Source organism: Zea mays, chromosome 2 (genome assembly GCF_902167145.1).
Source record: "Zea mays cultivar B73 chromosome 2, Zm-B73-REFERENCE-NAM-5.0, whole genome shotgun sequence".
In the NCBI taxonomy this organism is placed as follows: Eukaryota; Viridiplantae; Streptophyta; class Magnoliopsida; order Poales; family Poaceae; genus Zea; species Zea mays.
In genome coordinates this window covers 30,116,530-30,185,323 of record NC_050097.1, presented here as the reverse complement: position 1 = coordinate 30,185,323, position 68,794 = coordinate 30,116,530, and the positions used below count along the sequence as shown (strand labels likewise).

Genomic DNA, 68,794 nt, shown 5'->3' with positions numbered 1-68,794 from the left:
GATGGGCTCGTGGCCAAAACAGAAGGTGGTTTTGTGGGATATGGTGAGCAGCATATGTGGACACATAAGTCTGGCTTGACTCGGCTCCCCTATTATGACGACCTGCTCCTTCCTAGGGATGGCAATGGATGTGATTTATACGCGTACCCGCGGATAAAAAACCCGTTGGGCACGGTTTTGGGTACGAGTCTGTACCCATGGATACGGATACGGATAGCACTTGATATCCATGGATATTTTTTAAATGGGTATGAAAAATTAATATCCATACCCAATTATCCGAATATCCGTTAAACCCACAGGCCCACGAGGCCACAGCCACGAGGCCACAGCCCAAACTCTACCACTCGGACACTCTACTGCGAAACCCTCTAGGCTGCCAGCGAAAGGAAACCCTCGCTCACCCGGCCACTCTCCAGAGTCCAACGACTCCAGCCGCCGCCCAACTCCATGCTCCATCTCTCCTCTGTCCTCTCCCATTCCTAGACTCCCGCAGTCCCGCCCCGCCGCAGTCCAGAGATCCAAGCTGACTCCCTGCGGCACTCCGGAGATCCAAACAGCCAAGCTGCTACGCAGTACGCACATCGCGCGGCTACGGCCTACGGAGGACATCGCGGCTAGCTGGCTACGCACATCGCCTATTCGCGTCTGCAGCCTGCCGCCGGCGCCCTGTGCCCACCGGGTGTCCCTGCGAGCTGCGACTGCGACGAGCCGACGACGACGCGACCACTCCTGACTCTCCCTCAGTCCCTGCGCGCCCAGTCGCCCACCACCTCCCCTGAGTCCCTGCTCCTGCGCTGCTGTCTCTGTAAGGTATAGATTATTTTAGAGACTTGTTGATTGTTTTTCTCACCTAAATGCAAGTACAGATTATTTTATATACAACAATTTGTTGATTGTTACTTATATTAATTCAATGCCTTACAGCTGCCATGGAAACACCTAGTGGTGGCACTCAACAAGCCTCTGCAACTGGTCCTCCTACCATGGTGGTGGAGTCCTCATCAGAGCAAGAGGACATACCTGCTTCATCAGGATCAAAGAGGAAGCTCAGATCTGATGTGTGGAAGGATTTTGATCAGGTTGAAGTTGATGGAGTAGGGAAGGCTAAATGTAAACATTGCAAGAAGAAACTTTTGGGCATCACAAAAATGGTACATCACATTTGCACCAACATCTAAAGTCTTGTATTTATAATCAAAAGAAGAAAAGAGTAAAAGTACAGAGTAATCTGAGGTTTGCAACAACAGAGAAAGGGCAAGTGGCTGTAGAAAATTATGTATTCGATCAAGATGTAGCTAGAAGAGCACTTTATTCCATGATTATACTGCATGAATATCCATTGGCTATTGTTGATCATCATGGCTTTCGTAAGTTTGTTAGTGCATTATAGCCTTTGTTTAAGATGGGAACCAGGAATACTATTAGAAGGGATATCATGAGTTTTTATGAGGGGGAGAAAAGGAAAGCAAGGATATTTATGTAGAAGACAGATTGTCGTGTTGCCATTACAACTGATCTTTGGACTGCTGATAATCAAAAAAGGGGCTATATGGCAGTTACTGGACATTTCATTGATGATTCTTGGACACTTAATAGCTGCATATTGAGGTCATTTGTTGTTTACTAGTTGTTTTTCATTGGATTGCTGCATATTGAGGCTATATCTTGTGTAACCTAGTGGTTTTTCATTTGTTGTGCAGGTTTATCTATGTGCCATGTCCTCATACAGCAGAAGTTATATGTGATACATTGTACAAATGCTTGCAAAGTTGGGATATTGATCGTAGGGTGTCCACGGTGACCCTTGACAACTGCAGCACCAATGATAGTATGGTTGGTCTAATGGAGACAAGACTTGGTGCAAGTCATATGTTACTAAGAGGAAAGGTGTTGCATATGAGGTGTTGTGCTCACATTCTCAACCTAATCGTGAAAGATGGTACACAAATTATTGCAGAATCTATCACAGCCATTTGAGAGAGTGTTGCTTATTGGATTGCTACTCCAAAGAGGTATGAAAAGTTTGAGAAAACAGCTATGGATGAAAATGTTAAATTGGATAAGGCGATGAATCTAGATTGCAAAACTCGATGGAACTCAACTTTTATCATGCTTAGTGTTGCTATCAGCTATAGGAAGGTTTTTGAACGTTTGGGTGATCTTGATAGAACTTATATGTGCCCAATGCATGATGATTGGACTTTTGCAGCTATTGTTTGTGAGAAACTGGGAATATTTTATGACTTAACCATGCTATTTTCTGGGACCAAATATGTTACCGCTAATCTTTTCTTTCCTAAAGTGTGTGAAGTTAAATTTAAAATGAATAGTTGAGGTCATGATGAGAATGAAATTATTAGGAAAATGTCTGCTGCTATGATAACAAAGTTTGATAAGTATTGGACTGACATCCATGGGCTTATGGCTGTTGCCGTGATTTTGGATCCACGCCTTAAAATGACAATGTTGCATGCTTGCTATATTGCATTGTTTGGTGAAGAAGTAGCTGAACAACATGTCACAGATGCTCATGAATTGCTAACTGAATTAATGAAGCATTACCAAGTGAAAGAACCAGATTTTGTAACTTCATCTTCTAGTGCTGGATCCACTACTGTTAGTGCAACTGCTGTATTATCAATTTTCAAGTCACTTGCTGCAAATAAGAAGACCACTACTTTTGTTAGAAGTAAGAATGAGCTGGATCGATATTTGGAGGAAGAAACTCTTCCTAATTATGACAATGACAACTTTGACATCCTTGGTTGGTGGAAGTTGGAGGGAACTCGTTATCCCACTTTGAGGCTGGTTGCTAGAGACATTTTAGCTATTCCAATCACTACAGTCGCATCTGAATCAGCTTTTAGCACAAGTGGCAGGCTTTTAAGTGACCATCGCAGTCGGCTCACTCCGAAAATGGTGGAAGCTTTGATGTGCAGTCAAAGTTGGCTTCGTCACACTCTTAAAGGTGAACTTTTCTTCATTTTTCAATATGTTATATTTGAAGTATATAGATACTAATGTGCATGCAACTTTATTTTAGATGTTGGTGATGTAAGATTCAATAGTTTTTGGTCTTGCCTTGAAGATAATGAAGAAGACATGAAAGAAGAATCTTGTGTGTTGGCTGCTGATTCTGAATAACCAGCTGGTCTTTGCTATTAATTCTTGTGGCTTGTGTGTTTGTAATTTTATCAATTTGAACAATTTAGATTTGATTTTGCTAGACAATTTTATATTGCTCGCTGTATGCCTTAATACATGTATCGGTTTTCATTAGCTGGACAAATTCTGTATGGTTGTATGTTTTTTATCATATTTAAAAATTTGCTAGACAAACGGATATATCCGCGGATATCCGTTACCCGCGGGTAATGGATGCGGATAGTGTTTGTTATCCATAGCGGGTAACGGGTACGGATTTGGATGTCGGATATAAGTCGCGGATATGGATGTCCAGATACACTATCAGCGGATAGTTTACCCGTTGCCATCTCTACTCCTTCCACACAACATTGACGTGATGCACACTGAAAAAATGTTGCCGAGGCACTGTGGGCAACAATTATGGACATTCCTGATAAGTCAAAGGATAATGTGAAGGCAAGAGTGGATCTGACAGCGTTATGTGATAGACCAAAACTAGAGATGAAGCCGCCAAGTGGCGGAAAGACGTGGAGAAGACCTAAGGCTGATTTCGTCCTAAGCAGGGCCCAGAGGAAGGAAGTACTTCAGTGGATCAAGATGTTGATGTTCCCTGATGGGTATGCATCTAACCTGAGTAGGGGGTGAACTTATCTACTATGCGAGTATTAGGGATGAAGAGTCATGACTTCCACATATGGATTGAATGGATTCTTTCTGCGATGGTTCGAGGCTATGTCCCTGAGCATGTCTGGCTAGCGCTTTCAGAGTTGAGCTATTTCTTCCGTCAGCTTTGTGCAAAAGAGTTATCTCGGACCGTTGTTGCAGACTTGGAAAGATTGGCCCCCGTGTTACTGTGTAAGCTTGAGAAGATATTTCCACCCGGCTTCTTCAATCCAATGCAGCATTTGATTCTTCATCTCCCCTATGAGGCACGAATGGGGGGCCCCGTGCAGGGACGTTGGTGCTATCCAATCGAGAGATGTCTAAAGACTATTCGAAAGAAATGTAGAAATAAATGCAAAATCGAGGCTTCCATTGCAGAGGCATACATTCTAGAGGAGGTCTCAAACTTCACAACAACTTATTATGGTGAGAAACTGTCGAGCATGCATAATCCACCCCCTCGTTACAATGATGGCGACAATGAATTGAACCTTAGCATATTTCGAGGCCAACTCGGAAGCGCAAGTGGCTCGACCACCAAGACCCTAACACATGAAGAGTGGCGGCATATCATGCTATACGTATTGACCAACCTAGAAGAGGTGACGCCATACATGGAACAATTTCTTCATGAATTCTGGCGTCGATCAAGGGATCCCACTCCACAGGAATATGACGCTCTTCTTAGAAAGGGTGCGAGAAATGGGTTGCCCGATTTCATTTCCTGGTTCAAACGTAAGGTATGTGCTTAGTTTGTAAAAGAGATACGTCTTTGAACTCAATTTAGCATCTTTTAACTTGCGAATACTTGCAGGGCCAAAGAGATCCGTCTATGAGTGCCGAGTTGAGACAAGTAGCCAACGACTTTGCTTATAGGGTCAAGAAATATTCTGGGTATGACGTCAATGGATACCGTTTTCGCACAACACACTACGACAAAAGTCGGCCCAATCGGAAAACAACGTGTTTTGGAGTCTTTACGCCGGGCCTTGACAATGTCGATTATTTTGGACGAATTGAAGAAATATATGAGCTCAATTTTTATGGTTCCAAACCTCTTACTCCAGTGATATTCAAATGTCATTGGTTTGACCCTCAAGTGACGAGACGAACACATTCTAATCTTGGGATAGTCGAAATTCGACAAGATTCCACCTTAGCAGGAGACGATGTCTATATCGTGGCCCAACAGGCCACACAAGTGTATTATCTCCCATATGCGTGTCAAACGAAAGAACATCTTAAGGGTTGGGATGTTGTGTATAAGGTATCGCCGCATGGGAGGTTACCTGTTCCTAACGATGAAGATTACAACTTAGACCCGAACACATATGATGGAGAGTTCTTCCAAGAAGATGGGCTAGAAGGGCGATTTGAGATAGACTTAACTGAAGCTATCGGAATGGACGTAGATATTGAAATGGTTGTAGAAGAGGAGGATGATGAGGTGCAAAATGATAATGACTTAGTAATCCTTGAAGGCAATGATGAGGTTGCGTCTTCCGATGGTGTTGAGATTAAAATGCTTGATAGTGATGATGATAGTTATGATCCGGCTAACCCCGACACATATGAAGATTATTTTTAATCGATGTAATGCTATATGACTTTTTATTTCGCACCTGTTTTTAAATACATCTTTTTTATATGTGCTTATTTGTTTACTCTTAATTGCAGGTTGTTGGACAAATATGGTGGGCGGTTTCCTGAGGAGGAGGAGGGGGAGGAGGAGTAGGACGGCGGACGATGCAGAGCAGGCAGCGCAGCAGGACGAGGCAGAGCAGGCAGCGCAGCAGCAGGCGGCGCCTCAGGACGACGACGACCAGCAGCAGGACCTCAGGTTCAGGCGGCTCTAGTTCGAGGAGCATCTACCTGCGAGGCCCCGCGAGTCTCCCGCCGCGTCCCATACTTCGGGACAGACGACCGCTGATTCGGCCGGAAGGGGAGAGGTATGTAACTTTATGTTCTTCATTCTTGTTCATATTATGTGTTCAAAATCATAATATAAACTAATACTTTTTATTTATCACTTGGACAGGTCTTGGACGGTTTTGGATTATGCCGGGGGTCATCGTCGCCCCCCCAACAACATCCTCGGCCTGTTGTGCAGGGAACACTTCCCTGGACTTGTGGAGTACGCCGGAGTGACGGGCCCAGCCTTCACCTTCGACCACTACGCCGTCGCCCCCGATGCAGTAGACCGGGACGACAGGGAATTCAATAACAAGGCGGAGCGGGTGAAGCAAGAGATGTGGGTAAGTCTTAGTATAATGTAAAATATGTCGCATTCGTTGCAAATTCTTGAAATAATGTATGGATACATCATTTTTGTATGCAGGATTTCTTCAGATGCGATGCTGGATACGAGGCTAGGGCGGATGTGGTGGCCACCACGAGCTGTAAGAAGCTCGTTGTGGACATGCACTATGAGGCCCGCATCCAGGCCATCATCACCTACCACGGCTCCATCCTTGGGGAGAAGGTGACCAAACCTCAAGCCCGAACCATGTCGTTGACCAGGGAGCAGTACCTGCAGTAAAGTCATGCATGTTTGGTACCAGTACTCAATGCATGAATTTTATTTTATCTTCTGATATGCACTTTATGTGTTTACTTTGCAGGTGATTCCACATTGGTGCGTCGCACATCCTCTATGCTGGGAGCAGATGGTGGATAGGTGGTGTTCGGCTGAGTGGGACGAGGCGCACACAGCTAGCCGGGAACGACGTTTGATGATGCAAGGCCCCTCCCACCACCAAGGCAGCCGGAGCCTGGGCCAATATGCCGAAGCAAGGGTACGCCACCTTTTTTATTTAGATATATAGCACTAAGTTAGATATTATTTCTAACTATCTCGTTGGTTTTCGTTGCAGTCGGCGTCATATGGTGGCAGGCCTTGCTCCACCTTCTCGGCCTATGCTATGGCCCATAAGGGTAAGGCGACGTCCGACGTCACCTACAACCCGGATGACGGGCCCGAGGCCTACACCAACCCCGCCGTCTACAGCCGCCTCCATAACTACACCGCCATGGCGCAGGAGGTCCATGGCCCAGACTATGATCCGAGCACCGAGCCGATCGACCCCGATGTGCTCATGAGGGTCGGAGGAGGCAAGAGACATGGGCGGTACTGGATTTCCGACGGGACAATCGACTCGTCCTCCACTCCCACTCTGTCTCAGGTGAGAGCAAGGAGCACGGGCTCGAGTCCAGCCATTCGACCTTGGCACGACAGCTCACAGCATCGCATACAACAACTCGAGGTTAGTGCTTCTGTAACTCGTCCTTCCTTGAGTTATATACCTATTCTTTGAGTTACTATAACATTGGCTTGTAATATTACAGACCCAACTAGAAGAAGAGAGGAGGGAACATCACGAGATGGAGGCGAGGATGATGGCGGAGCGGGAGGCAGAGCGCCGGGCAGATCATCAGAGGATGGCGGAGATGTTCCAGTACATGCAGAGCCTTGGCGCCGCACAGGGCATCGCTCCACCACCTCCATTGTTCCCTCCAGTTGACCCTGCTCTCTTCCACACTCCTGTGAGTATCAAAATTGTAGTTAGATTTTTGTAATGCATCTGGTATAACACATGCAATCTCTTCTCTGTGCAGGGCCAATCTGGAGCGGCATCCAACAACCCTCCGGAAGGGTTCAGCCCAACGCAGCCCCGGTCAAACCGCCCACCTCCATGAGTGTTGTGTTTTCATTGTTTTAGACTTCAGAAGTTATGTATAATACTTATGTCTGTGTTTGATACTTATGTGAGACCTTGCGACGTTTGAGACTTATGTTTGTGTTTGATACTTGTGTTGAACACTTAAGTTTGTGATGGATATTTATGTTTGTGGTGACGGTTTTATGTTTGTGTTGGCTATTTATGTCTGTGATGATATCTGTGATGTATATATGTGATATATATGTGATATCTTCTGTTTGTGTGGATGGAATACAAAAAACAAATAAAAAGGTATATACTAGTCACTTTGCCGAGTGTAACACTCGGCAAAGAGGCGCTTTGCTGAGTGTCAGGGTCATAACACTCGGCAAAGAGCACAGACCTGAGCACCGGCTTAGGTTCTTTGCCGAGTGTTATGTCGCTGGCACTCGGCAAAGAGGTCGGCTTTGCCGAGTGTCGCACAGAACACTCGGCAAAGAGCCTGACATGGGGACCCTCTCTGGCGGGCTCTTTGCCGAGTGTCCCAATTGGCACTCGGCAAAGACGGCGGCTTTGCCGAGTGCTGCCTAGAAGACACTCGGCAAAGATGTCTTCTTTGCCGAGTGTCACCGGGGACACTCGGCAAAGCCGCCGTCTCCGTCACCCGGCGCCGTAACGGCCGCTTTTCTTTGCCGAGTGCTCGCTGGCACTCGGCAAAGTTGCCGAGTGCCCGAGAAAAAGCACTCGGCAAAGAAGGCTTTGCCGATGCACTGTTTGCCGAGCCTTCTTTGCCGAGTGTAACACTCAGCAAAGCCTTTGCTGAGTGTTTTTAAGGCTTCGCCGAGTGCTTCAGGCACTCGGCGAAGCGATTGATTCCGGTAGTGAGATTACAATTTGCTTCCCGTTTCTCAATTATGCAAAATGGGCTACAACTGTCTTTTTACTGATATAGGTGTCACTGTCTTTAGAAGAAGTGATGATTCAATAGCATTTAAGGGTGTGTTAGAGGGTCAGCTATACTTGGTAGATTTTGACAGAGCTGAACTCGACACATGCTTAATTGCTAAGACTAACATGGGTTGGCTCTGGCACCGCCGACTAGCCCATATTGGGATGAAGAATCTTTGTAAGCTTCTAAAGGGAGAGCATATTCTAGGATTAACAAATGTTCATTTTGAGAAAGACAGGGTTTGTAACGCATGCCAAGCAGGAAAGCAAGTTGGTGCTCATCATCCACACAAAAACATCATGACGACTGACAGGCCACTGGAACTCCTACACATGGATCTATTCGGCCCGATAGCTTACATTAGCATCGGCGGGAGTAAGTACTGTCTAGTTATTGTGGATGATTATTCTCGCTTCACTTGAGTGTTCTTCTTGCAGGAAAAATCTCATACCCAAGAGACCTTAAAGGGATTCTTGAGACGGGCTCAAAATGAGTTCGGCTTAAGGATCAAGAAAATTAGAAGCGACAACGGGACGGAGTTCAAGAACTCTCAAGTTGAAGGCTTCCTTGAGGAGGAGGACATCAAGCATGAGTTCTCTTCTCCCTACACGCCACAACAAAATGGTGTAGTGGAGAGGAAGAATAGAACTCTATTGGACATGGCAAGAACCATGCTTGATGAGTACAAGACTTCCTATCGGTTTTGGGCCGAGGTGGTCAACACCGCTTGCTACGCCATCAACCGATTATATCTACACCGAATCCTCAAGAAGACATCATACGAACTCCTTACCGGTAAAAAGCCCAATATTTCATATTTTAGAGTCTTTGGTAGCAAATGTTTTATTCTTGTTAAAAGAGGTAGAAAATCTAAATTTGCTCCTAAGACTGTAGAAGGCTTTTTACTAGGATATGATTGAAACACAAGGGCATATAGAGTCTTTAACAAGTCCTCGGGACTAGTTGAAGTTTCTTGTGACGTTGTGTTTGATGAGACTAACGGCTCTCAAGTAGAGCAAGTTGATCTTGATGAGATAGGTGATGAAGAGGCTCCATGCATCACGCTAAGGAACATGTCCATTGGGGATGTGTGTCCTAAGGAAACCAAAGAGCCTCCAAATGCACAAGATCAACCATCCTCCTCCACGCAAGCATCTCCACCAACTCAAAATGAGGATGAGGCTAAAGTTGATGAAGGAGAAGATCAAAGAGATGAGCCACCTCAAGATGACGGCAATAATCAAGGGGGAGATGCAAATGATCAAGACAAGGAGGATGAAGAACAAAGGCCACCACACCCAAGAGTCCACCCTGCAATCCAACGAGATCACCTCGTCGACACTATCCTCGGTGACATTCATAAGGGGGTAACCACTAGATCTCGTGTTGCACATTTTTGTGAACATTACTCTTTTGTAGTTTTGTTTCCTCTATTGAGCCACACATGGTAGAGGAAGCACTCGAAGATTCGGATTGGGTGGTGGCAATGCAAGAGGAGCTCAACAACTTCACTAGGAACGAGGTATGGCATTTGGTTCCACGTCCTAATCAAAATGTTGTAGGAACCAAGTGGGTTTTCCGCAACAAGCAAGACGAGCATGGTGTGGTGACAAGGAACAAAGTCCGACTTGTGGCCAAAGGATACTCCCAAGTCGAAGGTTTGGATTTCGGTGAAACCTATGCACCCGTAGCTAGGCTTGAGTCAATTCGTATATTATTGGCCTATGCTACTTACCATGGCTTCAAGCTTTATCAAATGGACGTGAAGAGTGCCTTCCTCAATGGACCAATCAAGGAAGATGTCTATGTTGAGCAACCTCCCAGCTTTGAAGATAGTGAGTACCCTAACCATGTTTATAAACTCTCTAAGGCGCTTTATGGGCTCAAGCAAGCCCCAAGAGCATGGTATGAATGCCTTAGAGATTTCCTTATAGATAATGGCTTCAAAGTCGGAAAGGTTGATCCTACTTTATTTACTAAAACTCTTGACAATGATTTGTTCGTATGCCAAATTTATGTTGATGATATTATATTTGGGTCTACTAACGAATCTACTTGTGAGGAATTTAGTAGGATCATGACACAAAAATTCGAGATGTCTATGATGGGGGAGTTGAAGTACTTCTTAGGATTTCAAGTGAAGCAACTCCAAGAAGGCACCTTCATTAGCCAAACGAAGTATACTCAAGATATCCTAAGCAAGTTTGGGATGAAGGATGCCAAACCCATCAAGACACCCATGGGAACCAATGAGCATCTCGACCTCGACACGGAAGGTAAGTCCGTGGATCAAAAGGTATATCGGTCGATGATAGGTTCACTATTCTATTTATGTGCATCTCGACCGGACATTATGCTTTCCGTATGCATGTGTGCAAGATTCCAAGCCGACCCTAAGGAAGCTCACCTTACGGTCGTAAAACGAATCTTGAGATATTTGGCTTATACTCCTAAGTTTGGGCTTTGGTACCCTCGGGGATCCACATTTGATTTAAATGGTTATTCAGATGCTGATTGGGCGGGGTGTAAAATTAATAGGAAGAGCACATCGGGGACTTGCCAGTTCTTGGGAAGATCCTTGGTGTCTTGGGCTTCAAAGAAGCAAAATTCCGTAGCTCTTTCTACCGCCGAAGCCGAGTATATTGACGCAGGCCATTGTTGCGCGCAACTACTTTGGATGAGGCAAACCCTTAGGGACTATGGTTACAAATTAATCAAAGTTCCTCTTCTATGTGATAATGAGAGTGCAATACGCATGGCGGATAATCCTGTTGAGCATAGCCGCACTAAACACATAGCCATTCGGTATCATTTTCTAAGGGATCACCAACAAAAGGGAGATATCGAGATTGCATATATTAATACTAAGGATTAATTAGCCGATATCTTTACCAAGCCACTTGATGAACAAACTTTTAACAAACTTAGACATGAGTTAAATATTCTTGATTCTAGGAACTTCTTTTGTTGATTTGCACACATAGCTCATTCATATACCTTTGATCATGTCTCTTTCATGTACTATGACTAATGTGTTTTCAAGTGAATTTCAAAACAAGTCATAGGTATATTGAAAGGGAATTGGAGTCTTCGGCAAAGACAAAGGCTTCCACTACGTAACTCATCCTTCGCCGTCGCTCCGAGCATCTCTCCGTCTCTTGGTATAATCTTAACTCATATGTCTTTTACCAAAGGGGGAGAAAGTAATTCAAGGGCTCTAATGATTCCGTTTTTGGCAATTTATGCCAAAGGGGGAGAGAGCATGAGCCCAAAGCAAAAGGACCGCACCACCACCACTTTAAAAAAATTTTGGTTTTCAATTGGTACTAATTTTAGAAAGAGTTTTTCAATTGGTATGATTTTTCAAATTGGTATCTCATTGTGTTCAAAAAAGGGAGAGAGTAATATTTTCAAAATCAGTATCTTAAAACCCTCTTGAACACTAAGAGGAGGAATTTATCAAGGGGGAGTTTTGTTTAAGTCAAAGGAAAAGCATTTGAAACAGGGGAAGAAGATTTCAAATCTTGAAAATGCTTCGCAAAATCTTATTCATTTACCTTTGACTATTTGCAAAAGAACTTTGAAAAGGATTTACAAAAGAATTTGCAAAAACAAAACATGTGGTGCAAGCGTGGTCCAAAATGTTAAAAATAAAGAAACAATCCATGCATATCTTATGAGTAGTTATATTGGCTCAATTCCAAGTAACCTTTGCACTTACATTATGTAAACTAGTTCAATTATGCACCTCTATATTTGCTTTGGTTTGTGTTGGCATCAATCACCAAAAAGGGGGAGATTGAAAGGGAATTAGGCTTACACCCATTTCCTAAATGATTTTGGTGGTTGAATTGCCCAACACAAATAATTGGACTAACTAGTTTGCTTTAGTCTATAAGTTATACAGGTGCCAAAGGTTCACACTTAGCCAATAAAAAGACCAAGAAATGGGTTCAACCAAAAGAGCAAGGGATAACCGAAGGCAGCCCTAGTCTGGCGCACCGGACTGTCCGGTGCACCACCGGACAGTGTCCGGTGCACCAGGGGACTCCAAGCCAAACTTCGCACCTTTGGGAATTTTCAGAGGCACGTCGCTATAATTCACCGGACATGTCCGGTGCACACCGGACAGTGTCCGGTGCTCCAGAGAAGAGCGACTCTGAACTCGCCAGCTTCGGATTTCCGCTCTGCTATAATTCACCGGACATGTCCGGTGCACACCGGATTGTCCGGTGAGCCAGCGGAGCAACGACTACTTCGTGCCAACGGTCGACTGCAACGCATTAAATGCGCGCCAGCGCGCGCAGAGGAGCAGAGCACGCGCGGGTGGCACACCGCACAGCCTACAGTGCTTGTCCGGTGCACCACCGGACAGCCAGGCGGGCCCACACGTCAGAGCTCCAACGGTCGGAACCCAACGGCCTGGTGACGTGGCTGGCGCACCGGACAGTGTCCGGTGGCGCACCGGACTGTCCGGTGCGCCATGCGACTACAGCCTCCACCAAACGACTAGTTTGGTGGTTGGGGTTATAAATACCCCCAACCACCCCCACATTCAAGTCATCCAAGTTTTCACACTTCCAACCACTTACAAGAGCTAGGCATTCAATACAAGACACACCCAAGTGATCAAATCCTCTCCCAAATTCCACAAAAGCTTTAGTGTTAAGTGAGAGAGATTTGTTGTGTTATTTTGAGCTCTTGCGCTTGGATTGCTTCTTTTCTTTCTCAATCTTTCTTGAGATCAACTCGCTTGTAATTGAGGCAAGAGACACCAATTGTGTGGTGGTCCTTGCGGGAACTTTGTGTTCCAATTGTTTGAGAAGAAGAAGCTCACTCGGTCCGAGGGACCGTTTGAGAGAGGGAAAGGGTTGAAAGAGACCCGGTCTTTGTGACCACCTCAACGGGGAGTAGGTTTGCAAGAACCGAACTTCGGTAAAACAAATCCGCGTGTCACACTCTTTATTCGCTTGCGATTTGTTTTGCACCCTCTCTCTCGGACTTGATTATACTTCTAACGCTAACCCGACTTGTAGTTGTGATTAACTTTGTAAATTTCAGTTTCGCCCTATTCACCCCCCTCTAGGCGACTTTCAGCGCACATCCAACTCACATCTTTTAAATCTTCTAGTCATTTTTAGTCCTTGCATCGCTTCACATGTATGAACCATCGATCTGATATCAATTATCACATACTAATGCTCAGATACTAATGATTCACTAGAAGAAGCAACAATATTAACTTCAATCAATAATAATGTATATACCTGAAATAGGAGTCTTGTGTCCTTTCTTTCTCTTGTCTTTCAAGTAGTTCTTCCAATTCCCAGATCAATGCCTAAGGTCGCCACAACAGAACTGTTTGTCTTTAGGAGAAGAGTCAAACTTGTAATTTGAATTTAGTTTTGAAATATCATATTTAGCCTTGTTCTTGTCCTTACCCTTCATAGAGCATTTTTGCTTATTGCTATCCCTTTGCACCATAATCACATGATTAGAGTTCCTTTTTAATACTATCCTCTGTTGTCGTAAACATCCCATGAAACTCATCTAAGGCCTTCTCATGCTATTCATGTGAAAGTTTAAAATAAAGGCTCATAGCTTGTAGGGAGAGACATGAAGATCACAGTCATAGACGACTCATGAAGAAGAGCTGAATCAAGCGTGTAAGGCTCTCAATGTTATCATCATCTTGATTGCATGAGGGTTGACTAGACTTTCTTTATTTGGCTTGCATGAAAATAGGGATTCGAAGATCTCTTATCACATAACCTTTGTCTGGTTCATGAACATGCCTCGGAGTCACACAGTCATAGTGTGGCCATGTGCATTGTCATATTGCTTCTGAAGCTTAGAGGACAAGGTGGTAAGCATGAGGTAGCTTATATTTAGGGAGTCATTCTTGTGTTTCTCATAAGCACTTTAGTCATCATCACTCGCATTTCCTGCTGGCTCATCGGAGTATAGAGTCTCGAGAACATACTTGTTTTTCTCTTACTTGAGAATAATTCTCAAGTTATGGTACCAATCAATAAACTTCATTCTAGTGAGTTTTTATTTGTCAAGAATTGATCATCATATAAAATGGTAGGGGTGTTGGGTGACAACTACAATAAAATAAAAGGCAAAGTTCAGCATCATGTTTACTTTATTCTTTCATTAAACAATTTAATAAAAGAATCTCCCACTGTATGTTTTGCAACCAGTTCCCACTAATGACATGCATATAGTGTACAAGATCCATATTCACTAAGTTCTATTGAGCTTTAGAATCACTGCTAGAAACCTAATAACACAAGTAAGGAACATTTGCTAGTCACCTCTGTGACTCTTGATTATTGGGTGACATCCAATGCCCTAGCTCCCAACATCATGACAAAGGTTCGATCCTAATTTGATAACATTGTTAAGCAAACCAACACTATGCATGGAAATGTTGGACATCCACCCCGTTATACTTATATAATCGATGTCACTCTGATTTGGCATACCCAACAAACGGTGATTACAATCTTTAAAAGAGCGTTAATGTGAAGGGTATCAAAGTGAACTCTTAGTTTTTTAAGGGAAGTTGTTCTATAGCATTTAATATTAAATATGAGATAGTATGGCTCTTTGTCACAATGACCTCCATCGCCAAGCTCCCATCCTTAGAGTCTTCATGTTTGAGTCCTCTGTGATAACATTAGCAACCATGCTACCACTAGCTAGTAAAGAATCACATGAAAACAAAAGGCATCACAAGCTGGCACATAGGTCATTACACAATAAAATGGAAACCTCGACTTGGTTGTAATCAATGCGACGTATAGGATGCCAAAAAAGGTACGCATTCATCACATATACATTTGTGACATACCATTCACAACATTCTCTAGAAACCAAAGCAAGGTGGAGAATCAGATGCTACCATATGATGTGAAAATGGATTGTCCTAACAGTCTATGCACTGTACGTAAACCTCTTAGAATTTTACTGGTCGTGTCAATGAAATTGCTCTGAAAAATCTCATCAAATTAATCAAATCAAGTCGATTCCCAGACATCCCAAATGCCTCGTTTTCATTATCAGTCATATTGGTATTCACATACAGTACCACAACAATAGTACATAATTCAGTTATGTTGCTTTTCCCAACCTAAGAAGTACACACCATTAGCCTTGATCGTGATTCAATACAGTAGGAACAAGTTGTGTGAGTGGTCAGGAGGAAAAGTGAATCAATATTATGCCCCATTGCTTTTGCTGCACCGATGCTCATGCTCATATTAAGATAGTTAGTTCAATGTGGTGTGCAGGCATTTAATCACCAAAACAACTAAATATGACACAAGAGCACATTTTCCTTTCAGATGGTTAGACAACTAGAAAAGGAAAGCATAGAGCCCAAGTTCTCCACTTCTCCTCATTCTCGCACTTGCAGCCATTGTAACACATTCCATAAAGTAATACTATGATCATCACTACACTAGACTGTGGCGAAAGCATGAACCAGTATAAACCCTTTGTTCGAATTCTTTGATTCACCGTTTGGAGTAAGTCCATGCTAGCCTCCCCCACTAGCACACAAATTCAACTGTGTCCTAGGTTTCCGAAACCACGACACTACACTATCCACTAAAAGATTTGCAAATGATTTTTTTGTATGCCATGTATATGGTGATGATACCTATTGATGATTATTGTCGCCTATAATTCTCGGAGACTATGAGATCATCGAGCAACTATCGCAGATTGTCTCCGGCATTGATTATCACTATGAGTGTCACTTCTGCTCATTCCCCACAGGAGGGTCGCAAAGAGAAACTACACTAGAATAGCGGCTTACTCGATTGCCTCTCTATGGAGTGTTTCTTACAACACATTTATTGCGGACAACTTGTAACACCAATTAGTGCATGAATCACCTAGATTGGACTCGCCACAACAAGCATGTATGTTGCTAGCAAACAACTGAACCTTATGGAAAAATCTTATGTCATATATTTTCCTCGCGTGGTTTTCACTTCAAACTATTCTTGAAATTACATTTGTTATATCATATTAGCATATCTAGTTTAGTGTGGTGTATGTTTATGTTTTTATACAATTATTTTATAAGCTACTATTGTGTTTAAAAATACATACTAAAGTAGATTACTGGAGTAAGTAAACACTTCCACGTATTCAAACACATTGACTCTAGTTATACCTGTAAGTATTGATAGAACAAAGATTTTAGGTTAACCACCTCTCTAGCCATCTAGGTCCTACCACCATGGGACAATTTATTTCTTCTAATATCTAGAATGAGAAATGGAGCATAGTCATTTGTCCTTGGTACGAGATGGGTCTCTGCACATATGGACGATGATGGTAGCGGTAGAAGAGGGGCCTAGGACGATGGTTCGGTGGACACAAGGAGAAGCAGTGACAGGCTATATAGTAAAACATCTAGCCTTAAATGTTCATAATGAATTGTGTGTAGCTAGTTGCTCGAGAATTTGTTCAGTCAATCCCCTATCAAAATGATTGGAGGAAAATATGAAGGGTTTGTCCTCTATAAGTTAAAACAACATTCAATCACCTTGGTTTAGGGATTAACCAAGGAATCCCTATGAGGGTAATTGGTTTCCATATTCTTAAACCCTTATAATTGTTGTGGTTCATCACAAAACACAAGATGTTTGTGTTTCTTTTTCAATTTCTCATGGTGGAAAGCAATCACATATCACTACACCTTTAAAGCACAATTTTCATCATGCGTCATACTCATTTCCCCACGAGCGCCAAAATCAAACAACACTCGAAATTGCTCCGCGCGTGAGTCTGCTATCTCTGTGCAATAGTCTGAGGGGAGGATTTGAACCGCGACCGCTTGGCGAAAGATCAAAGCCCACATCTACTAACCAACATAGATTATGTTTGTTTGGGTTATATGAAGGGAAAATAATTTTAATATATATAATAATAATTTAAAGTTTTGAAAATATAACCGTGTCGAGCCGAGCTGGGCCAAGAAAAGGCCTAGACACGGTTCTCGGGCCGACCGACATGGGCACATTTTGAATCATGTCGGGCTAGGTCGCGACACTATTAAATGAACCATGCCTCGGACCAGTCTGCCAGACACAAGCCATTTGACCATCTATAGTCTAGCACATTCTCCTTCGTCGTCCCCGATCTCACGAACACGAAAATAGCGAGAGAAATTCATCTCGTGTCACCCCACACTATATACCTTGCCGTCTGTTTTCTCACCACATCGTCGCCTGACGTCTCTAATACAAAACCTAGGTGCGTGAGGTGCAACCGGATCGACACGATCTAACCTCAAAAAGTGCATCATCGCTTTCATATTTACGTGAGGCGCACCGTTGGCTTTGACGCGCCGATAGGGACGACACCGTCGTATACGTAGATCAACATTGGTTTGACTCTATCTGTAGGCAGTAGCGGACCCAGCTGCTACGCTTAGGGTGTGCCAGAAAAAAATATCAAAAAAAGAAACAAAAAACAGAGATCAACAAGACTCGGACATTGACTGCCAAATTCAAAAATAGTACTTACACCATTATGATAATTAATCTTATATGATCTTAAGGGGTGTCGTGGCCTATATGGACCACTAGAGATGGCAATGGGTACCCGCGACCCGATACCCGATGGGTATTTACTCCATTAGGGTATATATGTGGACTAAATATTCTACCCGTGGGTCTGTTATTGGACAAAAATCTTCACCAAATGGGTAAACATGTATTAGAATGTTTCGCCTTCACCCATACCCGTTAACCCATGAGTATAAAATACCCAATATAAAATTAGCCCAAGCATTAACTTGGACTTAAGTCATCCATCTTTTTTAATATTTAACAACCTTTTAGACCATAATATTATAGAAGGCTTAACGACAATTTAATGACCATGTAATGGAACATGTAATGTGCTATGTAGTACTATCCTAGTGTTACTACTTTATCCAATTATCTTTGGTGTGTTGAATGGATGGTTAAATGATGCTAGAAAATTTTGTAATGGTGTTTATATGGATATACTTGACATTTGTGTAGTATAATATTTTGATAGATATTTAATTTTTGTGGGTACGGGTGACCCGATGGGTGACCCATACCCACATGGGTATGAGTATGGGGGTAAACTCATACCCACCAGTGTATATGTGTGACCCGGTATGGTTATTTTTGTGTTGTGGGTATGAGTATGGGGTAGTAATACCCGGTGGGTATTTACCCATTGCCATCTCTATGGACCACCCACTTGGTCCGTCCCTTTCTTTAGGTGCGCTGACTGCTGGGTGCATGTGATGAGCCTGTCTTGATCCTCAATTATATCCATTCAGTACGATCTAGGAATATATGAGTTTAGATTACGTTTGAATAAATATCTTAGGGTTGTCTAACTATATAATATATAGAAATAGTAGGCAACAAACTAGTTCGATTTTTAATATAGGAAAAATTAACAGGCCGTTAGGTGGCCCATGGGGGCGAGTGGAAACCACTGCATCGGCGGACCAGGCAACTGCAAGCCGAGCCCGGTGTTTGAAGTTTCAACAGGCCGGCCCACGAGGCCCGCAACAACTGATCACTTCTCCCCCCAACCCGCAGCCCAGCCCGCACCCCGCCGCCGCATCGTCCTCTAGGTCTTTCTTACCGAGCCGCCAGGAGAGCGGGACCGGGACGCGAGGTGCTGCCGCCGCCCGCGCGCGGGACGCTCAAAACAGCCGCTTCCCCAACCAAAAGGCGCAAGAAAACTCGTCCCCGCCGCTCAAAAATCTCCCGCCTCCCGCGGATGGGATGGCATCCAGTTTCACAGACCACACGCCCACCCGCTCCGCCGCTCGCGCCCAAAAATTTTCGTTCAGCCGGCTGCCTGCCCCCCACCACCACTTCCCTCCCGTTCCGAAACCCCGATTAGCCGCCGACCCGCCGTCTCCCCACGTATTTGACTGGTGCTAGAGCCAGCGCCCAGATCAACCTTCCTGAGTCCATCGGCACCGCATCTGCCTCGCGATCCGTCTCTCTCTCTGTCCCCTCACGGCCGTAGACCTTTTCGAGGGCGGTATCGGAGGGAGGAGAGGGGGAGGCGAAGGCGGGAGTAGTAGAAACTAGGAAGGGCCGTTCGTGTCTTGCGGAGAAGATGGAGAACCTGAGGAGGTTCCTGAACCCGCTGGTGCTCAACCTGCAGAAGATGGAGCTGGAGCTCACCTGCCCCGTCTGGTGGGTCAAGCCATCCCTTGTGTGATCGTGTCCTTTGCTTTTGCCTTTCTGTCTAGATGTCGAAATGTCATTCTTATCGTCGAAGATCTCGGCGCGACTAAGATTAGCATGGCCGCAACAGCGGGAACGAACTTAAACTTAGGCAGAGCTAGATCCGTGCAAAATGGCGACCTTCGATCCATTTAGAGTAAAATGAGGGGATAATTGCATTCGTATACTGAACTTCTTGGTCGTCTGACGGTGAAATTTTTTGTTTGTCAGCCTGAAGTTGCTCACCTCGCCCACAACGCTGCCGTGTTACCACACATCCTGCAGGTGACGCCTCAACCGACGAGCGCTCATCACCCTCCACTCATCTTGCCCTGTGAGTTTCGACTACTGACAAGTTTGTTCCTTTCTTTCAGCAAGTGTGCCCTTACACCGACTTCAAAAGGCTACAGCTGTGCCATTTGCAAATCAGGCTATTGTTCTCAAGGTACATCACAGCTTACCAAATTGTTTCAGAGTTCTGTTTGACACCTTGATTCTTTATTTGACCCCGGTGTTGTTTGCAGATTTAAGGCCAGCTTCTCACCTTGAGTCGATAGTGAGCATTCATAGGAGCCTCAGCTCTACCGTCAGCACCATGATTGAACAACAGGATTCTCAAATTAACATTCATGGTACATCCATTCTTGCAGAATATGAACTTCAATCACTGTTAATAACTAGTAGTCGGCCAAAGTTTTGACTGATGTGGTGAAATTTCTCTTTGTTCAGTTGCAAAGGCAGCATCTCATGGAACACCAGAATCAGGAAACAGAAGTGGGGTGGAGGAGAAATCTGACCAGATGAAATCTTACAACCCTGTTGCTTCAAAGCTAGTATATAACCAACCAACTGGACCTGCATTTGGGAACATTGATAGTGTTCAAGCAAAAGATCCTGCATTTGAGAACAATGCTGGTGCCGCAGCTGTTGCACCAATGGCTTTTGTACGAAAGGGTCATTCTGGGTCACAATCTTCTGATGGCCCTGGAGATTTGGACTGTGACAGCAATGACCTCGAAGGAGAACTGGTAAAGTTCTATTCTATCTAGACTGCCTTTTGTCCCTTTCACATTTTTTTTCAAAAGTTTTTCAGAAAAAATATTATGTAGACCCACTCTTAAACGTGTGTATTCTATCAGATGACAAGCCTATCACCTCTTCAAACTGCATTGAAACGAGAGGCAAATGCAATGGATGATCATACCAGAGAATTGAAGAAGCAAAAATCAAATGATCAAGTTCAAAGTAAGTCATCTTGTACAATCTCCTTTCTGAATATTTGGAAATGCAAGATGCTAATGCGATCTTGAACACAAATACAGGACAAACAAACATGGCCAGTGCTTGGAAATGTGAGTTCTGTCATTCTTCCCAAGTTACTGAGGTTGGTCTTGCAGAACTTAAACAAGAGTTAGAGTTTATTTACTATTATATGGCCAGCTGCTTGTTTGTTGTATACTCGAAGAATCTAATGTAAAATGTTATTTACAGTGTACTGGCCCTTTGTCACATTATTTGAATGGGGAGCCAGTAGAAGCTGATCAAGCTTGGAAATCAAGTGTTCAGCATGTCCATGAGAAATGCATTGAATGGTATGTTCCTGGCAACTTTCATGATAATATTTCTGAGCGCATACTTCATTGCACTGATTTGTACACATACTCCATATTCTGAGACAGGAAGTTTGTGTTTTCTGGTTCTTTTTAGGTGCAAAGTTTGATTTTTTTTGCATTCTGTACCTGTGTAGTGATCATTTAGTGTACTATTTCCAAAATAAAACTTACTGCACTAAGTTATAATACCAATACAGGGCTCCTCAAGCATTCTTTACTGGTGACACCGCAAACAACTTGGGGCCTGAGTTGGCCCGTGCTTCTAAGATCAAATGCAGTGTTTGTGGCTTAAAAGGCGCAGCACTTGGCTGCCTTGTGAAGAGCTGCCGCAAAAGTTTTCATGTCCCATGTGCCTACAACATCAAAGGCTGCAAATGGGATCAAGTAAGTATTGTTCCTTAAATCTGCACTGTCCATTGTGTATTAAACAAAAAGTGCGTGCCCTTTTGTGGTAAAGTATTTGTTGACCATATCACTGAACAAATGTGATTTGCTCCAGGAGAACTTTGTTATGCTGTGTCCTACACATTCGTCAAAAAAGTTGCCTTGTGAGAGATTAAAGCCAAAAAAGAAGGCCAAGCTGCAGCAGTACGCCACTGTGCCTGTTATACATAACTGTATTTTGCTATTACCTGATCGTGTCTTGTGATGACCCCTCTTTGAATTTTGCAGACCATCTTCCGACATTGATGGTCCGATTTCACCCTCTCCGATGCAAAGGGCTGAACTTTGGACTGCCTCACCTTTTCTGACTAGTGAATGGGTGATATGTGGATCTGCGCTCGTTGGCCATGAGAAGGTAATTGCTATTTTGATATGATCTTCATAAAAAAGGTACTTTAGTGCTTATTCAAATATGTAATGTGCCCTGAAATATCCATAAACTACGCAGGAAATCTTGGATCAGTTTGAGTGTCACACTGGCATCACAGTAACCAACACCTGGAGTTCAGATGTGACTCATGTGATTGCTAATACGGATGAACGTGGGGCATGTGCACGGACACTCAAGGTCCTCATGGCTATTTTAGCTGGGAAGTGGGTTCTCAATGTGAATTGTAAGTCCATTTTCCCTGTAGACCAGTAAGCAAACTTAGGGAACGATAATTCAACCAAGTGCTGTATCTAGTATACTGCCTGCATCTGCCAGGTTGATTTCGCTTAGATGCCTTATTCTAACGCAAATACCCATTTGATATCTAGGGCTGAAAGCCTGTATGGAGGCTAGGGAACCAGTCCCAGAAGAGCCCTACGAGATAAGGTGTGATGTTCATGGCTCTGTCGACGGCCCTCGCTCAGGAAGGCTCCGAGCGATGCAGCAGGTTTGCAAGTGAACTCCGGGAGTAAATAAGCCAAACCATCAACACATCCTTTTGGTGTACTGACCGCATAACTTTTCTCGTCTGTAGGCACCAGGTCTGTTTGCTGGGTTGACCTTCTACTTCAGTGGCCATTTCATGCCGGGATACAGGGCCAACCTCGAAGATTTGATCGCCGCAGCAGGGGGGTCCGTTCTGGAGAAGGCCGAGCTCTCTAGCACGTCCTTGATCCTCTACAGCATGGAGGCGCCGCCGCCCCACAACAACCTAGACGCCCTCGAGACCATCAACAAGAGATTAGCCGAGGCCCAGGAACTGGCGACCACGGCTGGCTGCAAAGCCATTCCTCATACATGGCTTCTGGACTGTATCGCGTCGTGCGCGGTTGAGTTGAACGTGTCGTGTTCTACTGCCTAGGTTCAAACGTAGGAATGTGACATCTGCTGCTGTTTTTTTTTGAAAAAGGAGATTAAGAGACGATTGGCTTGTTGTCTTGATCCAAAGTATCTTTAGACGTTGTAGCATGAAAGCGGAATTTAGTCGGAATAAGCCTGTGTATCTTAGTCAACGTTACTGTCGGTGATGTCATCCACATGTTTCACCTACTGACAGGTGCAGTTTGTCTGATTTTTTTCTTCTTGATTTGTATCTAAAAAAACATAAAAGGATGCACTCAGGTCAGGTTTACTCCACTTTTTCTTGAATTGACGTTGGAAAAAAAAAAGAGATTTACCAGCTCGGTGTGATGTGTGCACTCTCTGTCTGTTCCAGATCCAACGCTCCAGACGGCGCCATCTGAGAATTTGCATATCTGCCTGTGGGAGTGAAATGATTGTGGAGTGCATTGGAAACGAAGCAAAGCGGGATGGCTGAGCTCAGGTGGTTGCTTCAGAAGTAGTTCACCAGCAAGCAGCCGGGAGGTCAGGTCCCCCTCACGCCCCTCGGTATAGCAGTCTCACCAGTCAGGCGTCCTCCTCCCTCTGGTCTGGTGTCCCGTGAACTCTCCTTTTTTCGGTTCACCAGACCATGATCCTGATAGCAAACCAGTTCCCCTTTTATTCGATCCATTTATAAGGAGCCGCTCCTGGTCCTGAGCTAGTGTGTGGGTGTGCCCACGGCATGGCGTTCTTCAGCAGCGGATCCCGGGTGCTGGTCGAAATCCTGACGAGGATGCAGAGGTGCGTTAATTGCAGGCTGTTACTCTCATGTGGCTCGATCGCTTGCCTTTTGCCTGGTAAAAACATGAAATCCCAACGTGTGCTGTTGCCAGCGCTGAAAGACCAATGCCTGTCGACCACACCTTCTTCGAGTCGGGATCCATTCGCTACCATGTGGAGGCTTCAGCGTCGGATCCCGAGAACGTGTTCCTATCGATATCGACGCCATCGCTCTCCTACGACTACGAGGAGGCTGCAGCTGCTCCCTCGTCGAGCCGCCTGCCTGAGCTGACCCTGCAGGAGGCGAGGAAGACGTATCACAGGTTCGCCGAGATGGTGGAGCCGCCGAGGGAAGGGTACGTCCTGACGCTCAAGCTCAACTTCTCCGGCCTCACCCGGCCCAAAGGTGGTTGGCTTCTACCCGTTTGTTTGGTGGCAGCTGGGACTGGGAGTTATATATATGTACACATCTGAACATATATAAAATATAGATCGCGTCAAGGCCATTAACCAGGTGTCGCTGCTGCAATCCGTGGTGCTGAGCTCGCAGCTGAAGCACATGCTGGGGAGCCTCGGCTCGTCGGGCACGATGAGGCTCGTGTACAACAACCAGAGGGAGCCCTTCTTCGTCAGCAAGACGGTGCGTCGTCCGGCCAGTTGTTCTTGTGCATGCCCGGCCGCGCAGAGCAAACTAGAACTAACATTCAGGCAGCCTGCATTATTATATCAATGCAAAACTGACTGGCCCATATGGCCATATGCATGCATATGCATCCATCTTGTGTTCGCTAACAATGGAACCTACACGTACCACGTACGCCCTGCAGGCTGAGAAGATAAACGCTATCTTCCCCATGCGTTTCAGGGATGACACGGACCTGGCCATCGCCACCTCCTTCTTCCAGGTGTGCCTGCACGCATTTGCATCGCATCCACGTATACGTCACGCGGCGGCGGATGAACCTTTTGTTGTTGTTGCAGGAGCTGCAGGAGGTCGGGAACTCGTTCGCGAGGGCGCCCAAGTGCAGCTGGTCGCCGATCCCACCGCCGGAGCTGCGCGGGGAGAACGTGCACCACCTCACCACCAACGGCGGATTCGTCTCCTTCGGTACGTCCAGCACCGCAAAAAAAAAAATCTTGTCAGTTGACACGCGTGCCCACGGCCGGCCGTGCGGCTCCAGTTAAGTAGTGGGCCGGCCGGGCTTCGCGTATATATCTATCCATCTCATCGGCCACTTGGGCCCGCACGTGCAGGCGTCCTGTCGCGGCACGTGAGGGGGAAGCGGCCGCCAAGACCGCGTGGATCCTGCTCAACTTCCAGTCCTACGTCAAGTACCACATCAAGGTTCTCCTGCTAGTGCCAGCCACCGACCCGTCCACGTCCGTTTCCATTACTACCGTGGGTGGCTGATGGCGGCGGTGGTGTGACGCCTTGCAGTGCACCCGGAGCCACGTCCAGAGCCGGATGCGGGAGCGGCTGGAGGCCCTGACGGAGGCCGTCCAGAACGCGAGGCTGCGAGGGAATAGCGGCGACGACGACAAGAAGCGGTCGTCACAAGGTTGTACATCTCGCTCGCCAGCTCCATCGATCGGCGATGGCTCTCCGCCATTACGGCTACGGATTCGGATACGTATATATATAAAGCCAAAAATCCTGATGCAGTTGTGAAGAAGAGGAGCAAGAGACGTCTCGCCAGCCTGGCGAAAGCGAGCGACAGGGTGCGCAAGGGTTTCAGGGCCGTCCTGGACAAGATGAAGCGGCTGCGGCTGAGGGTCAGGGTGAAGGGCCTGGACCGGCTCCGGCGGCAGTTCCGGTGCCGGTGCTTCGCCGTGCCTAGGCTGCCCGCGCCATCTCGCACCGGCAGAAGGAAGGAGCACTACAGATACCACAAACTGGCCGAGTAATCTATATATATACCGAACTTTGGTCATCGACGACGTCGATTCTACGTACTGTATTAACTGATGATGAGCATGGCTGCTAGTTTAATAGCGATGGCACTCCGCTATTATATCTAGCATTGGAGCGCAAAAAAGAGTTTAGATCTTTTCTCCTCACACAGGCTTAAAAGGTTTTAGCCTCTGCCTAATGTGGTAGGCTTAGAGTTAGAGATGGACATTGAAGACGCCTTAAGTGTCCATGCTTCAGTGTTGTTGCATTTGAGCTAATTTGTACCTGTACTTTTAGTGCCCGTTTGGCACAGCTCCAGCTCCTGATTCTAAGCGAGGATCTGGAGGAGCCGTGCCAAACGGGTATTTTTTAAACCGATTCTCGTGTGAAGCCGAAAGATTGGGAGTCGTTTTTGTGAAGAAAGGTGAGATCTAAAAAAACATGCTCAACCCTCCCTTAAAACAGCTCCTCAACCAAAACCAAATATGAATCTTCCCTTAAATTTTGATCGAAATTACCCGCAATTGCCAGTGGACAAAAACATAACGAGCCCCTCCGGCACCCTCCACGGCGCCCGTCCTCTGTTCCGTGACCCCATGCCATGGGAATATTTTATATGTTATTGATTCATAATTTTTTTCCGTATATGCATCCTACTTATTGGTTTGTAACAAAGTTGAACTGCAAAGGGTAAAACAGACAATCGCCATAGACCACCAATTCTCAGCGGACAAGAATCAGTTTACTTGCCAAAAAGTTTTAAAAATGATTCTGATTCTCTAGGAGAATCAGGAGGATCAAGATCTGGAGCTAAAGAAGTAGGAGCTGAAGCTTTGCCGAACAGGCCCTTAGAATGTATTGGTTCAAACGTATTCTTTAGGTATAGTACTTTTGTCGGTATGTTCCTCAGCAAGCACAACTCCTTTTCTTTTAGAAACTGGATTATTATGCAACGCAGCAATTTCACAAGGTGTCTCACAAAAAGGAAGAATGCAAAAGTCACAGAGGCTTTTGAAAACATGTACATATGGAGGTGTTTTCGAGTACTAGGATTTGTTTGGAAGCAAGGATATAGAAGGGAATTGACTTGTGGAGGTGTTTTTCTGTCAAGTCCTAGGTCTTGTTTAGGAACAAAGATATCGGGGGATTGAAGAGACTAAAATACATCAACAATATTTTTTTTTGTAAAATAATTAAAGTACTGTTAGAGCTATTTTTGTGTGTGTTGTGCCCTATATTTCATGCTAGACACTAATTTAAGGTATTGTTGGAGATACTCTTAAGATGAACTTTATTGGATGATAACAATGGTATGATACAGGTATATTTTATCTACAGATACACCGTCATGGGTATGAGTAGTACCAATCTGTACCCGTATCTATCTATCCGACGAGTGGATATTGATACCTATTAACATATTCATGGATAAATAAATTATTTCATATCTATCTTTATATCGGGTAAAAACGGTCGGACATTTGACTTATAGATATTGATATTATTGTTATCTTGCTTGATTTTAATCTGTACCGACTTCTATTGTTTCTTTAGTGTTTTGAATACATACGTAGCAGTTTGAACAGTTGCCTTTAATATGAAGCGAATAACCTGTTTAGATTGTGCTAAGTTTGAAATATGAGGTGGGTGAAATGGAAAAGACTGATCAGCTGCTGCCTGCGAAAATCACTAGCAGAGCTAGGGGTTTTGTTTGGGGTCAGCTGACCCCTATAAACTTTGAAAATTACTATACAAATATATTATTATCTAGGGATGGCAATTTAATCCGTGGATTTGGATATCTGTCGGATATCCGACCCGACGGATAAGGATATGGATATGTTTTTTTGACCCGCGGGTTAGACCCGTATCCGATCCGAGATAAAGTAGACATAGATTTGGATATTAAATCTCACCCGCGGGTAATCCGTTGGATATCTGAAATTAACCATTGGTCCATTATTGCCAGGATGAACATGATTCTACTATCATTGACTAAAAAAATTCAAACACAACTACTATAGCGCTAGCTCAAGTGCTCAACACTACACTCGAATCAGATCAATATTGATTGTCATGTATTTGTTTTCATGTTGAGACATGTAGACATGTATTTTTGTCATGTTGAGAATGTTGCTTGTTGAAGGACATATATATTTGTTTAAATTTTTATTAAATTTTAAGTTGTGTATGATGCTGAACTGGGTAGAAATTTGATAAATTATGTTATTCAATTGCCGAAAATGATTCTTTATCATATACGATGGATATCCGAAACCCGATGGGCATAGATATGGATATGAATTTCTACCCGCGGATATAGTCACGGGCGGATATTTCCAATATCCGATCCGAATCTGACCTGTTGCCATCCCTATTATTATCTAGTGCATTTAGACGATGATTAATAAAACTGTCCTTAATAATTTTGTTGTCTAGCTTTGCCCCCGGCGGAAATGTGGGTGCCACGACCCACGATTCGACAACCTAGTTGTCCGCCGTGTGGCCCATGCCCAAACTACCAATTTTCAAGCTTAAAATTCTCACTAGCAAAAACCATGTTCCCCAGACCACGCGCACGCCTGCAAAGGGTGTCCATACGAAGATAGTTCAACGCTCATACGCAAGTGTAAGGGGTAAGGATTGATGCTTACTGTAGTTCGTAAACAGCGAAGGCTCATACACATATGTAAAGTGGGTTGTTTGGAGGGCGTTTTTTTCTTCTAAATTTGAGTTCAGTTTTCCTGAAAAAGTTTTTCAGTTTGTTTAAGTAGAATGTTGGAGTATATACAATAATTTATCTTTAAATTTTTTAACGTCCTCCAGTAATTATTTTTGCTGGAAATGTTGTTGCTTTTAAAGGGGTATTTAGGGGGTGTTTGAACGTACTAGAGCTAATACTTAGTGGCTAAAATTAGTTGAGACATCTAAATACCCTAGCTAATAGTTTAGCTATTAGCTGTTTTTGGTAAATTAGTTAATAGTTAGGTAGTTATTTGTTAGCTAGCTAATTCCACTAACAAATTTTAGCCAACTAACTATTAGTTCTAATACATTCAAGCACCTACTTAGATACACTAGAACTAATAGTTAGTTGGCTAAATTTTTTTAGTGAAATTAGGTAGCTAACAAATAACTACCTAGCTATATTAAAAATAGTTAATAGCTGAACTATTAGTTAGTGTGTTTGAATGTCTCAACTAATTTTAGCTACTAATTATTATCTCTAATGTATTCAAACACCAGGTACCCCTCTCAGATTTTAGCTTAAAATTTGAAATGGCGTCCACCGAATAATACCAGGACTAGTAAATTGCCCGCGCCCTGCGCGGGTTTTTGTTTTTCCGAAAGGTACATAGAGCTGACCTTGTCAATGTATACAATAAGAAAAAAAATATTGTAGATATACATGGACAACTTATAGGTATATATATGGAATCATGGAAGTGTGTTACATTGTGACGGCAACATTATATAATCAGTTATATATATATATATGTAGCAATGAAATCTTGCAGTTTGCAAGCATAGTGCCATGAGTAGTTTGGAAATTATATTACAATGTACTGATTGTATCTATGTGAACCAATAGAATTATTATTTGTAGTCTTGACAAAATAACTGAGTGCCAAAAGGAAGTTCACAGGGAGTTCATGAAGCAACACACTTGGCAGCATATATATATATATATATATATATATATATATATATATATTTATATATTCACTGAAACAACAAAATATTGGTCTGAAGACCACAACAAAACGACATGTGAATACTACAGGAAATATGCCTTTTTTTAGAGAAGCATGTCTACTCTTTATGCATCTCGTGTCCATCTCTTCCTATGTAGAATGTTCCTTTGTCAGTTTGCATATATATTGGGTAAAACAGTACATAATGGTAAAATAAATGGACAGAGCATTGTTTAGAACAGTTTATTGGAGTTCAGGAGCATTATAATTTGGAAGGTAATTGTTCTGCGTGCAGTAGGTAATATCCAAGTAGGTGCAAAAAGAAGGTATATATATTTAGGAGCCTAACCTTTTTAGAGAAGATCAAGTTGGGTTGTAGCGAGTTTTTCCTTTGACCTGACTGGTGGTCATTATGTAGTCCAGGAGGAGAAAATTGAGTTGTTTTCTGTTATGTACTTATATAGTCAATAAATTTATGAATATGACTTGCAAAAAGGAGGAAGAATTATATTCTTGTTGTTTCTTTTTTAATATCGGATTGAAGATTATGTTGTTTGTTGAGGTAAAGTAACTATTAGTTCAATATTTTTCAACTGAATATATGGGTGTGCTTATCAGTGAAGTACATTGTAGGAGGATATATTAGCTCCTTTGTAACCTGGAAAAAGCCACACTTATTTGGAACGTACTTTATTTGTATGCAAGTGCTTTTAGGCTGTACTACTTTGGAGACAATTAGGTTCGTGCAGTAAAAGATCTAGAATATATATATGAGAACGTAGTAAGAGAGAATATCGTTATTTTTCTCTTTTGATTTACCATTTTCCAAACTGTAGGTAACTAAGGTTTTCCTGTAAGCATTTTTATTATATTTTAATCGATGTGTATGCATACGGTCAGTGTCTGTCCAATTGGAAAAGGCCGAAGCAAATTGTCCATTTCAGGAAGACCGAAGCAAACAATGCACACACAGATACAACACAACATGTCCGATGAGCAACGATTCGTCATTATAGAATCTAACATAGAAGAACTAATAATGTTTTTTTTCTATTAGTAGTTAGTAGTTACCATCTTTGATCTTGAAAGCGCCTCGCAGAGCGGCCTCTTATGGTTCTTCTTGAGCATCTCCATGTAAGCTCGCGCAACAACAATAGAGTGAGTCAAGCTCTCAGTTCATCAGCATCACCGTCCGTCAGTCAGTCACATCGCGGAGCAGCTAACAGCTGAAAAGTAAGCAAGAACTCCAACTCTGCCTACGACCTGCTATACCTATACGTACCTTGCTGAGGTGATGGAGGCCCTGCTAAGCGGCGGGGGAGATGAGCACGATTATGGAGCAGACTGCCGCCACAATCCAAGTCGGTGTGAACTGCAGCGTCGCAGTCTCGTCCACCTGTTCTAGACCCTGCTTTTCTTCTAAGGTTGGCTGAAAGCAATCTATGAACTGGGGAGGAGGGAGCTATGAGAACGTGTGTGTTGACGACGCCTGCTTTGTGGCCGTAATTGCTTGTCGATGAGAAGGAAAACGAAATCAACACCAAGGGATTGGGGGAAGAGAAAAATAATTATCCAAAAAATGTTCGCTCACGCATAGATTGGGGCCGTTGGCTCGATCTGCGACCGAAACCCTAGGTATTGGCGGGAGGAACCTCTCGTCCTCTTCCTCGCTAGAACCAAGATTGCCCCCATTCCGGCTCAACTTCGAATAGAAGGAAATCCCTAACACCGAGAAGGCACATTTCGAAGAGTGTTCATACCTGCAGCTAGGCGAGATGACGAGAGAGCAGACGAAGTTCGGGTTGTCAAACGTGCCGAGGAGGAGGTCGCACGGTGTTGGACTGGGGAGCAGCAACCAATGGAGATGGAGTCAGGCCGCACGGATAGAGAGGCAGACGACAATCGACATTGACGGGGACCTGCGGGGCAAATTGGAGAGGCGGACAGTGGTGCAGCGTGCGGTGGGATGGGTGCCGGCGGCGCGAGCGAGAGAGGCCACCGGTGAGCGTGGCGGGCCGGCGGTAATGCAGGGAGCGGCAAACTCAGGAGCGACCTGTGTCTTTTTTCGATCTTTTGTTTTTTGGAGGCAGTGATGCTTCTAGAAGCCGGTGGATGCCACGGCCACATAAAACGCTGAGAAGCAAAAGAGGACAACAACTAGCACTTGCATTCTTAGCCGTCGTTCTATCATCGGACCGTGTATAGAACTTTGGATAACGTGGACGCACGAGCGCTCAGGCTGGCGCTCGGCTTTAATATATAGAAAAAATTGGCCCCCACGTAACCCCCGCTAATTCAAACATCAGATCACCATTCACCACCCCCGCGCCCCCGCGCCAGGTCACCAGTTCACCATCCCCGCGCCCTGGCTGGGCCTCCACCTCCACGGCAACGGTTAGATTCCCCACGAATCCAAACCCAAGCAGCGACGCCAAAACATCCCCTTCAAATTCCACGAAATCAAGTCCTCCTCCCGCTGCACGCATCTCCAGGGTCCGGATCCATGGGCTGCTTCCTCGCCTGCTTCGGCGGCGACGCCAACCGGCGCCGCCGACGCCAGAAGTCGCAGAGGCAGTCTCCCGCGAGGACTCCGCCGCGGTCGATTCATGTGAGGGCTCTCACGGTCTCACGGACACGGGCGTCCTTCCCTGCGCCAGGCCCGTGGCGCGGCTGTAGTGCCGGCGGGTTTCTGACTCTGATTGGGCTTTGGGGGGTTTTGTCGCGCAGGTTGCGGTGGCCCGCGAGGCGGCGGATGTGGTGGTGAAGGAGGTGTCGCCGCCGTTGCGCGGGGCAAACCCCTCAACGCTGGCGGAGGCCGTGGAGGCGCCGCAAGATGAGGTCGCCGAGGATGCGGATGTGGCGGCGAAGGACGCGTCGCTGCCGTCCCATGAGGTGAAGGCTTCAACGCCGCCGCCGGCTGTGGCGGCTGCGGATGAGGCGGTCACAGACGCTAGCCCCGTCGACGAGCTCAGGTGCGTCTAATCTTCAATGCTTCGATAACTATTTGCGCGTGCCTCTAGTATTGGTGTGCTTGCTAAAATGCTGAAGTGAGTAATAGAGCTGTGCTATTCATCAATTCATTTAATAAATGCAAGCCTCTCGCTGTAAGAGAAGAACTAAAGTTGTGCTGTTCATCACTTCATGGTTGCAATCTGCAAGCCTCATGCTGTCTACCCATCAGCCCATGGATGCCACTTCCTGGCAGCCAACTACTTTGCTGCATATGTCAATGCCTTATGTCTGGTTTCCACATTTTGCAGTAATTTGCTTGTACTGCTGTGCTTCTTAGTTCTTACTTTGATTTGTCTGCAGGGATTTGACTGAGCAAAAGGTGTTAGAGAAGCAAGCCGCACCATCACTCTCCCCAGTCAAATGTTCTCCTATTGTGGCAGCAGTTGTTTCCCCACATGATTCAGTGAAGTGTTCTCCAGTTGTGGCAGGAGGTGTTTCAGCTCTGGATTCAGAACTCAGGTACATGAAGGAACTAGTTTGTTCCTTTTATATCATTGATGATGCAGTTTTCGTGATCGTTGTTAATAAACCATCTTTCATGATGTGTAGGGAGGTGAGTGAGCATGGAAGTCGGAGCAGTGGCAAGAAGAAAGTAACGTTCGACATGAATATCAGAACATATGAAAATGCAGTACCACTGGACCAAGAGGAGGAACCACCAGAGGAAGATGAAAACTATGTGCAGAATACTGTGGTTCTTCCAGAGAACCATCGTTACCGGAATTGTTCTGACAGTGATGATGATGATGTTGGAGATGAGTATGCTGAGGATGATGTCTATGGTGATGAAGATGAGGAGGATTCTCTGGACTGCAAGATTGATTTGGTTGATGAGGAGGAACTCAGGACTGAAGAGAACAAGCAGGAGTCTCACGAATCCCTATTCTCACTGTCAATGTCTAATGATCAGAAAAATGACCCAGAAGTTGTCAGTCCTGCACCCAAGAGCAGTGGTACTTCTGTAGAGGCAGAAAGCCCTCTAATTACGACAAAGAAACTCCGTGATAGATGCCAGTATGTTCATCCTGTGCTAAACCCGGTTCAGAATCTGTCACAGTGGAAGGAAGTTAAGAGTCTCAAGGCCCAACCAGTGCATGGTAAGATGTTGGATAAGGAGAATGTAAACTCAGTGGCAGATGTAGGTCCAAGCCATGACTGTAATTCTGCAAGCCACACAAGGATGAACCCTAGCTTGTCAAGTAAGAAGGAAAATTCTTTGGACGCTAGCCTCTCTACCTGGTTGGTTTCTTCTGAGAACTCAGCAGTGGACAATGTGCAAAGCAAATCTCCTTGTTCCATCTCGTCAGTACACCGAGGTGCTCTGACTGTTGATGACCTGAAGCAATCATCGACTCCACCATCTCCACAAAGATCTCCAAGAACCAACCGCGAAGGATCTCCGATGTTGGGTACAGTCGGAAGTTACTGGTATTGCACAGAGCATGACAATGAGTACTGTTCTTCTAGATCCAATTCAGGAACTACTGGGATTCCCAATTCAACAAGCAAGTACAGAGAGGTACGCTAAGCAAGCCAAGTCAATAAATTCCTTGGATTGCTGGAACAGTTGTGTGATGTACCTGTCCTTGGATGGATTGTTGCAGGACAAAAGGGTGAACTGGCACTCGACTCCCTTTACTATCAGGCTGGATAGAGCTTTGAAGAAAACTTCGGCATGAATGAATTGTTTGTGTTCATTCAGTCTTGAATGGATTGTATCTTCATTCAGCACGGCCTTGCAATACACGACAGTGGATAGTGCCTATTTCTATCTCTTTAGTTTACATGTGCTAATTCGACTGCATTACACGGGAGTTGATATGTATGTTAAATGTCCATGCTGCCGGCGCTGCAAAGTTGTGGCTTGTTTGCGTCTATACTGGGCGTTTGTTTGCTATGCACAACTTGTGACCATTTATCACGCTCAAGGTTAGGTAATTTTGGCCATCATCACAAAGTGTGACAAAATTCCCTTCCATTAAATTGGACCCACACGTCAATGAGTCAAAAAAAAAGTATCGCAAAGTCTCTACGGTTCAATTTTCAGAGCGAAATTCACAGTAAAAAATGGACATAACCAAAAGGTACAAGAGGCGAATAGATTCCTAAAATCTATATATTATTAAAAAAGTATATTTAGACACAGTGCATATCTAGATGTATAAGTAAGAACCATATATTCTAAAAAATAAAAATGACCTATAATTTAGAATGGATGGAGGCTCTGTCTAAGATAGATGTATAAGAGCAACTCTAACAGATTAGGTATAAATCTTAGCTAGATTTGAAGTATTGAAGGCCATAAAAAAGATAGAATAGTTCAACCTAGGTGGATGTATCCAATGGACTAGCTAAAATAAAATCTATCGAATGTTTTTGGTCCTTTTTTCTCGACGTTTGAATTTTCAACTCTGGTGACTAAACCAACAAAGACTGCATCATATCTTTCCCTTCCTGGTAGGGGCATCCAACAATCGCGTTTGCCAGCAATCAATCTGCCATCACGTGCGAGTGTGCAAACCGCGCTGGGGCGTGAGGTATGCGAGCTGACGACAGCAGCGATCTGCGGATCGTCGACATGATCGAGACGGCAAGCCGCTCGCTGGTTCAGTCAAGACTCGAACGCCGAGAAACTGAAGGCCGTTGCTGCGAGCAAGTCGACAGTGGTGTGCGGGAGTGCTAGAGTGTCAGGCCTGTGCCCAACTGACAAGGCTTCATTAGAGAAGAGAAAGGCAAGAGGTGGCTGGTTGTGTAGTATTAGGCGTGTGTGGTTGTGTGGGCCGTTGTTGGGCCGTATTCTCATAGCTATGGATGTTGGTGTGGGTCGGCCAAGCGAGGCTTAAATACTGTAATCTCTAAGACTTGAGCAGAAAGAAAATAATAGAGAAAAACTTCCTACCTGATACATCCGTGCGCCTGTCCCCTGGCGGCGCTTCCTGGTGCTCACGTCGCGGCGATCGTCGTCGTCGGCCAAGGGCTGTGACAACTGGTATCAGAGCCAGGCGTCCTCGGCGTGGATCCCCTTCCTCGCGTTCCCACACCGATTGTCGCTACGGCGCCCACACCGAAGCCGTCGGCGCAGACCAAGATTCTCCTGGAGGTGATGACGACCAAGGAGCGAGATGATGCCGATCGTTGGGATCGGGTGATGGCGCAACTCGATCGGCTCACGGAGAAGGTGCTGAGCATGGATGACGTTCAACAACAGCTGCTGGCGCAAGCGGGGTTGGCGGCTGATGTGGCTCGGCAGGCGATGGAAGAACGGGTTCGCTTCGCGCAGCAGTTGGATCAAGCGGAGAAGGCGCTGGCGGAACTCCGTCTCGAGCAGATGGCGCGGGAAATGGAGTCAGCGCAGTCTGTGCGCAGTGAGCGGCATCGCGGCGGGCCTCCCCCATCTCCGCCTCTTGCTCCTCCAGGTCCGCAGCGCAGGTATGCGGGGGTGCCTTTGGGTCGTCCGAGAGAGACTGGAGGGCGGCGGGTTGAGGATTTTGAAGGAGGGCAACTTCCAATACAACGTATGCCATTTCCTAAATTTGAAGGGGCGGAACCTCGTATTTGGATTGATCAGTGTGTGGATTACTTCACTTTGTATCGAGTGCCTGAGTCAGTTTGGGTGATGTCAGCATCGTTGAACATGGAGGGGAATGCTAAGAGGTGGTTTCAGATTTTTAAAATTCAGTATGGTCCATGTTCATGGGAGGAATTTTTGTGAAGCTGTGATGCTGAAGTTTGGGTCGGAGGAGTATTCACAGGCTATGCAGTCCTTACTGGAGATTAGGCAGATTGGATCTGTGGAAGAGTACAAAAAGGTGTTTGATGAGGCGCGGTATGCAACTTCTGTCCATAATCACGATTTAGATGAGACTTTGTATGTGGCCCATTTCATTAAGGGGTTGAAGCAAGAGCTACAAGGACTGGTTAAGTCTCATTTGCCAGCGTCAGTGGAACGAGCAGCATTGTTAGCCAGGATCCAACAAGGTATTTTGGACAAGCAGCAACAGAAACCATTCAAGATGGTCACTCAGGGTCGCTTGGGGGGTGCTGTGTCCAGGTCCGACACTAGAGCGACTGCTTCCTTACCCGAGTTGTCTAAAGAGAGATTGGTGAAGGAGTATAGGAGGCAGAATGGTCTGTGCTATACTTGTGGCGACAAGTTTGAACCTGGCCATCAAGCTCGCTGCCCCAAAAAAATCCAGATGCAGTTACATGCCCTCACTGCCGAGGATTTGGGGATGACACTATCTGAGCACACGTTGACACAAATTGAGCAGGAGGAAAAAGGGGAAGAGGAGAATTTTATGTTGTCCCTTAATGCTCTTAGTGGTACTACCAATGATGAATGTATGGCTGTGAGAGCCTTATTGCAAAATCAAGTGATGTTGGTGCTGGTTGATTCGGGAAGCTCCACTAGTTTCATTAACAAGCAGTTGGTCGATCGAATGGGGCTGCAAGTGCATCCGTGTGCTTCAGCTAAAGTGAGAGTGGCAAATGGGGAAATTTTGCATAGTGACACGATGGTACGATCATTGGAATGGTGGGCCAATGGGCATACATATCAATGTGATATGAGGGTGTTGGGGCTGGGCGCATATGATGCTATTTTGGGCTATGATTGGTTGCGTCGCCATAGTCCTATGCAGTGTGATTGGGATGATAAGGTTATTAGCTTTGTGGACAATGGAGTGGAAGTTCAGTTGGTGGGCAATACTGCTCAGCAGCAGGTTGTGAAGGAAGTTTCTACTATACAGGTGGCGAAATGGCTGCGAGGGAATGATATCTGGGTGTTTGCATTGTTGGAGGAGGTGATTGAGGAGAACAGCAATGAGGTCCATCCAGAATTGCAGGTGTTGTTGGGGGAATTCAGTGACATTTTTGTTACCCCAACTGAACTGCCGCCATCTCGACCGTTTGACCATCATATTCCTTTGCTCCCTGGGTCCATCCCGGTCAATGCTCGACCCTACAAATATTCTCCTCATCATAAGACAGAGATTGAGAAGCAAGTGGCTGCGTTGTTGAAATCTGGTTTGATCACCCCCAGTGTGAGTCCATTTGCTTCTCCGGTTCTTTTAGTGCAAAAGAAGGATGGTACGTGGCGGTTCTGTGTGGATTACCGTAAGCTCAATGATATGACCATCAAGAATCGGTTTCCGATGCTGGTGGTCGAGGAGATTTTGGATGAGCTTGCCGGCACTAAATTCTTTTCCAGTCTGGACATGACTTCGGGGTATCATCAGGTGCGTATGGGCACCTCCGAGGAGTTTAAGACTGCGTTTAAAACTCACCAGGGCCACTACCAGTTTCGAGTCATGCCCTTCGGACTTACTAACGCTCCAGCTACATTCCAGTGTGCGATGAACTTGGTGCTAGCTCCTTTTCTCCGCAAATTTGTTATGGTCTTTATTGATGATATATTGATTTATAGTCCCACTTGGCACTCTCATTTGGAGCACCTGCGGTTGGTCTTTGCTGCTTTAAGGGACCACAAGTTCTATCTCAAAGAGAGGAAATGTGTCTTTGGTAAAAAGGAGCTGATTTATTTGTGCCATGTTATATCTGGTGAGGGTGTGGCTACTGATCCTCAGAAAACCGAAGCTATGCTCAAGTGGCCGACACCACTGACTGTCACTGATTTGCGAGGTTTTCTTGGGTTGACCGGGTATTACAGGCGCTTTGTGCAAGGGTACGGGATAATTGCTCGACCACTAACGAGGTTACTGCAGAAAGGGGCCTTCAAGTGGACACCAGAAGCTGAGGTTGCTTTTCAGCGTCTGAAGCAGGCCATGGTTTCCACGCCGGTATTAGCATTACCTGATTTTAACATACCCTTTGCTGTTGAAACTGACGCCTGTGATGACGGGGTCGGAGCGGTGTTGATGCAGCAGGGTAGACCTATCGCTTTCTTGAGCAAGGCGTTGGGAGTTTCCAATCAGAAGCTTTCCATCTATGAGAAGGAGTTCATCGCTCTGATTATGGCTGTGGATCGTTGGCGTCATTATCTCCAACGGAGCGAGTTTGAAATCCGGACGGATCACAAGGCTCTCAGTTTCTTGGGCAGTCAGGAGCTTCATTCGGAGTTGCAGCGTAAAGCCATGGCAAAGCTTATGGGGATGCAGTTTAAAGTGGTCTACAAGCCGGGCAAGGAGAACAAAGTCGCTGATGCTCTTTCTCGGGTGGGCTGTGTGATGGCGTTGACAGCAGTCAGTGAAGTTCAACCTCGCTGGATTCAAGAAGTTACCAATTCTTATGTGACTGATTCTGATGCGCAGTCACTGCTGACTCGGTTGTGTGTCCACAGCCCGGATGAGTATGGATATTCTCTTTCTCAGGGAGTCATCAGGAAGGGCAATTTAATTTGGGTTGGCCACAATTCAGCTCTCCGGACGAAGTTGGTGGCAGCATTGCATGACAGTGCCATGGGTGGTCATTCGGGGGTGCACGCCACTTATCATCGATTGAAGAAATTGTTTGTTTGGAAGGGCATGAAGACCGATGTGGAAGATTTTGTCAAACAGTGTCAAATTTGTCAAAAGGCCAAAGGAGAGAGAGTTCACCCAGCTGGTTTATTGCAACCACTTCCGGTTCCTCAAGGCGCCTGGCAGGATATTGCAATGGATTTCATCGAAAAACTGCCCAAGTCCAGTGGCTATGATACTATCTTGGTTGTGGTGGACCGCTTCTCGAAGTATGCCCATTTTATTGCTCTGAAACATCCTTTCACTACAGCACAAGTGGCTCAGGTTGTGTTGGATCAGGTGGTCCGCTTGCATGGTCTTCCGAGATCTATTGTCAGCGATAGGGATAAAATCTTTACGAGCATATTTTGGAGTCAATTATTCAGGCTTTTGGGCACTAAACTCAGTCTCATTACTGCTTACCATCCTCAAACGGATGGTCAGAGCGAGCGCGTGAATCAGTGCTTGGAGATGTACTTGCGCTGTGCCGTTCATAATTCTCCTCATCAGTGGAAGCAGTGGCTGGCTTTAGCAGAATTTTGGTACAACACATCTTATCACACTACTTTGGGCTGTTCCCCGTTTAGGGTGCTTTATGGTTATGACCCTCCATTTGCAGCTGCTCCTCTGATTCCAGATGCAACTGCTGCTGATGTGGCTCAGGTGTTGGCTGATCGTGTTGTTTTTACAGAAATGCTCAAGGAACAGTTGGCTGCTGCACAAAATCGTATGAAGATGCAAGCTGATCGGGGTCGAACTGAAAGACATTTTCAAGTGGGTGAGATGGTCTTGCTGAAACTACAACCCTATGCACAGCGTTCTGTTGTCAACCGTCCTTGCCCCAAGCTAGCTCTGAAATTCTATGGTCCCTATCGGGTGCTTGAGAAAGTGGGTGAGGTTGCCTATAAGCTGGATCTACCTGCTGCTACTCAAGTTCATCCAGTTTTTCACGTGTCCCAGCTGAAACCGTTTATTCCAAATCATACGCCTGTCTTTTCCGACTTGCCTTGCTCTGTGGATTTTGCTACTCGCAATTTGCTTCCTGTGGCAGTGTTGGATCGTCGATTGGTGAAGAAGGGTCATCGGGCAGTGCCCCAAGTTTTGGTACAGTGGAGTGGTCTTCCTGAAGATTCAGCTACCTGGGAGGACTTTTATGTGGTCAAGCAACGCTTTCCCGACGCTCTTGCTTGGGGACAAGCAACTTCTCCAGAGGGGGCAGATGTCAGGCCTGTGCCCAACTGACAAGGCTTCATCAGAGAAGAGAAAGGCAAGAGGTGGCTGGTTGTGTAGTATTAGGCGTGTGTGGGCCGTTGTTGGGCCGTATTCTCATAGCTATGGATGTTGGTGTGGGTCGGCCAAGCGAGGCTTAAATACTATAATCTCTAAGACTTGAGCAGAAAGAAAATAATAGAGAAAAACTTCCTACCTGATACATCCGTGCGCCTGTCCCCTGGCGGCGCTTCCTGGTGCTCACGTCGCGGCGATCGTCGTCGTCGGCCAAGGGCTGTGACATAGAGGAGCTTTTTGGGATTATGATCCTCCCGTCCGCTGGCTTCGCCCCGCTGGTACTCCGCAGCGCGTCGTCGCTCCTCTGGTCTTCTCGAGCTCGCCAACTCGCCGGTAAGGTGAGATTTTCCTTTGAGCGCCCGCTAACAGCGCACGCCCTCGGTAAAAGTCATTCTGTGACTGATCTACCCCTCCCTCCCTTCCTCCTCTTGCTCCTTTTTCACTCGTGCTGCTGCCCATTTTCCCCAGTCCGGCCGCCACGGACGAACGAAGGTTCGGTCAGCGTGGACGTCCTTCCAACTCCCTGCTGCCATGGAGGAAGGCGCATCCCCCCCACCGTGTAGCGCCCTGGTACCCCTGCATTCCCTTCATTCACTGAGTCCTGCAGTAGTAGTTGGTTGCGCCATGGACGGAGAGGATCGTGAGTCAGAGGAATGGAGGTGCGCCGGCTTGGGGATTGACATACCAGGCGACCCCCCTGCTCATAGGCCCCTTCTTCCACCTCCGGATGCATCATTTGCAGATGTAAGGTTATGCCATTTTGTTTATGTATATTTCATTTTGTTTGCAGTGAGTGACTAGTATGTCGGTTTAGGGTTTACAAATTGATTGGGGCTTCATAGAAATTGAGGAAATATGGGAGGAAGAAGGAGCACAAGAGGTTGTGTCAGAGGCTGTCATGTATGACAAGTTGGGCTTAATGGATGAAGATAATCAGGAATCGAATGCGAGACAACAAGCTTTTAGTTGTAGACCATGTCCAGTTCGCAACAGAAATGATGATTCTGATGATGAAATAGGTGCATTACCCTGCAAGGATGCTATACCAGGAGAGCGAATATTAGTTTGTAACCGATCGAACCCTATTATGAAGGTTGGTAGTTTATACAAGGATATGAAAGAATTTAGACTGGCTATAAGGCAATACACGATTAACAATGAGTTTGAGTTAGGAATTGAGTCAAGCGCTCCATTCAGATATCGTGGTTACTGTAAAGGTGGTGATTGCCCTTGGAGAATTAATGCGAGACCCGAAGTTGCTGGTTCCCCCACTATAGTTGTGAGTATTTTTTAGTACTTGTTTTTTTGATCATTGAACTTTCTTCGGACCATGTTGTGATGCTAAAACGGTGTAAATGATTTATTTTATGCAGGTTTCAGTCATTGTTGACCACCACACTTGCACTTCTAGTGGTCGAAGGAAGACCACAACACCAACCAGCTCATGGGTTGCCTCCTTAGCGCTTCCCATCCTTACCAACAAACCGCATATGGGAGCTAAAGAATTGCAGACCCTGTTACAAGAGCAGCACAATTGCAGTATTGCTTATGATACCGTCTGGAAAGGGAAAGAAAAGGCCCTAACAGAGTTATATGGCAACTGGGAGGATAACTTCAGACTATTGTTTAGTTGGAAGGAAGCTGTATTGGAGGTTATGCCAGATTCAGTGATTGAGTTTGATCTTGTAGTTGAGGCTGGGAAACTTTATTTCAGTAGATTCTTTTGTGCTTTCGGCCCTTGTCTACAAGGATTTCGTGAAGGTTGTAGGCCCTATTTGAGTATTGACTCAACTGCACTCAATGGTAGATGGAGTGGTCACTTACCCTCTGCTACTAGTGTTGACGGGCACAATTGGATGTTTCCAGTAGCATTTGGTTTCTTTGAGTCTGAGACGAAAGAGAGTTGGGTTTGGTTTATGAAACAGTTACATAAGGCAATTGGAGACCTTCCTCTACTAGCAATTTGTTCAGATGCTTGCAAAGGACTAACTGGAGCGGTGGAGGAAATATTCCCTAATGCTGAGAAGAGAGAATGCTTTCGCCATCTAATGCAAAATTATGTGAAGCATTTCTCTGGTTCCGAACACATGTATCCTGCTGCACGGGCTTACAGAAGCACTGTCTTTGAGCACCATTTTGCTAATGTAAGGGATGTGATGGGAGTCAAGAACTGGCTAGATGAGTGGCATCCTTTGTTGTGGTATAGATGTGGTTTCAACCCAGCGATAAGGTGTGATTACATAACAAATAACATTGTAGAGGTTTTCAACAACTGGGTGAAAGACTACAAAGATCTTCCTGTTTGTGAACTGGCTGACAAGATCAGAAGCATGGTTATGGACCTTTTTTTAGAAGAAGGAGGATCGGGGAAAAATTGGGTGGAAAGATACTACCTACAATCCTAAATGTCTTAAAGGCCAAAACAAGAGGGTTTCATGTTAATAATATATAGGTTTCATGTTAATAATATACATCTGATTGTTATGTTTATATGCAGAAAACGAAAACCAAGGATGAATACCACAAAACAGTGGTTTCCCAAAGAAAACATGGCTGGTCCTGGTGTCAACATCCCTACTGCAGAGGCTGTTCCTAGTGTTGTTCCTGGTGTTGTTGCTGGTGTTGTTCCTAGTGCTGTTCTAGGTGTCAACACCCCAACTGCAGAAGCTGGCCTTTCATCGCCTCCAAGAAAGATTAGAAGAGTCGTACGCAAGATTACACCGAAGAAGAAAGCCTCACTGCTGCTGCAGTTTGAATCTGTCTAATCTGTCTTGGACCTGTTTTAAGAACTTGTATGTGTAATCTGTGTGAACATGTGAACCTGTTTGATACATGTTGGAAAGTGCAACGCCAAAATTGATTCTGTTGCTGCAATGGCAAGTGATATATGTTTGAGTACCTGCAATGGCAAGTGATACATACTATTGCCTGACAGATAGTGCAACAACGACTGCAAACATAGCTTAATCTGACAACTGCTCGAACAGACATTTAGTTCACAAATTGTGCTGACAAATGCTCGAACACACACATTGTTCTCACATTAATCTGTCAAATACTAGAACATACACATACTTGAACAAACACATACTCGAACTGACACATACTTGACAGAACAGCGAACAAATATGGTAGTCTCTTGTTGCCGACAAAAGACTTACTAGATGTATTACATCACAAATACTACATTACAAATTACTACAACCAGTTGATGGGCTAAGCACTGCCTCCCAAATTCTAGTTCCTCATACGATCCCGAATCTCTTCAAAATTAACATCTTCCAGAGCCCAATCCCCACCACTCATCATGTGGGCTTCATCATCTGATCTGTCGTTGTCAAAATACTCAGACAAGGGTGGTGAAGGACCGGCCTGAGCGAGTAGAGATCGATACAATGCTTCATCTAGTGACTGCGCAAGCTCATGAACGCGCCACATTAATTGGTTCACCAAGATCTCTTTACCCGAAGAAGGCTCAGGAACAATGTACTCAGTAGACAATGCCTTCAAATTCATCGCTACTTTCTGCATCTCTTCAATGGCGTCATTAAGGCCATTATAGACCTCTTTGTACCTGGCATACTGCAAAACAAAAGAAAAAGAGCAACCATTTCAGTACTAAATTCAGTTCATGCCACCATACTCGATTCAGTCCTTGAAGAAGTAGTGCTTTTGTTACCGGCACAGTTGATGTTGCTGACAATGGAGTGGTGACGGCCGGAGTGCTCCATGAGTGAGGCTGTTCGGTGGACATCGTCGGAGGAGATCGAGCGGAGGAGGAAGAATCCTTACCAAAGGCTACACTGTTGACCAAGGTGGAGGAGGCTGAATCCTTACCAATGGCGGCAGCTGGTGGCGGCTTGTTCACTACGGAAACACAGAGTCGATCGAAGGCGGCAGTGACCTCAGCTGCAGGATCTAAATCGAGATCCACCTCGACCACTAGCCTCTTCTTCCCCCTCGACGACATTGCAGGGAAGGAGGACCTCCGATGAAGGAGCTTGACGGCGCCGGAAGGAGGAGCTTCTAAGAGTTAGGGTTAGGTCACAATAGGGGATGGTGAGTTGAGGAATGGGGAGGGCATCGACATCTTTTACCGAGGGCGTGCGCTGTTAGCGGGCGCTCAAAGGAAAATCTCACCTTACCGGCGAGTTGGCGAGCTCGAGAAGACCAGAGGAGCGACGACGCGCTGCAGAGTACCAGCGGGGCGAAGCCAGCGGACGGGAGGATCATAATCCCAAAAAGCTCGTGCTAGAGGCAGCACGGGAAGGACAACTGTCCACTGCGGCGGCTCGACGGGAGGGTGCAATGTGGGAGGCAGATGGCGAGCTGTATGCCTCGGCAAAAATGCCTAGCGAGGCGGAGAAGATAGCGATGAAGATGGCGAGGAGTGGAAGATAGCCCGTCTCTTGGATGCGTATTCAACAGAATTTTTTATTTTTTTACCGAGCCTAATCAAGTTACCTAGGCCTTTGGAGGTGCTCTAAGTAAGAACCAGATGGAGGAGCCCTGTCTAAGATACCATGACTTGCCTAGTTTTTTTAATATAAGGTTAGTTTTTTCGATTCGAACCACTAAACTTAGATAAGTTGTGGCGTCTTAGTCATTAAACCAAACAAATCCTTAGTATATTTTGTGCCAATATAATTAACTGTGCTACAGGCACGCAGTAGATGCAATTTTCTGGATGTACCGGTTTTTAAAAAGAATATTATACCATAATAAAAATCCGCATGTCTCGTATCTAGAAAGTAATTACACGATGCCTTGGATCGACATGCACGTCTTAAGAATGCATTGATTCGTCGCTATAATGTTACATCTAAAGAAGAATGCATTAATTCATCATTATTATTGTCTAAAAAATAAATAATGCATTGGTTGTGCTAATCAATCAGATCCTGATTTCACTTTGAGCAATTAAAATTTCCCAATCCATGGTAGCCAAACCTCTGGTCCAGGGCACACTATATATGCGCGCTAGCTTGCCCAGGACTGTAGAGACATCAGCAGGTAGTTTGTTTCCTCTAGGCTAGAGTCCTCTAGCTACTCTCTATGGCCATGTCGATCCCGTCAATTGTTATGGCAATGGCAATGGTCCTTACGGTAGCGTCTACGGCGCACTACGGGCATCAGGCGCTGGCCGATGCTCCTGCCGCCGCTCCGAGCCCTCGTCACCACCACCATGGTCATCGCGGCCCGGCGGCGCAGCCGTCGGGTTCTCATCATGCTCATGGCCACGATGGTGCACCGGCGGCAGGTCATCGTGGTCACCACGGCCACCATGCACCAGCACCGGCGCCAAGCCATCATGGTCATCACGGCCATCATCATACACCAGCATCGGCGCCAGGTCCTCATGGCCACCACGGTCACCACCACGCACCAGGTCCTCACGGTCACCGTGCCCCAGCACCGGTACATAACGACCACCAATCGGCTCAGGCTCCGAAACTGCATCATCATCACCATCACGCTGCAGCGCCCGCCCCTGTTCAGAGCTCCTACTAGTCTAGATGCAGATGGTCAAAACATGCGCATGTGTGGCAATAATAAGAAGACGATATTTACGTCTTGGTTGTATTTTTGTATTCTTCGCTATGCCTCTGCGTTGTTCATGGTAATCTCTCGGCTAATCAACCGGAATCGAGTTACAGTTTTTCTGCTTACAGTTGCACCTCATCCGCTTACTCTCTTAACCTTAAAAAAAAATGTACATCTCGCTTCTAGATAAATTAAATCTTTTCCCCCCTAAAATTCTTAATCACGGTTGTGCAGCTAGTCAGCTAGAGAGTACTTCGTCGGCACACACAAAACAACCTCTCATCCCCCAGCGAGTACGGGAGAAGAAAACCTTCCTCTTCATAAAATTCCTCACATCAGCGGATCAGCCTGTGTGCTAGTATTATCAATTTTTGAAAGCTATTATTTACATATCCACTACTTAAAGTAAACATTTGGTTATACCGATACGTTTCTTATAATAAATCCTTTAAAATGAGACCTCACTTCGATATATTTGTTAAAAAAATCTCATGTTTTTTTGAGCATAACAATGTTGTCCTAGGCTCAGGAAATAGTGTTCCAGGCTCATCGTCTGCTAACTCTGCTTGAAACAGACAAGTGTAGCGTGCGTGTAGCATAGCTGCACAGGAGTGAAACCAATCCCGTTAGGCATGATTGCTTGAAGGTTTCAGTGACCGCTCTTGGTAGCTTTTCCCCGATTGGCATCCTTCTTTCCCCAAGTTTAGACATCAACATTGCCCATTCAAGTTAACAGTTGGTAAGCTATAGAGTTTGCATAATTACATGTGGAGTGTGAAATTCCAGTACGTACTGCAAAAGGTGACTCTGCAGCATCACACACAGATTCTTATCACAAGGTTCTGGAGCTATACTACCAACTCAAATTTACATGCGAAAAAAAAAGCAACACCACATAGAAACAGGCATTGAAGCCTCGACCAGAAGACGGTCATGGCGTCATGCTCCTGCGTCGTCGCTGCCACGGTACGACGACTGCCGCTGCTCAAGCTCGTGGAGACTCATCACATGGTTCTCGAGCAGGCTTCTGCGAATCTATGGCACAGCAAGCACACAACGCATTGAATTGGGGAATGAGAGATCTCTTGTCATGTGCGTGCCAAAACGAAAAAAAGGCGTATCTCAATGTACACATAGTCACATGATGAGAATTTTTAGAAGCTATTTCCAATAAATGTGGTGATAAAATTTAGGGGTTCATTATGAGATCATACTGCTTTTGAAAGTTAAAAAAAAAACACCACGTTTTATTATTATGGAGCCTTAAGGAGGGACAAGTTGTAAGTACTAGATACCAAAATGTAACGGGAGATTAAACCATCAAAGCAAACTCAAAGGTATGTATGTGTACCTCCAGCATTGTGCTCTCTACCATATCATGTAGTTTCTTCTGAAACTCTACTTGCACCTGTAATGCATAGTCTTGGATGTGTCTGCCAAACAAAATTCAAATTTTCATTTACAAAGGGCAAAGCTTCAAACAATTATTTGGTCTTCGAGATGCACGAGAGTTCAGAATAAAATTCAGTCAACTGCATACGCATGTGATTTTCTTTAGTTACGGAACCAGCCATCCTTCATCATTTACTAGCAAAGTACCCGCATGTTGATACGGTTTCCATTTATACTTGATTATAAAGTATAAAACATAAAGACATGTGTGCTCTGTTGGCTAGATGAGTGTGAATGTGAATTTAGAGCAAACAACCATGGTTTAAATCTATATTTGTACATAATTTTAGTTATTTAGAATATAAAACCCAAAGAGATGTGTATTTTGTTGACTAGTTGGATGTGAATGTGAGTTTAGAGATAACAATCATGGTTCAAATCTACATTTGCACACAATTTTAGCTTTTTACTGATTAAATGTTTAAACGTGGATCCCACCGAGTTAGATGGACGCCAGGTTGATTACAAAGAAATATAAGGGACTTTTTGTAAAAGTGACGATGGTGGCACTGTAAAACCAAAAAAATTGATGCTTTAATATAGCAGTGAAAAGTTTATGCATACTAAAGAAACTAAAGTATGCAGCTGCTGAAAAACACTCAGTGGAGTTCAGCCATTCCATTGATAAGAGGAGAAGCATAGTTGCTTACCAAATGATAGTTTGCAAAAGCTTTGTTTTTTCTCGTTGTTACGAACCTAGTTGCACAAGAAACAGTAAAGCTAAAACAGGTTTGCACATGGAAATGGGACCATTAAAGACTCACTTCTGTACGTCTGAAGGTATTGCTTCGCTACGCATGGTCATCTCCACTGATGTACCTGGAACTGTAATGCAATCAAAAAATTGAATACGAGAAACGCATTTCTTTGCAAACGAAATAATTTTGCACCATACACACAAAAAAAAACAATAATAATAATGAGGGGGAAACAACGATATTCAAACAAGTGGAAGTGACGGTTTCAACTTTCAGCCACCATTGCTAACCTTCAGAAGGGTGCTGCTTTACTTGAAGTTTGTACTTCTGTTTGGAGTGTTACATTCAATTAGCAAACCGTAAAACCGAAATATCTGTGCCACCAAAAAATACACTGGAATTTTTTTAAAAAAAATGGAAAGTATACCTGAAAGTGGCTTTTGACCTGATCGCGAGTCAGACCTTCAACATTCATTATATCAAGAATTGCTTTAGGTTTAGCACCTGCATTTGTTCAAAAAATAATAATAAGGGGTAATAGTACTTACAATAGAAAGCCAACAGTACTTTATACGGTGATAGTGATACAGTGCCGAAATTCTACTTTCACAGCCACCAAGCAGATTGACAGCATCTACGAAGCGATCATGCATCTCCATAGTCCACCGCATGCGTGCCTTGGCCCTTTTGGGGCAATGCGCATTATTTGTGGTTGCCAGAGGAGAAACGGTTGGACACAGTTGCTGAGGTTCTTCAGAAGGAACCGAGACTGATTCATGTACCATGTGCTGCTCATCATGTTGCCATGACTTAGAATTCGGATACGAGGGAACGGGTGCGGATTCAGCCTGTGCAAAAAAGAAATACATCGACTCTAACATAAGGCATCTCAGATGAACATAGCATGGAAAGGTTCTAGAAATATATGGTCTGCTGCCTCATATAACGATGCAAATCCCATGTCTAATGCAACATGATCAAGAAAAAAAAACCGTATAGCACTAGTGCTTATTTTGAGCTAAATTACCATTTGGTGCCAGTTCCAAGTTATATCAGTGGGGACAAACCATTCATCTCTATTGTCGGATTCGTCGACGGTTCTGCCAGGACCAGGAATTTGCTGACTCTCAACACGGTAATCAATGTCACCAGGGTCTGCACAGCCTTCAGGAGACTGTCCAGAGAAAATACCACCTGAAGGTTCTTCTGGTAGTACAGAATAGGATATCATGTTGTTGTTGCAGGGCAGGATTCCAGAAAGGGAAGGATGCGCGGTGGATGGTGTCGAATAAGGAAAGCATCCATGCGTAGTAACCGTGGAGAAAGCGCTGGAAGATGGTGCCATAGATGCTGGATAAGGAGCTCCAGTAGCAACAGGCAAAGACTGCAGATTCATATCATGAGACGGTATACAAGGACCTGCAACGCAAAAGCAATTCACATGTTCAGCACAGCAAGATCAGAAGGCTATGACTACCATGCTGTAAAGAATGAACACAGCAAGCTAGCAGAGCTCATATAAGGAGAACGGGATAGGATTGAGGGGAAAAAGAGAGAGAGAGAGAAACCACGAGTCCTTAGATCGCATGGACACAAAAGAAAGAAGGAAACGGACAGTCATAAAAGGATCATCGTCTCATCGACAAAAGATTGCAGAAACCCAGCAGAAACTTCACTTGACCTGAGAGAACCTCACCTTTGCACTGCCAGCAAACGAATTGGTCGAGGGGACCCGCAACTACTTCCTTGGACTCACCGATTCAGGGGAGGCTGGAGGCGCGAACGGACGCAAATAGGGAGGAAAGAACGAACACACGGAGAGGTGGAGCAGTGGCTGCACATTTTCTACGTCGGCGCCCTCTTTGGTTTCGCCTAAAACAAAACGCAAACAAACACGAACCGGATCGGGACACCGATGAGGCGAGAGCGACGTACGATACGACAGCAATGGATTATTAGCGGGCGACGACGCGGAGAAACAAGACTACTAGAGGGCATGGATTGGATTAAAAAAAACACCGAACCCGTAGCCTGCAGGTGAGCAGGTCAAAGAAGAGAGACAGAGATCTCGACAAAGAAAGTGGAGGGAAGCAAGGGAGGGGTATCTCAGGGGATCTGGGGGATAGATACCATTACCATCTGACGTGAGAGAACCGGCGCACGCATTCCAGTGCTGATGCTGATGCTGTCTCTGTCCTAGTGCAATCTACAGTCCAAATGTTCAACTCGTCCTCTGGTTCGTTCAGGTTCATGCCGCCATGCCAGCGAACAATGTTCAGCAAGTACGCCCGCACTTCCCCGGACAGGCTCACCTACTGGGAGCTATGGTCGATGACCCGACGCGTTCCGCGAAGCCTTCGATCTCTACGGCCGGTGAGCAAACTGACCGACCAACGTCCATCTCCTCCACCAGGCTGCCTGCTGGCTTTGCGATCTCGATGTCGAGCTCCTCTGACTCTCTCATGCGGCCAATCTGCTGAAGTGGACGATCCTGTACGCGCTGGCGCGGGACCACGTACGAGGGGTGGTACCTGTCGCGGAGAGACAGTACGCCAAGGTGTCCTAGATGGAGAGGATGGACTGCTGTGCTGCGTGAATGAAGCGGAAGCAATGGATGTATTTGAAGCCTCGGTGTGTACGTGTGGCGACTCTGGATGTAGATGATGAGGGGCTGTCAGAAAACAAGCACACCTCAGTTTCTTATATTTTACTTGTTATGCAAAATGTATAGACATATAGCAAAATGGCCTATTAGCTCAGTTGGTTAGAGCGTCGTGCTAATAACGCGAAGGTCGCAGGTTCGAGACCTGCATGGGCCAGTTTTTTTTTATAATGATCTTCAATCGTTTAAAAAAATTGATCCTCAGCTCAACTAAACAGACTTTTCTCTCCATTTTTTTTGTTTCATTATAAATTATAGCCTGAGCTAATTCTTTGCCCTAAAAAAAGGTTCCTGCCCTCGTCTAAAGAAGGTATTTTCGCTTTAGTTGGTAAAGATAGCAACGATGGCCTGTAACCTAACATCTATTAAGGGAAGTAGTGTTGTGAAACATGTCTCTCTTCAAAAAGACACTCCTTTTGGGAGTGGTCTCATCGTGATTAGAATATGTACTAATGTAGCCACCGAAAGAACATATAATTTGACAATTGACATAGATAATTAGAATAATTGGCTTGTTCTTCAGGGAGAAAACACACTTTTACACCGCACCACTCCACCTTGTATATATCCGCATGAGTTCTTTTATTCTTATTATTCAGTTTATATTTCATACTTTATAACCGTTGATACGCCATGCATTTTATACTGCATTTTGCTATAGCGCGCCTGCGCTGTCCCCTGTCAGGAGTGGAAAGGATCAGACGGCCGCGGACGCCAGCTCCATGGCTTGCCCTGTTCCCGCGGCGCGCTCCTGTGCCGCCGCTCCACCCGCCGTCCCTTGGTCTCCGCAGTCGTCGTCGTCCTGCTCCCACAAGAAGCTGGCGTACGCAGCGAGGACGTGGCTGCAAGAGTGACAAACCAACAACGTTAGGAAGGACGGGGAGCCCTCGATCGAGTCTAGGAATGTTCATGCATGCGTGGTGTACTGGATCTGGATTCTGGAAGGCTTGTTGTTACCTGTCCAACGGGGCCGCCTGCACCGACTGCTGGAAGTAGCCGAGGCACCTCTCCGGGTCGTGGTGCACCTCCCAGACCAGCCTGGCGTACTGCGACATGATCTCGCCGTCGCTGGGATCCGCGAGCATGGCGCGCGAGTAGTACTCCTCGGCCCTTGCGGTGTCGCCCTTCGCCTGCAGGAGCAGCAAAAGCGTCGGTTGAATCAAGTAGAAACATACGTGGCCATCTTTCTTTGCAAAAAAAATAAAATAAAAATGAATGAATGTATACCTCGTGGAGGAACTGCGCGTAGTTGCGCAGGAACAGCGCGTTGCCGGGCTGCTCGTCGACCATGGTCTTGTACTGCGCGTCCAGCGCGGCCACAGCCTCGTCCTGCTGCTCCTCCATGCTGGCTCCGCAGCCTTTCAAGTCGGCGCCCGCGGTGAAGAAGCCGGAGGCGATGCGGTCGATCCCGAGGCCCCTGGCGAGGAACAGCGGCACCTCCGGGTGCTCCGGCTGCACCACCACAGTCGGCGGAGGCTGCCGACCCCCTTCCTGTCCCTGGGAGCGGGGTGGCGACGCCAGCGGGGCGAGTACGGCCTCGCCCTTGCCGAAGGTGTTGTAGACGGAGAAGGAGAGCTCCGTGTGGAGGCCGCCGCGTCCGGGGTTGCTGGTCCTGCCGGCGTCGTTGGGGGTGGATGACGGCGGGTGGAGGGAGGGGAGGTGGGCGTCGGAGAAGGCGCGGCGGAGGTGCAGGGAGGAGGAGAGGAAGGGGAGCGGGAACGGCGTGGACGAGCTCCTCAGCAGCATCCTCCGATCTCCCTCGGCTTCTCTGTTCTCACTCACATGAGGCAGAGGAAAAGGCGGGGATGTTTCTTCGTCGAGGGAGGCCTGGCCTCACGTAGTCACGTGTCTCCATTTTATATATATCATCGTGATAATATGGAACCAGCCAGCCACTTGGCGCTGTATCGGTCGGTCGGCAGGCACGCTATTCGTTCTTTGACTAACGCGTTCTCGAGCGGGTGCGTTCTCGAGCGGGTGCATGTGACTCGTTGTTGATTTTGTAAGAAAAGGAGCTCGATCGAGATCGATGACCCATGATGATAAGTACTCTTCGAATGCAACCACGGCTTGAGGGTAAAGGCCTCTATCGGCAACCGCAAGCATCTCGTGGCCTGCCATGCGTCCAGTTTAATGTACCTCACGTGCGCGCCCCTGAGCCTGCGGCGGCGGCGGCCACGACTTCTGGCGAGCCAAAAGATTACTAAAATTAAACCGCCATGCCATGCCTGTGACATCGAGACACCGAGGGTTCTAACCTCTCATACGGTTGCCGGAATCACAGTAGTCGAGTCTTTTGTGCACCGCAACAGCCGCTCCAACCCGGGCCTGCAGGATGTTTCCGGCCATTTCCTTTGTGCAGCAAGCGTAGTCTTTGATATCAGTCGGCTGCATCATCACCCCAAATTCATTTTAGAGCACAAAACAAGGCGGTTTCCAGGCCAAAACATACCATTCAAAATAACCAAATTCCACATAAACCCCATGCATGTCAGTGAACCATCGTGAAGCCGTTCTTGATGTAGGGCAGACACGGGAACGGCAGGCCCAGCGCGCGCTCCACCGTGTCGGACTTGGACAGAAGCTTGCCAAGGACGAGATCCCTGCGGCTCAGCCCCCGGCGCGCGCCGCCCGCCATCCCGCCGGCGCGGCAGGCGACGAGCGTGATGTTGCAGAGCCACGGGACCGCGGCCGTGAAGGCCACCCCGAAGTGCTGCATGTAAGCCCTGCAGACCTGGGAGACGTGCCTGCCCATGGGAAGCGCGCTCTGGAAGTCGGCGTTGCCTTCCGCGGCCTCGGAGTCTGAGTCGGAGTGCAGGTTCACGACCACGGTGCCGTGGACGGGGTGCACTCTCTTCTCTAGGCTCTTCATGAACGCCCCGTCCACGTCCCAGAGCTTGCGAGGGAACACGTCGTCTCCGTCGTAGGCGTCGATGAAGACGATGTCATACTCGTTGCCGTCGCTGCCAATGAAATCCTCGGCGTCTGCTGTGTGCAGGAAGACGCGGTCGTGTATGCCTCCCCATAATAGGTCGTCGGCGTCGGAAGGTAGCATGGACTCGGGCGATAAGCCTTTAACGGGTGACGCGGGGAAACCCATGGATTCAACTGATGCTGAAACAACCACCGGATCGATTTCCACAATGTGGATGGTAGCACCTGAAAGAGCCAAATAGCAATTCAGGCAAAAGAAGTGTCTACAGGTGCATCTCCACAGCACACAATACGATACAACAAAAAGAAATCCTAAGTGATTTGACTTCGATCAGTCTGACACAGGGCCACGGGGGGGGGGGGATTTTTTCAGTCAGTCGTCTATTCAAGCGTAATTTAATAATAATTCTGAAGTTCAACAAATCAGGTGTCAAGATGAGTTAACCAAGACAGGGAAAAAAATCGCTTCATCTCGACGCACAGGAAAGGAAGCATAACAAAGTAAAAAAAATCGCAGTAATGCTGCAAATCTTTCACTTTACTACAGTATGCAGTACACAAAGTATCAGCAAGTGAGATGTTGCACTGCAAGTGTATCGAATAGCTCAAGTTTGTCATAGTGTTTACCTCTGAACTTGCTAGCCAAAAACAATGGTAAGCTGCCGCCACCATGGCCGATGCACAGAATTTTCATGGTGTTCTGTCCAGATGCTGCTTGTGGTAGATCATACGAAGAACATGAGAGCGCTGTCAATCCTGCTGATACCATACTCTTGACATCTGAAAATATTAACTTTCAGACGTGTATGATGGTGTTGAGGTAAAAGATACAGCACATACATAAACACCAATTGCATTGCTTTTGCATCTGACAGCTCGGTGCATGCAAACCTACCAATAGAACATATGCAAGTATGATAATATTTAACACTAGCAGTTACTACTTACTAGTATATTTTGACTGTGTGACTGGTATGCAAATGGTTATGCTTGTGTTATGTGTAAGAATGGCTCTTTCAAAATTGTAGATTAGCAGATATAAAAGAACAGGGACTCTTGTGTTCTTACCCCTGTTTTGAAGTCTAATAGTGATTTTGCAATCATTTGTCTAGCTTTGTGATTTTGCTCCTGCATTTTCAAGGCGAAGGCAGATTTTTTTAAGATGAGTTAACGGTGCCTATTCAACTAAAAAGGACTAATTTGTCCATGCGAATATGCCCCCTAGTTTTCTTAATAGTCCGTGGTTTTACCCTCTATTTTGACATTATAAATTTTTGCATCGTTCTCAAAGAATTTTTACAAAAGAAATGCCAAATATTTCAAATATGAGCAAAGTAAAGTTGCACATGCGTAATCAACCATCGGCGGAACCAGGACGGTTAGGGGTAGAATCATGTTTGAACATTTTGTTCTTTTCTTTAAATCATGTTTCGGCCTTTGGCTAACAGAGTATACATGGGCAAACAGGCTTCAGACTCAAAAAATGAGAGTAAAATTACAAAGTTAGGAAAACGGAGATAAAATCACAATTGGCCTTCAAAGAGGCAAGAATACCAATCTCCTGGCCCCATTTGCATCCTTGGAATCTAATTCATTCTAATAATTATAATTTAGGCCCAGATAAATTAAGCTAATATGGTCATGGAATATACTTGTATGCTATTGTTAGCTATATTATACAAGAGAGTTACTTATATGTTGCATTTCTACTATAGGGAAGCGAGTTTAAAGAGCATGTTATAAGTTGCAGACTAAAAATATAGTATGTTGATCTATAGAATCAATTTTCACTTCACACCCTATGAATCTGAGATAGACTAATATGTGAACTTGGGAAAGTTGTGGAATGACAAATTACCAGTCAAATAGCCTAATCTATTAAGTAGATTTTAATTCCTCCAAAATGAAATGATCCAAACAGCCCCTAAATGAATAGATGAAGTTAACTAAGAAAAATGAACATGCCATCATCATAATGAATGAAAAGATGGTACAAGTGAACTCACAAGGAACAGCTAAAACATGTGGTTGCTGCATCAAGAATAATGATCTCTGACCCGAAGTCCTATAACATGTCATCACTTTTGCAGTGCTTTGCCGTGTATGGTCATTAAAACGCATCACTCGCCACTGGTAGCCTAGTACCTTAAACTGGTCAGAGCTGGCTGATTCTGGGTATAGTCTTGAATTACTCTCTTGAAGCCATCTCTCCATGGCTGGCCAATGCTCACTAGCCTGACACATGATAACAGGTTTTGTTTCGATGAGTCCAGGCAATAAATCGACTAAATAAAGTGAAACTAAAACATGGTATTAAAGAGTGCAACACCCATGGTAAGTTGCACAGGAAAGCCCTCAAAAATTAGATCATCGCATTTTCTGAACGGGCATTGTTCCCTGTAAAAGAGTAGGTGAAAACCACACAATTTTTTTCCTGGAACAAACAATAATCTCAAAAAAATAGCCAGTCTGTTAAGTTGCTGGGCTGAATAAGTACTCTTCATATTCTCTTTCCTCCCAAATTGCAAACCCTGTGTTATTCACTAGCTTTCAGAGCATCAGCAGTTCAGCACAGTATATTAAGTGCACCATAGGTGCTCGCAGAGCCAAGGGAGCCCAAAATTTGTTTTAAATTTGTAAGCAGTAGTAATACTAATTAGCAGCACGGGTACTGGTAGCATTCATGTTTAATTAGTCTAGGTGTTCCTATTGACGCACCCAGGCATCAGCACGTTAAGCATTTCCTTTACTATCTTATGAACTCCTAAATCTCCTTGGTAAAGGAAGCTTGTATGTGCAAATAATTTTTCTCTCAAAAGTCCCCTAGTCAACTTATTACTCAGGAGTTATGTTTAACTGTCTTCCAAAGTTATTCTGGTCATGCAAAGTACTAGATCAAACCAAAGGGTCCACTTTGTCCTTTCAGGTAAAAGAATCTCAAGCCACCTAAGAGAATCAATATGAATCTAATATTGACTAGGGGCACAGTGATATAATCGTTGCATTATATAAAAACAAAAGAAACAAATTGCAATTTCATATATTGAATGAAAAAATATTGTGTCTAGTTATTACTAAACATTATGAGCATACGGTTTCAGAAAGTCAGACTTCATATGTTTTGACCAATAATTAGTCAAGTCATATATACACGTTTAGTGTGTACAAGTTGTATCAACATATCTGCATTTGAAATCGTTAATATCATGTTAACTTTGTAGCAAAAGACAAAAACGAGTTGTAAGAAAAATTAAGGATCAAGATCTAGTTTAGAAGGCCGTATTTATACTAAGAAGTAAGATATAATGTACAGTATAATAATGGATGGAAAGAGTAACAATTCTTGAGTTAGACATTTCGTGCAGGGCCCCTAAATTTTCAGGTACAGCACTGCTAAACTAAGCAGGAAAAGGAGGCGGTATCTATCGGACGGAAGCAGGATAGGCGGAGACGGAGACTTAAGCAGGAAAAGGTGGCGGTATCTACCGGAAGGGAAGCAGGGTAGGCGGAGACGGAGACGACGCCGTTGCCGCACTCGGAGTGGCGGCGGAAGACGGTCTGCACGCCCTCGCCGGGGCCGTCCTCCTCGCCCCACCACTCCCGATGGTACGACCAGTCACCCTCGTCAAGGAGAGACTGCCACCGCGACCCCACGGCGACTGGTGAAGCCTCCATCACCGCAGACGACGACAGCCGCCGGACGGCGCCGCGGGCGCACCTCGACGCGGCCGCTCGCAACATTTGCGCGACTGTCTACGGGTTGTAAGAGCAACTCCGAGACACTGTGTATATGGAGTTAAATTTAGCTAATATTAAAAGAAAATTGTATTCAATAGACTCTGTAAATGACTCTTCAAATTTAGTGGCTCTCTATTTCTCCATCTTTGCTCTCCAATTTTTAGCCTACACTTTTTCTCTAAAATCTATTTTAGAGAGTAGCTAAATCTGTAAATTTGGCTAGTATTTTTAGATAATCTCTTGCAGTTGCTCTAACGGGGTATACTATAAAATGAAAATTGAGATTAGGATACACCTCTATTCTTATTTATTTTTAAATTAAAATTATTTAATGATTTTAATTTATCGTGAAGAAATATTTAGATTCACCGTCTCTAAGGACTAGTTTAATGATCAGAGAAATGAAGAGAATCCTTAGAAGAGGAATCGTCTTACTATTTAAAATTGATTTTCTTGTGTCCCTTGAGGGCTAGTTTGGGAGTTCAAAAATCAAAGTGAATTAAAAAGACTAAAATCTCCTTATTATTTAATTTTAAATAAGAAGAAAATTTTAGTCCCTACAATCCTGTCCATTTTTGTGACTCGAAAAAGTAAACCCACACAAAGTCCATTTAACTTCCCCAACTTTTGTCGAAATTACCGCCCACGATTATAAAAGAGTGTTTTATCTCTTTCAGATTTACCTCAATTAAAAAAGGTCAAAAGTTGATGTAGACCTTTATAATTCACAAATGAATTAGGTACACATGTTGAGGATAGTCACTAAGTCATGGACTTAGTGTAAATCCAAACAGTAATTTAAACAATTGTCTTTAATCCGAAATGAACCGTTCATGTCGGGGACCATAATTAGGGGTACCCTCAAGACTCCTAATCTTAGCTAGTAACTCCATCAGCACAAAGCTGCAAAGGCCTGATGTGTGCGATTAAGTCAAGGCTCGGTCCACTCAAGGGACACGATCTCGCCTCGCCCGAGCCCAGCCTCGGGCAAGGGCAGCCGACCCCGGAGGATTTACGTCTCGCCCGAGGACCCCCTCAAGCAACGGACACACCTTCGGCTCGCCCGAGGTCCAATCTTCACCAAGAAGCAACCTTGGCCAAGTCGCCACAACGACCGACCGTATCGCAGGAGCATTTAATGCAAAGGTGGCCTGACACCTTGTCCTGACGCGCGCCCTTCAGTCGACAGAGCCGAAGTGACCGCAGTCACTTTGCCGTTCCACTGACCGGTCTGACAAGAGGACAGCGCCGCCTGCGCCGCTCCGACTGCTGTGCCACTCGATAGAGTGAGGCTGACAGCAGCCAAGTCCGGCCTCAGGCGCCATAGGAAACTCCGCATCGCCCGACCCCAGGTCTTGGACTCGGGCTCAGCCCCGGAAGACGACGAACTCCGCATCGCCCGACCCCAGGGCTCAGACTCGGGCTCAGCCCCGGAAGACGACGAACTCCACCTCGCCCGATCCCAGGGCTCGGACTCGGGCTCAGCCCCGAAAGACGACGAACTTCGCATCGCCCGACCCTAGGGCTCAGACTCGGGCTCAGCCCTAGAAGACGACGAACTCCGCCTCGCCCGATCCCAGGGCTCGGACTCGGGCTCGGCCCCGGAAGACGATGAACTCCGCCTCGCCCGACCCCAGGGCTCGGACTCGGGCTCGGTCCCGGAAGACGACGAACTCCGCCTCGCCCGACCCCAGGGCTCGGACTCAGCCCTGGCCTCAGCCGACGGTCTCCGCCTCGCCCGACCCAGGGGCTCGGACTCGACCTCGACCTCGGAAGACAGACTCGACTTCGACCTCGGAGGAGCCTCCGCCTCGCCCAACCCAGGGCTCGGACCGACCACGTCACAGGAGGCGCCATCATTACCCTACCCCAAGCTAACTCAGGCTACGGGGAACAAGACCGGTGTCCCATCTCGCTCGCCCCAGTAAACAAGTAATGATGGCGCCCCGCATGCTCCATGACGACGGCGGCTCTCAGCCCCCTTACGGAAGCAAGGAGACGTCAGCAAGGACTCGACAGCCCCGACAGCTGTCCTTCCGCCAGGCTCCAGCGCTCCTCCGACGGCCACGACACCACACGAACCGGGTGCCAAAACCTCTCCGGCTGCCACGACGGCATGTACTTAGGGCACTAGCTCTTCTCTGCTAGACACATTAGCACACTGCTACACCTCCCATTGTACACTTGGATCCTCTCCTTACGCCTATAAAAGGAAGGTCCAGGGCCCTCTTACAGAGGGTTGGCCGCGCGGGGAAGGACGGGACGGCGCTCGCGTAAGCCTCTCGCTCCCTCCTGCGTGGACGCTTGTAAACCCCTACTGCAAGCGCACCCGACCTGGGCGCGGGACAAACACGAAGGCCGCGGGTTTCCCCTTTCACGCCTGTCTCCCTCCGGCTTCTCTCCCCCCTTCGCGCTCCGTCTCGCGCCGACCCATCTGGGCTGGGGCACGCGGCGACAATTTACTCGTCGGTCCAGGGACCCCCCAGGGTCGAAACGCCGACAGTTGGCGCGCCAGGTAGGGGCCTGCTGCGTGTTGACAAACAGCTTCCCGTCAAGCTCCAGATGGGTAGTCTCCAGCAACCTTTCTAGCCCGGGACGGTGCTCCGTTTCGGGAGTCTTGAGTTCATGTCCCTCGACGGCAGCTACGACATGATACTCCTTCCCCCGCCACGAGACAGCGACAATGGCGGCCGACAACCCGCCCGCCGGCGGCGGAATCGACGACGTCTTCCCCACGTGGCGGAAGAACGACTTTCGGGTTTGTCCTGTCGCCTCCCCCGCCGACGGAGGAGGAGGCGGGGCAACCGAGGCCAAGCAGGAGGCGGCACCTTGTCGGCTATCGAGCGAGTCGACGGCGCCGGCGCCCCAACGGGGGACACGTCGAGCATCGACCTCGCGTCTGAGATGAAGACGAGCGCCGTCTCCCCGCAACACGCCAACTCCAAGCAAACGAACGACGCCAGCACACTCACGAGGGACTTGCTGGGCGTCACCCTCGTACCTGAGACGACGGTGCAGTCTGCCCCTGACGCGACTTCGTCACCGCCCGTCGACCAAGAGGTACCGACCGACTCCCATCTCGTGCCTTTTGGATTCAGCCTCGACCCACCAAGCGACTTCGCTTCGGTGGACGCTCTCGTAGAGGCGAGTCCAAACCCTCTGGGGTATCGTATGCGGTCACCCTGGGACCGGCTGACAGCCGACTCGACCTATGGGCCCTCGGGTTCCGAGGAAGATGACGAGCCCGACTTTTGTTGGGATTTATCCGGACTTGGCAACCCTAGTGCCATGCGGGACTTCATGACCGCATGCGACTACTGCATTTCTGACTGTTCCGACGGTAGCCGCAGCCTCGGCGACGAGGACTGCGGCCCAAGTCGTGAATGTTTCCACGTCGATCTAGGGGGTCCCGGCGAAGGCAACCATCTTGGTATACCGGAAAACGGTGATCTCCCTAGGCCTGCGCCTCGCGTTGGCATCCTTCGGGAGCTAGCCGTGGTCCCAGTCCCTGCGGGGGGTCAGGACGCGCAACTCGAGCAAATCCGCGAGATGCAGGCCAGGCTCGACGAGGGGGCAGGAACACTTGAGCCGTTCCACCGGGACATCGGGCAGGAATGGGCAGGCCAACCTCCGGCCGGAGAAGCACGTCATCTACCCCAGGGCATCCAGCACTGCATCGCCGACGATGTCAGGGCAAGGCCGCCACCGACCTCCAGTGGGGTCGGCCAGAACCTGGCTGCAGCGGCAATACTCCTCCGCGCGATGCCGGAGCCATCAACCACCGAGGGGTGGCGTATCCAGGGAGAGCTCAAGAATCTCCTGGAGGATGCCGCGGTCCGACGGGCCGAAAGCTCTGCCTCCCGAAGGCAGGGGTACCCCTCGGAACATCGCGCCGCGACCTCCCGATTCATGCGGGAAGCCTTGGTCCACACCGGGCGCATGCGCAACACAGTGCCTGCGGCCCCGGGTCGCCTCGGCAACGAACACCCTCACCGCAACCGTCGAACCCACCTCGACGAGAGGGTGCGCCGAGGCTACCACCCCAGGCGTGGGGGACGCTACGACAGCGGGGAGGATCGGAGTCCCTCGCCCGAACCACCCGGTCCGCAGGCTTTCAGCCGGGCCATACGACGGGCGCCGTTCCCGACTCGGTTCCGAACCCCGACTACTATCACAAAGTACTCGGGGGAGACGAGGCCGGAACTGTGGCTCGCGGACTACCGGCTGGCCTGCCACCTGGGTGGAACGGACGATGACAACCTCATCATCCGCAACCTCCCCCTGTTCCTCTCCGATACCGCTCGAGCCTGGCTGGAGCACCTGTCTCCGGGGGCAGATCTCCAACTGGGACGACCTGGTCCAAGCATTCGCTGGTAACTTCCAGGGCACGTACGTGCGCCCTGGGAACTCCTGGGATCTCCGAAGCTGCCGCCAGCAGTCGGGGGAGTCTCTCCGGGACTACATCCGACGATTCTCGAAGCAGCGCACTGAGCTGCCCAACGTCACCGACTCGGATGTCATCGACGCGTTCCTCGCCGGCACCACCTGTCGCGACCTGGTGAGCAAGCTGGGCCGCAAGACCCCCACCAGGGCGAGCGAGCTGATGGACATCGCCACCAAGTTCGCCTCTGGCCAGGAGGCGGTTGAGGCCATCTTCCGGAAGGACAAGCAGCCCCAGGGCCGCCCACCGGAAGATGTCGCCGAGGCATCAACTCAGCGCGGCACCAAGAAGAAAGGCAAGATGAAGTCGCAAGCGAAACGCGACGCCGCCGATGCGGACCTTGTCGTCGCCGCTGAGTACAAGAACCCTCGGAAACCTCCCGAAGGTGCCAATCTCTTCGACAAGATGCTCAAGGAGTCGTGCCCCTATCATCAGGGGCCCGTCAAGCACACCCTTGAGGAGTGCGCCATGCTTCAGCGCCACTTTCACAAGGCTGGGCCACCTGCGGAAGGTGGCAGGGCCCGCGACGACAATAAGAAGGAAGATCACCAGGCAGGAGAGTTCCCCGAGGTCCGCGACTGCTTCATGATCTACGGTGGGCAAGTGGCGAACACCTTGGCTCGGCACCGCAAGCAAGAGCGTCTGGAGGTCTGCTCGGTAAAGGTGGCGGCGCCAGTCTACCTAGACTGGTCCGACAAGCCCATCACATTCGACCAGGGCGACCATCCCGACCGCGTGCCGAGCCCGGGGAAATACCCGCTCGTTGTCGACCCCGTCATCGGCAACGTCAGGCTCACTAAGGTCCTCATGGACGGAGGCAGCAGCCTTAATATCATCTACGCCGAGACCCTCGGGATCCTGCGGATCGATCTGTCCTCGGTTCGGGCAGGCGCGACGCCTTTTCACGGGATCATTCTCGGGAAGCGCATCCATCCCCTCGGGCAAATCGATCTGCCCGTCTGCTTCGGGACTCCCTCCAACTTCAGAAGGGAAACCCTCACGTTCGAGGTGGTCGGGTTCCGAGGAACCTACCACGCAGTGCTGGGGAGGCCATGCTACGCCAAGTTCATGGCCGTCCCCAACTACACCTACCTCGAGCTCAAGATGTCGGGCCCCAACGGGGTCATCACCATCGGCCCCACGTACCGACACGCGTACGAATGCGATGTGGAGTGCGTGGAGTACGCCGAGGCGCTCGCCGAATCCGAGGCCCTCATCGCCGACCTGGAGAGCCTCTCCAAGGAGGCGCCAGACGTGAAGCGCCACGCCGGCAACTTCGAGCCAGCGGAGACGGTTAAGTCTGTCCCTCTCGACCCTAGCAGCAACGCCTCCAAGCTGATCCGGATCGGCTCCGAGCTCGACCCCAAATAGGAAGCAGTGCTCGTCGACTTTCTCCGCACAAACGCCGACGTTTTCGCGTGGAGTCCCTCGGACATGCCCGACATACCGAGGGATGTCGTCGAGCACTCGCTGGATATCCGAGCTGGAGCCCGACCCGTGAAGCAGCCTCTGTGCCGATTCGACGAGGAAAAGTGCAGAGCCATAGGCGAGGAGATCCACAAGCTAATGGCGGCGGGGTTCATCAAAGAGGCATTCCATCCCGAATGGCTTGCTAACCCTGTGCTTGTGAGAAAGAAAGGAGGGAAATGGCGGATGTGTGTAGACTACACTGGTCTAAACAAAGCATGTCCAAAAGTTCCCTACCCTCTGCCTCGCATCGACCAAATCGTGGATTCCACTACTGGGTGCGAAACCCTGTCTTTCCTCGATGCCTACTCAGGGTATCACCAAATCAGGATGAAAGAGTCCGACCAGCTCGCGACTTCTTTCATCACACCTTTCGACATGTACTGCTATGTTACCATGCCGTTTGGTTTGAGGAATGCGGGTGCGACGTACCAAAGGTGCATGAACCACGTGTTCGACGAACACATTGGTCGAACGGTCGAGGCTTACGTCGATGACATCGTAGTCAAGACGAGGAAAGCCTCCGACCTCCTTTCCGACCTTGAAGTGATATTCCGATGTCTCAAGGCGAAAGGCGTAGAACTCAATCCTGAGAAGTGTGTCTTCGGGGTCCCACGAGGCATGCTCTTGGGGTTCCTCGTCTCCGAGTGGGGCATCGAGGCCAACCCGGAGAAAATCGCGGCCATCACCAGCATGGGGCCCATCAAGGACTTGAAAGGCGTACAGAGGGTCACGGGATGCCTTGCGGCTCTGAGCCGTTTCATCTCGCGCCTCGGTGAAAGAGGCCTGCCTCTGTACCGCCTCTTAAGAAAGGCCGAGTGCTTCACTTGTACCCCTGAGGATGAGGAAGCCCTCAGGAACTTGAAGGCGCTCCTCACGAACGCGCCCATCTTGGTGCCCCCGCTGCCGGAGAAGCCCTCTTGATCTACGTCGCCGCTACCACTCAGGTGGTCAGCGCCGCGATCGTGGTTGAGAGACGAGAAGAGGGGCATGCATTGCCTGTCCAGAGGCCAGTCTACTTCATCAGTGAGGTACTGTCCGAGACCAAGATCCGCTACCCACAAATTCAGAAGCTGCTGTACGCGGTGATCCTGACGCGGCGGAAGTTGCGACACTACTTCGAGTCTCATCCAGTGACTGTGGTGTCATCCTTCCCCCTGGGGGAGATCATCCAGTGCCGAGAGGCCTCGGGTAGGATTGCAAAGTGGGCGGTGGAAATCATGGGTGAGACAATCTCATTCGCCCCTCGGAAGGCCGTCAAGTCCCAAGTCTTGGCGGACTTTGTGGCTGAATGGGTCGACACCCAGCTCCCAACAGCTCCGATCCAACCGGAACTCTGGACCATGTTTTTCGACGGGTCGCTGATGAAGACAGGGGCAGGCGCGGGCCTGCTCTTCATCTCACCCCTCGGGAAGCACATACGCTACGTGCTACGCCTCCACTTCCCGGCGTCCAACAATGTGGCTGAGTACGAGGCTCTGGTCAACGGGTTGCGCATCACCATCGAGCTAGGGGTCCGACGCCTCGACGCTCGCGGTGACTCGCAGCTCGTCATCGACCAAGTCATGAAGAACTCCCACTGCTGTGACCCGAAGATGGAAGCCTACTGCGATGAGGTTCGACGCCTGGAGGACAAGTTCTACGGGCTCGAGCTCAACCACATCGCCCGACGCTACAACAAGACTGCAGACGAGCTGGCTAAGATAGCCTCGGGGCGAACAACGGTTCCCCCGGACGTCTTCTCCCGAGACCTGCATCAACCCTCCGTCAAGACCGACGACGCGCCCGAGCCCGAGGCACCCTCGGCCCAGCCCGAGGCACCCTCGGCCCCCGAAGGTGAGGCACTGCGCGTCGAGGAGGAGCGGAGCGGGGTCACGCCTAATCGAAACTGGCAGACCCCATACCTGCAATATCTCCACCGAGGAGAGCTACCCCTCGACCGAGCCGAAGCTCGGCGGTTGGCGCGACGCGCCAAGTCGTTCGTCTTGCTGGGGGACGACAAGGAGCTCTACCACCGTAGCCCCTCAGGCATCCTCCAGCGATGCATATACATCGCCGAAGGCCAGGAGCTCTTACAAGAAATACACTCGGGGGCTTGCGGGCATCACGCGGCGCCCCGAGCCCTTGTTGGAAACGCCTTCCGACAAGGTTTCTACTGGCCGACCGCGGTGGCCGACGCCACTAGAATTGTCCGCACCTGCCAGGGGTGTCAATTCTACGCAAGGTAGACCCACCTGCCCGCTCAGGCTCTGCAGACCATACCCATCACCTGCCCATTTGCTGTGTGGGGTCTGGACCTTGTCGACCCCTTGCAGAAGGCACCCGGGGGCTACACGCACCTGTTGGTCGCCATCGACAAATTCTCCAAGTGGATCGAGGTCCGACCCCTAAACAGCATCAGGTCCGAACAGGCGGTGGCGTTTTTCACCAACATCATCCATCGCTTTGGGGTCCCGAACTCCATCATCACTGACAACGGCACCCAGTTCACCGGCAGAAAGTTCCTAGACTTCTGCGAGGATCACCACATCTGGGTGGACTGGGCCGCCGTGGCTCACCCCATGACGAATGGGCAAGTAGAGCGTGCCAACGGCATGATCCTGCAAGGACTCAAGCCGCGAATCTACAACGACCTCAACAAGTTCGACAAGCGATGGATGAAGGAACTCCCCTTGGTGGTTTGGAGTCTAAGGACGACGCCGAGCCGAGCCACGGGCTTCACACCGTTCTTTCTAGTCTATGGGGCCGAGGCCATCTTGCCCACAGACTTAGAATACGGTTCCTCGAGGACGAGGGCCTACGACGACCAAAGCAATTGAGCTAACCGAGAAGACTCACTGGACCACCTAGAAGAGGCTCGGGACATGGCCTTACTACACTCGGCGCGATACCAGTAGTCCCTGCGACGCTACCACGCCCGAGGGGTTCGGTCCCGAGACCTCCAGGTGGGCGACCTGGTGCTTCGACTGCGACAAGACGCCCGAGGGCGGCACAAGCTCACGCCTCCCTGGGAGGGGCCGTTCGTCATCGCCAAAGTTTTGAAGCCCGGGACGTACAAGCTGGCCAACAGTCAAGGCGAGGTCTACAGCAACGCTTGGAACATCCGACAGCTACGCCGTTTCTACCCTTAAGATGCTTTCAAGTCGTTCGTACACCTCGTTCACATACGAAGTCTAGTCATCAAGGAAGGGTCAGCCTTGCCTCGGCAAAGCCCGACCCTCCCTCGGGGGCTAGAAGGGGGAACCCCCTCTGCGTCAAAATTTTCCTCGGAAAAAGATCTTTTCTGCCAGAATGTCTTTCGTGCTTTTCGACTGCTTCGAAAGTGGGATCCTGAAAACGACGGAGTACACGTAAGCAGCCAAGGCTGACCAAGCCGAGGGACTCCTACGCCTCTGGGATACGGATACCTCACTCATCACCTTCTGCGATAAGTAACTCACACTCGGATAAGTGATTCTGCGGACCGAACAAGTCTTCACGCTCGAAAACTCTTCTGCCGAAACGATTTTTCGGGCCTTCTCGACTATATCGATAGCAGAACCCTACGGACGAGTAAGAGTACACGTAAGCGGCAAGGCCGACCGAGCTGAGGGACTCCTACGCCTCCGGGATACGGATACCTCACTCATCACCTTCCGTGAAAAGTAACTCTCGCTCGGACAAACAATTCTGTTACCGACAAATAAGTCCATATACTCGAAACAAGAGGAAAAGAAACACAGCTTTACAACACGACGACAGTGTGTTTGGGCCTCGGCGGTCGCAGAAAACATACGCACACTACAAGATAAACCGATCCTGCAGGCTCAGACCTTGACGGAGGGGGAGCAGCAGCACCCTCGGCGTCAACTACACCTTCGGCGAAGTCCGACCTAGCCTCGGACGGCAATGCGGTCGAAGGATCTTCGCTCCGAAGGAAGACATCAGCACCACGCCCGGGCCATCGCCGCCAGGGTCTTCTCCAGGAATCCGGCCCGAGCAGACGTCTCGGCCAGCCACCCCGAAGCCTCAGCTAGCTGTCCCCCGAAGACATCAGCTCGGCTCGTGGCCTCGGCAACTCAACTCCGGCGCTGGTCCCGCCAGTGGACGGCCCAGCCAGGCTCTGGCCGATGAAGTCTTCTTTTCGAGCCAACTCTGCCTCTGTCCACGCTGACACCGCTACCTCCGGCTTCGGCTCATCGAAGAGCGGTCGAGGGTTCCTTTAACTAAGCAAGAGAAGCCTCGGGCAGCAAGGCCGACCGAGCCGAGGGACTCCTACGCCTCTGGGATACGGATACCTCACTCGTCACCTTCGCACGAGGCAACTCACGCTTGGTGAAGCGGTTCAGATAGCCGACAGGCGAGTCTTAGTGCTCGAAATGAGGAAAAAACACGGCTCCGTGCCGAAAATACATACATGTTCAGGCCCTGACAGCCACAATGAACAGACACCGGCACTCAAGGTGCCATTACAAACGGAACTCCGGTTCCACCTTCGCAGGTATGAACAACCTCCACACCGGAGGGCCTGCGGGGCGACAAGCTCCGGGTGACTCGCCAGCGACCTCTGCAGCAGCAGCCATGGTCCCAGGACGGACGCGGCCACCAGAAGACTCTCGTTCGTGTCCCCACTAAAAGGACGCGAACAAGACATTAAAGCCAAAGAGCCGGAGGTCGGTCCGTAGGCGGCGCTGACGGCCTCGGCGGTGGGGAAGCTTCCTCCAGCTGCCACCACGTCAGCACCGACGGCGGCGTCCGCCTCTCCACCAACGCCGCACCGGCAAGCGCGGGCCGCTCCAAAGCGCACCGGCAGGTCCTCGCTCCCGTCCTCGCCACGAAAGCGAGGAGGAGGATGGAATGTTGCATCCTAGCTGGGCAGCAACAGTTCGCCTTCCCCGGCATGGCTGGAGGACGCCTCCTCCGCAGAACTGGAGGATGGTCTCCACCACCAGAAGCTGGAAGAGGAGGTGGCCAGCCGACCTGTGCGGGAGGTAGAGCCCCGGCTCACCTCGCTCCCCGCCCCAGCAAGGATGATGAAGATCCTTGAAGCTGAGGGCGGGACCAAGATCGCAGCCCGGCTTGCTTCTCCCCACCCACGAGCTGGTGGTCACCGTCTTGGGTGACCACCGGCGAGGGGATGCGGCCGGGCTGCCTGATGAAAATCCTTGAAGCCGAACGATGGCTGAAAGGTACCAACTTCCGCGAAGTTGCACTCCTCCGACGACAAGGCGGAAAGACTGCGAGTGTCCCCCATCCGGGGGCTCGGAAGGTGGAAAGACGCGATGCATAAGGGGAGCGCGAAGACATGGTTGCCTTTCAAGGGGGTCACCCTCCTTTTAAAGGCAACTCTCCCCACTTGCGTCCTCAGCCATCGCGGGCTGAGTCTTCTCCAACACGCTCCAAGGTCCTCCCCCTATGACACGGGGGCTGGGTCCCACGCGTCATGCAAGCTGACCAGGGGCAGAAGAAGCCAAACCGCCGCGCGCGGTGCGCGCAACTGCCCGGCGGTTACAAGCTTTCCTCCACTTTCGCCCAGACCAGCGGGTGAAAGGGCGGACCGCCATGCAGGCGGTATGCAACCGCACCAAGGGGGCGCACCCTTTCGACTTCGACGCATCCAGCATGGAGGCCCAGGCCCACACGTCATGTAACCGGCGCGCCGGTTACTACGTGCGAGAAACTTCACCGCCACTCACGCCACTACCGTGTCTCCTCGACTGCGGAACCAGTACCGCGACTCGAGGCAACCCTGCGCATGACCCAACAGTGCCAACCAG

At 47.8% G+C, this 68,794-nt stretch overlaps 8 protein-coding genes, 1 non-coding gene and 1 pseudogene across 11 annotated transcripts; 6 read left to right on the top strand and 4 right to left on the bottom strand.

Annotated features, from left to right (window-relative positions):
• The first annotated feature begins 19,106 nt into the window (after positions 1–19,106).
• Positions 19,107–23,316, top strand: LOC100281664 (ATBRCA1). Its single transcript, NM_001370734.1, has 14 exons — positions 19,107–19,643; positions 19,905–19,958; positions 20,048–20,118; positions 20,198–20,305; positions 20,403–20,701; positions 20,813–20,918; positions 20,996–21,057; positions 21,165–21,265; positions 21,484–21,670; positions 21,786–21,874; positions 21,959–22,085; positions 22,179–22,344; positions 22,490–22,608; positions 22,696–23,316. The coding sequence occupies exons 1-14, from the start codon at positions 19,564–19,566 to the stop codon at positions 23,020–23,022; spliced, it is 1,896 nt and encodes a 631-aa protein (NP_001357663.1). The 5' UTR covers positions 19,107–19,563; the 3' UTR covers positions 23,023–23,316.
• On the top strand, positions 23,179–26,050 carry LOC103646223 (actin-related protein 2/3 complex subunit 2B). The gene is given in 10 exon segments (XM_035965223.1): positions 23,179–23,282; positions 23,377–23,783; positions 23,876–24,168; positions 24,254–24,402; positions 24,590–24,667; positions 24,744–24,870; positions 25,017–25,046; positions 25,049–25,107; positions 25,201–25,321; positions 25,426–26,050. Coding segments are annotated over 9 exon segments (1,158 nt in total). The 5' UTR covers positions 23,179–23,282; positions 23,377–23,724; the 3' UTR covers positions 25,668–26,050.
• Positions 26,051–30,261: 4,211 nt separating this feature from the next.
• On the top strand, positions 30,262–31,427 carry LOC100279668 (uncharacterized; annotated as a pseudogene). The gene has a single exon (NR_157247.1). The product of NR_157247.1 is annotated as an uncharacterized protein (transcript).
• Positions 31,428–31,795: 368 nt separating this feature from the next.
• Positions 31,796–34,288, top strand: LOC100278155 (uncharacterized). Its single transcript, NM_001151523.1, is given in 5 exon segments — positions 31,796–31,956; positions 32,076–32,320; positions 32,661–32,819; positions 32,910–33,879; positions 33,965–34,288. Coding segments are annotated over 5 exon segments (1,554 nt in total). The 5' UTR covers positions 31,796–31,851; the 3' UTR covers positions 34,040–34,288.
• Positions 34,289–42,976: 8,688 nt separating this feature from the next.
• On the bottom strand, positions 42,977–44,227 carry LOC111590869 (uncharacterized). The gene is made up of 2 exons (XM_023301771.2): positions 43,782–44,227; positions 42,977–43,684 (listed from the first exon to the last, which is right to left on the bottom strand). The coding sequence occupies exons 1-2, from the start codon at positions 44,070–44,072 to the stop codon at positions 43,340–43,342; spliced, it is 636 nt and encodes a 211-aa protein (XP_023157539.1). The 5' UTR covers positions 44,073–44,227; the 3' UTR covers positions 42,977–43,339.
• An 882-nt stretch (positions 44,228–45,109) lies between these two features.
• Positions 45,110–45,768, top strand: LOC100285770 (uncharacterized). Its single transcript, NM_001372331.1, has one exon. The coding sequence runs from the start codon at positions 45,158–45,160 to the stop codon at positions 45,611–45,613; it is 456 nt and encodes a 151-aa protein (NP_001359260.1). The 5' UTR covers positions 45,110–45,157; the 3' UTR covers positions 45,614–45,768.
• Positions 45,769–46,369: 601 nt separating this feature from the next.
• LOC103646221 (protein PHOSPHATE STARVATION RESPONSE 2) lies at positions 46,370–49,643 on the bottom strand. Of its 2 annotated transcripts, none has more exons than XM_008670948.4 (8): positions 49,493–49,643; positions 48,824–49,215; positions 48,401–48,644; positions 48,224–48,300; positions 48,087–48,123; positions 47,863–47,923; positions 46,998–47,079; positions 46,370–46,681 (listed from the first exon to the last, which is right to left on the bottom strand). In XM_008670948.4, exons 2-8 carry the CDS (start codon positions 49,190–49,192, stop codon positions 46,586–46,588), a joined length of 966 nt encoding a protein of 321 aa, XP_008669170.1. In that variant the 5' UTR covers positions 49,193–49,215; positions 49,493–49,643; the 3' UTR covers positions 46,370–46,585. The 2 variants fall into 2 exon arrangements, with proteins under 2 accessions (XP_008669170.1, XP_008669172.1); XM_008670950.4 differs by having other exon boundaries at positions 47,863–47,917.
• Positions 49,644–50,541: 898 nt separating this feature from the next.
• Positions 50,542–50,615, top strand: TRNAI-AAU (transfer RNA isoleucine (anticodon AAU)). The gene has a single exon. It is a non-coding gene; the product is annotated as a tRNA-Ile (tRNA).
• Positions 50,616–51,024: 409 nt separating this feature from the next.
• LOC100382755 (Tetratricopeptide repeat (TPR)-like superfamily protein) lies at positions 51,025–52,229 on the bottom strand. Its single transcript, NM_001175470.1, has 3 exons — positions 51,686–52,229; positions 51,416–51,588; positions 51,025–51,300 (listed from the first exon to the last, which is right to left on the bottom strand). Exons 1-3 carry the CDS (start codon positions 52,202–52,204, stop codon positions 51,156–51,158), a joined length of 837 nt encoding a protein of 278 aa, NP_001168941.1. The 5' UTR covers positions 52,205–52,229; the 3' UTR covers positions 51,025–51,155.
• A 623-nt stretch (positions 52,230–52,852) lies between these two features.
• On the bottom strand, positions 52,853–57,184 carry LOC100216596 (uncharacterized). Its single transcript, NM_001360044.1, has 4 exons — positions 56,879–57,184; positions 55,399–55,627; positions 54,020–54,172; positions 52,853–53,617 (listed from the first exon to the last, which is right to left on the bottom strand). Exons 1-4 carry the CDS (start codon positions 57,131–57,133, stop codon positions 52,950–52,952), a joined length of 1,305 nt encoding a protein of 434 aa, NP_001346973.1. The 5' UTR covers positions 57,134–57,184; the 3' UTR covers positions 52,853–52,949.
• Positions 57,185–68,794: the final 11,610 nt, after the last annotated feature.

Excerpts from the sequence above, each read along its gene's own strand:
- LOC111590869 (XM_023301771.2), bottom strand. The coding sequence starts at position 44,072 with ATGTCGTCGAGGGGGAAGAAGAGGCTAGTGGTCGAGGTGGATCTCGAT. Across the intron at positions 43,685-43,781 it reads CAGCAACATCAACTGTGCCG|TATGCCAGGTACAAAGAGGT; the intron begins GTAACAAAAGCA and ends TTTGTTTTGCAG.
- LOC100285770 (NM_001372331.1), top strand. The coding sequence starts at position 45,158 with ATGGCCATGTCGATCCCGTCAATTGTTATGGCAATGGCAATGGTCCTT.
- LOC103646221 (XM_008670948.4), bottom strand. The coding sequence starts at position 49,192 with ATGAATCTGCAGTCTTTGCCTGTTGCTACTGGAGCTCCTTATCCAGCA. Across the intron at positions 48,124-48,223 it reads AGGTCAAAAGCCACTTTCAG|AAGTACAAACTTCAAGTAAA; the intron begins GTATACTTTCCA and ends CACTCCAAACAG. Across the intron at positions 47,080-47,862 it reads ATACCTTCAGACGTACAGAA|ACACATCCAAGACTATGCAT; the intron begins GTGAGTCTTTAA and ends TTTGTTTGGCAG.
- LOC100281664 (NM_001370734.1), top strand. The coding sequence starts at position 19,564 with ATGGAGAACCTGAGGAGGTTCCTGAACCCGCTGGTGCTCAACCTGCAG. Across the intron at positions 21,266-21,483 it reads CATGAGAAATGCATTGAATG|GGCTCCTCAAGCATTCTTTA; the intron begins GTATGTTCCTGG and ends ATACCAATACAG. Across the intron at positions 22,609-22,695 it reads GGCTCCGAGCGATGCAGCAG|GCACCAGGTCTGTTTGCTGG; the intron begins GTTTGCAAGTGA and ends TCTCGTCTGTAG.
- LOC100382755 (NM_001175470.1), bottom strand. The coding sequence starts at position 52,204 with ATGCTGCTGAGGAGCTCGTCCACGCCGTTCCCGCTCCCCTTCCTCTCC. Across the intron at positions 51,589-51,685 it reads ACGCGCAGTTCCTCCACGAG|GCGAAGGGCGACACCGCAAG; the intron begins GTATACATTCAT and ends CTGCTCCTGCAG. Across the intron at positions 51,301-51,415 it reads CAGGCGGCCCCGTTGGACAG|CCACGTCCTCGCTGCGTACG; the intron begins GTAACAACAAGC and ends TCACTCTTGCAG.
- LOC100216596 (NM_001360044.1), bottom strand. The coding sequence starts at position 57,133 with ATGTTGCGAGCGGCCGCGTCGAGGTGCGCCCGCGGCGCCGTCCGGCGG. Across the intron at positions 54,173-55,398 it reads ACATGTTTTAGCTGTTCCTT|ATGTCAAGAGTATGGTATCA; the intron begins GTGAGTTCACTT and ends TAATATTTTCAG. Across the intron at positions 53,618-54,019 it reads TTTGGCTAGCAAGTTCAGAG|GTGCTACCATCCACATTGTG; the intron begins GTAAACACTATG and ends TGGCTCTTTCAG.